General features: G+C 34.3%; 4 protein-coding genes and 2 long non-coding RNA genes across 7 annotated transcripts; 5 read left to right on the forward strand and 1 right to left on the reverse strand.

Annotated features, from left to right (window-relative positions):
• Positions 1-1,917: 1,917 nt before the first annotated feature.
• LOC113700653 (octanoyltransferase LIP2, mitochondrial) lies at positions 1,918-3,685 on the reverse strand. 2 transcript variants are annotated; one of them, XM_027221122.2, is made up of 2 exons: positions 3,514-3,685; positions 1,918-2,710 (listed from the first exon to the last, which is right to left on the reverse strand). In XM_027221122.2, exon 2 carries the CDS (start codon positions 2,699-2,701, stop codon positions 2,000-2,002), a length of 702 nt encoding a protein of 233 aa, XP_027076923.1. In that variant the 5' UTR covers positions 2,702-2,710; positions 3,514-3,685; the 3' UTR covers positions 1,918-1,999. The 2 variants fall into 2 exon arrangements, with proteins under 2 accessions (XP_027076923.1, XP_027076919.1); XM_027221118.2 differs by having other exon boundaries at positions 1,918-2,788.
• A 7,998-nt stretch (positions 3,686-11,683) lies between these two features.
• Positions 11,684-12,208, forward strand: LOC113691080 (uncharacterized mitochondrial protein AtMg00310-like). Its single transcript, XM_027209272.1, has one exon. The coding sequence runs from the start codon at positions 11,684-11,686 to the stop codon at positions 12,206-12,208; it is 525 nt and encodes a 174-aa protein (XP_027065073.1).
• Positions 12,209-13,059: 851 nt separating this feature from the next.
• Positions 13,060-13,425, forward strand: LOC140016036 (uncharacterized). The gene has a single exon (XM_072068913.1). The coding sequence runs from the start codon at positions 13,060-13,062 to the stop codon at positions 13,423-13,425; it is 366 nt and encodes a 121-aa protein (XP_071925014.1).
• Positions 13,426-14,352: 927 nt separating this feature from the next.
• On the forward strand, positions 14,353-17,153 carry LOC140008532 (uncharacterized). The gene is made up of 2 exons (XR_011815944.1): positions 14,353-15,091; positions 16,366-17,153. It is a non-coding gene; the product is annotated as an uncharacterized lncRNA (long non-coding RNA).
• A 24,517-nt stretch (positions 17,154-41,670) lies between these two features.
• On the forward strand, positions 41,671-43,353 carry LOC113700676 (uncharacterized). Its single transcript, XR_003450726.2, has 2 exons — positions 41,671-41,936; positions 42,958-43,353. It is a non-coding gene; the product is annotated as an uncharacterized lncRNA (long non-coding RNA).
• A 9,970-nt stretch (positions 43,354-53,323) lies between these two features.
• LOC140016038 (uncharacterized) lies at positions 53,324-53,851 on the forward strand. Its single transcript, XM_072068919.1, has 2 exons — positions 53,324-53,593; positions 53,723-53,851. The coding sequence occupies exons 1-2, from the start codon at positions 53,324-53,326 to the stop codon at positions 53,849-53,851; spliced, it is 399 nt and encodes a 132-aa protein (XP_071925020.1).
• The last annotated feature ends 18,238 nt before the right edge of the window (positions 53,852-72,089 follow it).

Raw genomic sequence — 72,089 nt, forward strand, 5'->3', positions numbered from 1 at the left:
ACAGTTCGCTAGCCTCTCCTAAGGTTTCCAAAATTTCAAACACCTCCCCTAAATTTCAAACACCTCCTAAGGTCCAATTTTTACGTTAGCTCTAGTGAAATGATATAATTACCCTCACAACTTATCAAATATTTGGCAACTATGTTGACATTATTGCTTAAATCATTAGTTAGTAGGATTAACTAAATTAATGGCAATTTGAAAGATAAAATAATTTCTAATTTGCCATCACAAAAAGGCACCGTTCTTTTTGGAAGATAAATTTTATTATTTGGTTGCAGATTTTAAGTTAGTTGTTGTTGATCATGTTTAATAGTGACCTGACACATGATTAAATCATATCAAACGACGATGCATAAAATGGAAAATATGATATTATGTAGTTTGTATTATGTTTTGTGTGATTTGATCTTTTTTTTTTTTTAGATTTCTTGATAGTGCATTCTAGTGTCTTTTCTTGAGTTTCTTGATTATTATTTTCATTTTCATGGAACATGGGTGTTGTTTTGTATGAAATTGAGGTATGAGTTGGTGGTTGTGGATAACTTCTAAATAGAGAAAGTGCTAATTGATGACCCTTTTTTTTTTTCCTAGTTTCTACTTAGTTAATCAAGATCACTAATATAGGGTAGTTTTTGTTCACAGTATCTACTCTTGATTGTAAATGATGGTGGTGAGTTCCAGGATTCACCTGTATTGCTTGAACAAGCCATGTGTGTACGTTTCTAACTATTGCAGTTGTTCATTTCATTTAACTATTGCTTGAACTCGTCCAATACCCAGCTCTTGAATTGTCCTTTGTTGCGGTTTCATACTGTTGTTATATAGAGTCTCGTGCATTGGCTGTTGCAAATAGACATTATTAGAAAGGGTTGCAGAAAGAGCTGTTGGTTTCTGGTTTCCAAACTGCAATAGAAATCTTGGTTTTACCATCAGTTCCACTTACACCCCGTGAACTTTTATTCTTGTTGCAATAGTTATGCATTATTTGTGTTTTTGAATTGGGTTGGATTTGTTTTCAGCTACTTGGTTTTAAGGAAGGTGTCTGATCTTTTGGAAACCTCAAAGGAGGCCAGTGAGACTGTTTAATATCTTTTTCAGTTGTCAACCGTCTGAATCACTTTGCACTAATAGAAATAGTCATCACCAGAATCACTACCCTTCAGAGATAAAAATTGTTGGAGCAGCATCAACAGAAATGCGAAAGATAGCTCAAGTAGTATAAATTAATGGCCAGTTTTCAAAGGACAATACAATGCAACTTACTGGATCACATTCCCCCAGGCGCATGAAAGAACTCTACTGCCATCTTCAATCATAGAGCACTGGTATGCATTTTTTCAGGATCACATTATTGCCAACTTCAAGCATAAGTTACTGGCAATGGATCATTTCAGGCTTCAAAAACTAGCATTACAAACTCAAATCCCTAGATGTGTAAGAACAGGTCTCTGGCATCAATAAGCTTGGCTAGAACATTGTTTGATCAAGCTGACTGCAATTCACCCTCTTGAATGATCGCTTTACGATGATTAAAACATAGTCCATCAACTCAAACACTCTAGCCTGTTGATAATGGAGCTCGTAGCTTCCTAAAAGCCCTAATGTATATGCTGCACCCCTCATTCTCATAAAAAATTACAGGAAATACAACCAGAGCACTCAACTTCCTAATAAATATGCTACATGCATCTTTTTCACTTTATGGTATTTAGGCATAATAACATCATGAAGCTGAAGAATTACCATCAAATGATGCCAGATTGGGTAGTTCATACTGTTTATTTTGATATCTTTTAACTTCCACTAATTCTTTTGACCATCCAAATGCAATTCCTAGGAAAAGGAGAAAATAGAAAGTATAGACAAAGATCTTGTATCAACAAGTCAATATCCAGATCACTGCCAAACTTACTCTTATCAACACAAAATTGTGAATTTACTTTCAGAAAAACAATTAGATGGATCGTGTCATTGCAGAATAATGCATACATCCATGTCAGCTTTGTTGGTCGCACAATGAGGGATTATCTTTCCAAATAACATTGTTATAGCCAAATAATCTTACAAAACAAGAAATTAGTTGCTCATGAATCAACTCTTCAGCAGGAAGCTCAGAATCAACCTCTCTTTTCAAAGATGTAACTTCTTTATCTGTGATTCCACAGGGCACAATATGCTCAAAGTAACTTAAATCAGGATCAATATTAAACGCTAAACCATGTGAGGTAATCCCAGATGAAATACGAACGCCAATAGCACCAATCTTTCTTTCCCCAACCCAAACCCCAGTTTCCCCTGATTCCCCCGCACGAGCTTTCACACCATGCAAAGAGGCTAATTCAATCATTGTCAACTCAAGTGTCTCCACATATTTTCGAGCCCCAAATCCAATATCCCTGAGTGAAATGATTGGGTACAAGATAGCTTGATGCGGACCATGGTACGTAATATCACCACCTCTTTGCGTATAATGCAGTTCAGCCCCCATGGATTTGAGCTGTGACTCAGAAACTAATAGATTGTGAACTATTTGCCTTTTTCCAAGAGTATATGTAGGTGGATGCTGCAATGACAACAGAGTATCAGTAATTTTTCCACCCTTTCTATCTGAGACTAGCTTCTCCTGCAACTTGAGTGCCTCCAAGTAATTGAGAACTCCCAATCTCCAAACCTCTAGACTTCTCGTCAAAACCCTCATTTTCTTTTACTGCAATAGTTGAAGCAGTTGATCAATATTCTTCTCCATTTAATTCAACGCATGTTGATCAACTTATTCTGTTAGTTACTGAAAAAAATGAAGAATCATTACAGTCCATCTTAAGAGCCAAATTTGGTATGAACCGAATAATACCACACCTACTCCTCATAATACCCCCCCCCCCCCCCCCCCCCAACAACAATCTTTCTCCACGGTACAATAATTTCAAGAATGGGTACAACTTGGCATGTGCCGATTCTGCAGTAAATAAATCAGCCAAAGATTGTGTGAAGAATCTACAAACTATACCCAATATGCAAAGTTAAAACTGGTACTTAACAGCATTAATGCTAATTAAGAATCCATCCAACATTGTGATATCTTCAAATTCTGTAAAAATGCTAAGCTCCGCTAACATTAATTCATTTTTCCCCCTTTTGGTCACTTGAGAAATTCCATCCTCAGAATGCAACTTATCAAGTAATAGAAAGACAAGCTTTTGATTCTTACTACAAAGAGAGAGAGAGAAACTCACAAACAGCTTTCAAGAATTAGTTCAGGCATTTTATCAAACAAATAGGAGGCATTCACAGAGCTTAACTTCTCTAAGATTTGCATACATTCAGGCCCCAATCTATGGTCGTAAACCAGCCTATTATCAAGCCAATAGACCACCATTTTCCAATTACGAAGAAAAATGCAAACTTGAAGAACAACTTTCTCATAATCTAATCATAGCTAAATGCAAATGACACACGAGTTCGATGATATTAAAAATAAAAAATAAATAAAATATCTTAAAAGATTCTTACATTTTCACAATGGCTGGGGGAAGACTGAGAGGGATGGTTCCCGACGGCGGCGACTGTCTTTTAAGGACCGGAGAAACGCCGGATGGCGATGGGATTCTTGATCGGGTATACAATGGGAGTTCAATTAAGTTTTGGGTGAATTTCAGTTTTAGGACTGAAACTTTGAGTAATCTCATATTGATCTCAAATCTTTCATTGTATTAATTTAACTCCTCAAATTTATTATAAATACCTTTCCAAAATACAAATTCGTAGAGAAATTAATTAATAAGAGACGTGCTTTTCATGTTCGACCTTTATCCTCTTAGACTCTAAATCTATTAATTATACCAAAGACAAAAAACCTTATCTTCAGACTAACAATTTAGCAAGCCCAACAGTTGCTTTTTTATCAATTTGATAGCTTCAAAGGACTTCAGTTGCCAAATCAAAATTATTGTCAATGCAATTGATGAACTTTATTTGAGTATTTTCATTAGTAAAATTGGGAATTTGTTCTCTCACTATTTATTCGTTTTCTCTATTTTCTCTCTACTCTTAACATTTTTTTCACCTTTCTTCTTCCACATGAAAGAGATCTTGGTGTCAAATCAAATCCCTTCCCCCTTTTTTTTAATTTTATATTTAATAAAGTATCTTCTAAAATATTCTAGTGAGAGTTTTCTTCTCTCTTAGGCTATTTTAGTGAGAATTTTGTTTAGTTTTTTGTTATTTTTTTTAGATCTAAGAATTTTTTAAAATCTGTATGTTAGATCTGAAATTTCTTCGATCATCTTGTCAAATCTTAGCATCAGTTTTGAACTTGAATTAGTTGGATAGTATATTTGAGAGAATAGACATGCACTTATGGAGCAGCTTGTACAATTGGTCAATGGTTTGTGATTCACAGTGTAATCTTTTTTATTTTGTAATTCTATTAGATCTAATGATTTTTCAAGTCAGATATATCTATGACGTGTTCTACATATTTTCTGCCATTAGTGCAACTTTCTTTGTCAAGTTGTACGGACGATTTTCAGTTAGTTTATTAATAATATTGGTTTCTTTTTTATCAAAATTGAAAAAAAAGGTAGAGGAAGCTGCCCTCAAAAGTTTTTAAAATTTTAAATCCCTCCTATAATTTTAGTTATATTACTTTAGCGCCTCAAACAAAATTATGAATGGTTCTTCTCATTATTTTGTTTAATTTCTTTTCATAAAATATCCTGTATTAAATTAACAATTGGTTTGCTTAAATTAACAATTGGTTTGCCATATAATTAGTACTACTTTTGAATAATAGTTACGAAAACATTAAGTTTTTTTTTTAAAGTAGTGTTCTTATAAAAAACCAACTCTTAGTTTCTGTGATTACTACAACTTTAAAATAGCAACTAAGGTAGTACTATACATGTTACATAGGAAATCAATGACAAAAAAAATATCAACTATCATATGAATCGAAAAAGTTTCAATCACAATGTTGAATACATCACATTAATAGAAAATATCAGAGTATAGAGTCTAATTTTTCACAATTTTCTTTATTCTTTGTCTTTTTTTTTTTTTTGAAAATTTCTTATTTCTAATTATAGTCTATTGAACTTTCATTTTACATTTGATATGCTTTATTTGCTGTAGACTTTTTTTTGCTATTATATCTTTGATGATTCATCCCCCTAAACAAAAATTCGTCACTACTAGATGAAGATAAATATTTCTTGAAATTGTGTATAAGAATGTAAGAAGACAAACATAAAGCATGAAAATTGTTTCCCAAATAAAACAGGAAAAGGAAAAACCTATAATATACTAAGCAACAATCACTCTGCCAAACGACTAATTCCCAGTCAAGGTACGGAGAAATGAAATGGTGTTTATGTGTACCATTTGCTGTTCAATTTAAATGCTAACAAGTGACATGTTTCTGTTTAGAATTCAAGGATTTGTGTTTTCTTTTCTAATTCATAGGAAATTCAAGTGTAATTTTGATCGTCAAATTTAAGACTAACAGTAAAATGACTATTCTTATTTGTAAGCAATTATACTATAACATCTTTTAATTAGAGAAGCTGCAGGAATTTAAGTTTTCCAAAATTATCATCAAATATTTCTCTTTATAAATTCCATTGGAATGCATGGTGCCAGTGTCACCTTGAGATTTCTTGGTACTCTAATATATAAAGTTTACTCTTTTTCCAATCATAACATTTATTTTACTTCACCTTATGAGAGCAAATACAAATGCCATGGAAATGAAAGCAAGAATGTAACTCGAACCAAGAATCTTTATCGTTTCCTCTGATACGTCTCACATTACAAAATTTTGTCATCTGTTCTGAAGCCGTAGTCATAGGAATCATTTGGGATGAGGGCAATAGGATCCGTATCAGCTCAAAAGTGAGACACATAATTTTTGAGTCACTACATATTGGTTACAAATTTATAATTAGGCATAATCAAGAATCTTTTCCCAAAATTGACTTCCCACAAAAAGTCAGAGTCTGCTAATTGGAAAACATCTTTAGCTAATGACGTAATTTGTTTGTGCAAGATTCAGAATATGCTAAATGTATTGTTAATACCACTGTTTAGTTACTTTAGTAGTGTCATTAACTTATTTTTAATTATACATTTATATTAGTAATAAGACAAACTTTGGGATCAACCAAAAATAATTTTATTGACAAAATTCTTGCAACTTGTGAATAATATAATAGGAGTCCATGTTCTAAAATTTGAAGTCTTAAACAATAGAAGGAAGCGGCTAGAGAAATTAATGCGATACCAATTTCTACTCAAAGTTACTTAGCAACCAAAAACAAAGCCCAAAAACAAAAAAAATCATGGGTATCTCTAGTCTTATTTCCTAATTTTCACCAACTTTTCATGTGACTCATATCATGACTCTAATATTAATTTGGTGAACAAAGCAACATTGTAAGTAGTTTAAAGTTTGTCAACTGGGTGGTCAATGGGCGTGCATGAGAGGAACTTGATACATAAATTTTCAGAAAATTAAAATTAGAAGGGAAAAAGTGTCTAAATGCAAAACTAGATTAAAAGGTGTTGTTGTATGCTTTAACAAGGCGAAGGAAAATATGAACATGACAAATGCTATGAGTTACAGACCACTCTCAATATCAGCCACTTTTTTATATCTAGCATTATCGTACCTTTTTATCCTTATTTTTTTTAATGTATTTTTATCCCCTAATTTATAGATACTTTCTGGATTATTTAAAATTCAGAGCGGTATAACTAAAGTTGGGATAGTGTTATACACATCCATAATGTAACAGGCGTCTCTCACCTATCTATTTCTTGAAAGATAAGTTGGGTATACTAATAGTCTAATACAAGACAAAGCCAATAATTCACCTAATCAAAGGGATATAAAGTTGTTATTTGTCATACATACTATTCATAACACTCACTCACACATTTCACTTCTTACCTTTTACTTCTTAGGACAGGATATAATAATGACATTTACATCTTATCTTTCACTTCTAATGACAAGATATAAAATTGACCATCATATAAAGGCAGTGATTAAAAAGGGTGAATGCTTTTCACAATATATATGCACTGATAAAATGGAAAATAGAGTTGTACTTATACTAACAAAATAGAAAATAATAGAGTTGTGGTTATACGAACCACCATGACACTCCGAAAGAGAAGTTGAGTTGATGATAGAAACCTCTGTATTTCGTATTCGGATAAGATATTAAAATCTTTTCGAGCAAATCAGCACCTTACCGTTTGTTTCATCTAGAATAGATTCTTCTCTCTCCTTGAGAGCACTTTCTCTCTCTAGCCATAGAGTACAATTTCCCCCAAATGGGTGCTTTTCATAAAACATTACAAACAATTCAAATTGCAATTCACAAGGCTGCCAGTACCATTGATTTCAACAAAAATTTTCCTTTACGTAAATTAGACCACCAGATTTCGACTAATTTCTAAGGGCATTGATTAAACCTATAGTGTGGTAACTGTGTTATCATGAATCTGTGGAAGATTATTATTGAAGTGACCTGCTTGGAAGGTAGCCGATGGTTCTACTTCGAAGACAAAAGCGGATCTCCCTAGGACGTCTCTGCCCTCAGATCTACTTTTCTGTTTTCTGCGTTACTCTGTTTTAGTTTAGTCTAGATCTACCTTTTAGCTTGTGTTTTTTTTGTTAAGGATTTTTGTTTTGTTTTTTATCCTAAAGTTACCATCAATTGTGTCTTGGCTGAATCCTTCACAGCTTTTCTGGTGTATCTCGTTCCGATACAGGTGAGTTGGGCAATCATACTGGACGAGTAATCTATTAGGGAAACCAATAAGGACTGTATCAAGATGGTTGAAGAACTGGAAGAAGTCCTGAGGAAATTTGTTTTGTCAGAAAAGGAGACAAATGGAATCCAAATAGAGGGAAATGATGCTATACAAGGTTTGGCAGAATGTAGGAAAAGCATTATTGGGAAAGTTGCTGGTGACAAGGTTGCAAATTTAGCAGGTATGACAAGTTTTACAAATAATATGCGGACGTTCGCAAAAAATCTTATAGTAGTAGAGATTGGAGTAAATTTGTTTCAGTTCACTTTCGCAAGCCTTCATGATAGAGATAGGGTTTTGGGTGGGAGACCTTGGGTATATGACAACCAACCATTGGTGGTTCTTCCCTGGAGGGAGGGATTGGAAGGAGAATCCAAGGCATTTAATTCAACATGGATTTGGATTCAAATCTGGAATCTGCCTATTCATTGATAACAAAGGATGCTGGAAAAAAAATTGGGGGAGTATTTTTATCGGTCAAGGAGGTAATAATACCAAATGGAGGGAGTAAGGGTGGGAAACATATTAAAATTCTGGTTGAAATTGATCTGACCCAGCCATTGTTAAGGGGAACGATGGTGAAAATGAATGGGATTATCAAATGGGTAGAATTTCGATATGAATGTTGCCCGGACTTTTGTTATTGCTGTGGAATGATGGGACATAATGAGAACAATTGTAAGGACAACGGGAGAAACATACAAAGAGAAACTCAATATGGGGCATGGATGAAAGCTAGTAACCCAAGGAGTCCTGTCAAGAAAATAAATAGACCATCTCGTATGGAGAATAATAGTGGAACTATGGAAACACAATCCCAGGCAGGAAAGGAAGGAAACTCAAAGTTTATGCTTACTTGAGGTAATAGTGATCATAGTAGTGATAGAGCTGAGGAGCGGAGGTCTGATAACATGGCAAATGTTACGTCAGGAAAAGGAAATATATTGAGTCAGAACCTAAGGAAGGACAAAAAGAGGGTCAAGAGAGTTTGCTAGGAAAGGATCAGTGCCGTGTAGTTGGAGAAGAAGATAGGAATTTGCAGTCAAATAAGATGGAAATGAAGAAACATGAGGACCTGGAAATGGGGAAAAACAATGGGGACAACATAGAGGTAAATGAAAATAAGCAGTATGATATAATGTGGATTGATGGCCCGAATGAGTGCAGGAAGAATAATGAAGTTGGGGATAAGGTATGTGCACTTAAGATAAAAGACTATGGTAAGGAACCAGAAGATAAAAAACGGAAGGAATGCAGAGGAGAGAAGATAGGTAAATATAAGGGAAGCAAAGGATGGAGGAGACTGGTAAGGGAAGTTTGACGTAGGAAGCCTTTGTCATATTGGAATGGCAATACAGAAGCAGGGAAAGGAAACGACAAAAGAAAGATAGTAGCTACTGGTCTAGAAGGAGATACCAGTAAGGGGGGAAGATGAGGTACGGGCTAAGGTCAGAAGGATAGAGAACCAAGAAAACATCAACTGCATGTTGGAGGTGGTGGAGTCCAACCTAAATGGGGCTCTCAGGTCTCTATGAATGCTCTGGTGTGGAATTGTCGAGATGTGGGGAGCCCTTTGACTTTTTCCCAACTTGAGGAGACTGTGAAACTCCACTCCCCTAGCATCATTTTCTTATCAGAAACAAAAAATAATAAGACATGCATGAATAGGATAAAAATGAAGCTAAAATATGATTCACTGTTTGTCGTTGATCCAGTGGGAAAATCAGGTGGATTAGCAGCTTTTTCGAAGAATGAAGTTATAGTCTGTAAGGTCCTGTTTACTCAGTTCACTATAGAGTTGTTGATTGAGGATCAGGCAAGGGATATAAAGTGGTGGTTCATTAGTGTTTATGCAAGCCTAGTGGATCACATAAGAGAGCAACAATGGGAACTTATTAGCTTAAGAAGCAACTCTGGGGAAGATACTGGATCATAGTAGGGGATCTGAATGATATAGTCTCAAATGATGAGAAGTGGGGAGGCAATAGACGATTTGAGACGAGTTTCAGAGTATTTAAACATTTCATCAGGAGTAATCAACTAATTGATCTGGGATTTGAGGGTAAATCATGGACATGATGTAACAATTGGAAAAATGAAGGTGAAATTAAGGAAAGGCTTGACAGAATATTAGTGAGCAGAAAGTGGAAAGCTGAGTATGGAAGAGCCAGATGCATACACATCCACAAGGAAGCCGTAGACCACTACATGATGTTATTGAATATGGAACCATAATGAAGAAGGTGGAAGAAAAGATTCTATTTTGATAGAAAATGGTTACAGTATAGCGAAGTGGAAAAAGTGGTGCAGGGAGCTTGGGTCAAGGATCAGCAAGGGTCAAGGTTTTTCAAGCTACAAAATAGGATAAAAGAATGTAGAATGGCACTGCTTGATTGGGATAAAAGCTGAAAAGTAATGCTAAAAAGGAGATTCAGGAGCTAAAAAAACAAATTTGTTGGATAAAGGAGAGGGGTGGGGAGGATAAAAGGAAGATCCTGAATGAATTGCACAAGAGTTTGGCTGATGCTTACAAAGAGAGAGGAGATCTTCTAGGGACAGAAAGCAAGGATCAGGTGGCTTCAGGAAGGGGATAAAAACACTAATTTTTTTTCATGCTACTGTTGAAGCTAGAAGGAGGAAGAATGCTATACATACACTACAAAAGGAAGATGGTAATTGGTGCGAGTATGATAAAGAGATGAAATTGGAGATCACAAGGTATTTCGCAAACCTTTTCAATTCTTCACAGCCAGAGTCATTTGATACAGTCCTTGAGGGAATTCCACAATACATTACAAGTCAAATGAATGTGAGGCTAACAAAGCCTGTAGTAGAATAGAAAACCAAAAAAGCCGTGTTTTTCTTACACCCAAACAAAGCACCAGGTCCGAATAGCATGACTCCCATTTTCTTCCAACAATTCTGGAATATTGTTAAAGGTGATCTTATTGCCGCTATTTCTAGTTTCTTTCATTCAGGTAACCTGTTAAAGTCTATAAATGAAACTGTTATTACCTTGATTCCTAAAGTTGATGCCCCCATCCTAGTCTCTCAGTTTAGGCCTATAAGCCTCTGCAATGTGATTTATAGAGTCATATCAAAAATATTGGTCAACAGGCTTAAACCCTTCCTTAAATATTGTATTAGTTCCAACCAATCCGCTTTTATTCCTGGCAGACAGATTCTGGATAATGAAGTTATTGCACATGAGTTTATTCATTGCCTTCATAACAGAAGAACTGGTACAAACACTCACATGGCCCTCAAGCTTGACATGTCTAAGGCGTATGATAGGATAGAGCGGGTGTTTTTGGCAAAAGTTATGCAAAAAATGGGGGTTTGTCCAAAGTGGATCCAATGGATTATGAAATGTGTCTCTTCTGTAACTTACACTTTTAACATAAATGGGGAGAAAAATGGCTATGTGAAACCAACTAGAGGACTCCAACAAGGGGACTTTCTATCTCCTTACCTTTTGGTAATCATCTCTGAAGGTTTCTCTAGCTTATTGCAGCAGGCAATGCAATGCAAAAGGCTAACTGGGCTTAAAATTGCTCAATATTGCCCTGCTGTGTCACATTTATTTTTTGCAGATGATACCTTGATTTTTTGTAAAGTAATAGATGAAGAGGCACGAAAGATTATGCATATTCTCAGCACATATGGAGCAGCATCTGGTCAGATGATCAATGTGGATAAATCGGTCGTGTTTTTTAGTAAGAATACTAGAGATGATAGAAAAAATGCAGTGTTGGATATGCTGGTGGGCATGAAAGAAGTGCGGTAGAGTAAATATCTGGGTCTCCCTGTGGTTTTTAGGAGATCGAAGAGGCAGATTTTTAACTATATAAAACAAAAGATGATGGCAAGACTAACTGGTTGGAAAGAAAAACTTTTAAGTCAGGCAGGAAACGAGGTGCTAATAAAATCAGTCTTGCTGGCTATGCCTACATATGCTATGGCCTGCTGCAAGCTTCCAAAGGGGCTATGTGTGGAAGTTTGTAAGGAGATGGCTAAATTCTGGTGGGAAGATAAAGGACAGGAACGGAGAGTTCACTGGATGGGTTGGTCAAAGTTGTCAGAGGTCAAAGGAAAGGGGGGCTTGGGCTTTAGAGATTTGATGGATTTTAACAATGCAATGTTAGCTAAAAAATTCTGGAGGATATTAACGAGGCCAAATTTGATGGTTAGTCGAATATTAAGAGGCAAATACTTCAAAGGGGAATCAATATGGAAAATGAAAATAAAGGCAAGTGATTCCTGGATGTGGAAGAGCATTTTGTATGCTAGGGAACTGCTGGAGAGTGGGGTAAGAAAAAGGGTTGTGGATGGAACTACCATAGATATTTGGAGGGATAGATGGCTCCTTAGAAGGGGAAAGGAATGATCAGATCAGAGAAACCAACAGAGTGCCAATTAGACAAAGTGAGTGAATTGATCCAAAATGGTCAGTGGAATGTGGAACTGCTGAAAACAGTCTTTGATAAGAAGGATTGCAGGAGGATTAGAAGAATACCAGTTAGTATTACTAACTGCAAGGATAGATTGGTGTGACCATTATCAGCTACAGGGGAATATAATGTGAAGACAGGATACTTACTGGCAAAAGAGTTGAAAGATAAACATGGAATCAGAAGGGGACTAGGAGGGGACAGTAGTCGAAATGAACAAAATTCTGGTGCCTGGAAGTTTCTTTGGAGTCTAAATATGAAGCACAAGTTGAAGCATTTCATATGGAAATGTTTACATGGAATACTACCTGTAAATGAAGTGGTGAAAAGCAGAACGGGAAAGGGTGATGATAAATGTGCATGCTATGGAGAGTATATAAAAACAATGGAGCATATGTTCTTCTTCTGCCAACATGCGGCACTTGCATGGAAGATTGCGCCTATCAAGTGGGATGGACTGAATGAGCTTAGGCAAAACTTTTGGCATTAGTGGAATTGTTTAATGAAAGCTAAAAAACGAAGAGAAGGCAAGGATCATATAGTATTCACAGTGAATATCGTGTGGCAGATTTGGGAAGCAAGAAACCAGTTTCATTTCAGCAAGGAAAGGAGAGGTCCAGAGCAGATTATTAACAAAGCTATGCTGGAGTAGCAGGAATATGACAGTGGCAACCGAAAGGAAAATGTAAGAGATCCAGCAGAGGAGAACATGCGAGACAAAGCGTAATGGCAACCACCTCAGGAAGGAGTGATTAAAATTAACACAGATGCAGCCTTGAATAGTAAGATGGAAAGAGCTGGCCGGGGAATTCTTGCTCGAAGCAATAATGGTTCGGTAGTAAGTGCATGGGCTGGAGTTGAACAAAGTTGCAGTGATCCAATAGTAGAAGAGGCAAGTGCAATTAGAAGAGCTTTGGTTAAAGCAAAGCTGGAAGGTTGGAACAGAATAGAGATACAATGTGATTGTAAAGTAGTAGTAGATAAAATCATGGAAGAAAACAACCAAGATGCAAGAATTGGAACTATTGTGGAAGACATTATGAATATGAAAGAAGATTTTAGTACATGTTCCTTCTCTTTTGAAGGAAGAGAGGGCAACTATGTCAGTCATGAGTTGGCAAAATTTGCCTTAAATTTAGTAACGGACATCTAGCAGAAGGACTCCATCCCTGCTTGGTTAACTAGTTTAGTCAGGAGAGATATGGGGGCAGTTGCCCCAATTTTGTAACTGGTATTACTGTTTCTTTTTGCAATATAATGCTATGTTATCGCTAGGAAAAAAAAATCAGCACCTTAGCTGAAACTATATTTAACTTGTCCCACGTATTCAACATAAGTGCTCATTAATGTGTTTTCCATGGATCATGCCCATAATAGAAATGTCATACAAGAAAGTCCTAATAGAAAAAGGAAAGCATCCATGCAAAGTTTGCGAGTGTTTCACTCCTAAAAAAATTTACTTTATTTAATTTGAGAAATCCTCTATTTTAGAGAGAAATACACAAAAATCTCCACGGATTATGAAAACCCGAGAAAATTATTTCATTTTATTTACTTTGATATTAGAAATATTATATATAACGAATAAACGGTTAAATTAAATGCCTAATTGAATCCCTATAAAATTGAGAATTTAGAAAATATCCTAGAATAGTATAGAAAAAGTTAATGAATTAAATAAATATATGGCATTCATATCGTAATTTATGTCATTTGCAAATATTACTAGACACGTAACATATACTATATAGTTCAATAAGTACATGTCTAATAAATTCTTCTTAAAGCTAAATGTGTGAAACTCTACTAGATCAACGTAAGAAAATATTTCACGAAAATACAAATTAAGTTAGGAGTGAATGTATGAAATAATAAACTAAAGGACCAATTTAACCATTAACGGTTGGACAATTAACCATGCAACCAAGAGAGGAATTGAGCTTCTGGACAACCGAGGAACTTAGGCAATCAAATGCTTAATTACTAGAGCGGTGATTGAGAGAACACTAGGAAGAAAACAGCTCAAGTAGTAAGTAGCACCGACTGGGAAACATTGACCACCGAGTGGACTGTTCCTTCTGATTCTAGAGTCTTATAAGCTACTAAGTCCAAGCGGTGGTAGAAGGAAAATCAAGAGAAATCCACAGCCAATAATTTGCTGAGTCAAGCGGTGGAAGTGAGGAAACAAATAGAAAGTGGCTTGCTAAGTTGGGCGGTGGCTGAGTGGAGAAGCGAGGCTTCAATTCTTTTCTTACCAACCAAACACCAAGAGCAAAACTGAGAGAGACTAAGCCATTTCTTTTCATCTCAAGACACAACTAAGAGATAGGAAAATATTTCTGGTTCCTCCTTGTTCCAGTTTCCAACCGAGAGAGTGAGGGAGAGAGTTAGACATTTGCTAGCTTTATTTCTCCAGCTTGCAACCTCAAAACCGTGAGCCAAAGTGAGTGAGAGGGAGAGAAATCCTAGTGGTATACTTCACCTAATGGCCTCAATCGAATGAGAGTGGAGTAGCTAGAAGAAAGAGTGAGAGTTGGTGCAATTTTGAGGAACCGAAGCTCAACTTGGACCCGCCTGCACTCGCTGAATTCTAGAGAAAAGGAGTTCTTGTCCTTAGTTTAGCTACCCGAGAGACATTAGGAGGAAAAGGAGAGAAAGACCAAAAGAAAGAAACAACAACAACAACTAGGAACTCATTTCTGGCCTCCTTCAACCGTGAGAACCAGCTACAAAGAAAGAAGGAATGCAGTCTATCGAGCTAAGATAGGAGAGAGAAACCAGAACTTTATTTTCCTAACTTAGAGCCATAAGAACCAGAGGTAAACTACTATCTTTCTCTTCCATTTCTTCTACGTTTAGCTAGTAGTCTTTTAGATTGAGTTGGAACCAAGATAAAGAAAACTTTCTGGAAAACAAAGGTTGTCAAAGCTGGGAATGTTCGTTTGAAGCTGCATGTTCTCACTCTAATGTTTATATGATTGCAAGTCAGATTTGAGTGTAAAATGAAGAGATTATTAGAGGAAATTTCATACTTTTAAACTGCTAGCTGCTGAAACTCCTTCATCTTGGCCGAGAGAACAAAAGAGAGTATTCACCAACTTTTCTCTTCAAACCTCGGCTGTAAATTCTATATTGTGATTCAAAACACCTCATAGAATAAAAATTATCACCTGGATATTAAGTTTGAATGAGGAAAATAAAGAATTTTATGGAGAAAACTTGTTTTCCAAACTACCTACTTGCTGGAATTTTTCAACCTCAGCCGAGAGAGATGAAAGGGATTTTTTTCTGATATTTCTCTATAGATTTTGGGCTGTAAACTTTCATATTAAGGTTGATTACACCTTATAATATCATTAGATGGTCATGTATGTGAATTTTGGGGTGAAAATGTGATTTTTATGGCTGGATTCTTGTTTGAAAGACTGTTAGGCTAATAAACCATTTACAGTTTAGTCAATGGAATTTCTTGGCATTTGAATGGATATTTTAGTATAAAATTTGCTGGAAATGCTTGATTTGTACTTCTTGGTGTATTATGAGTTTGTTGGTGAGTGATTGGTGGTTGGAAATAAAATCTAAATAGTTAAAATGGAAGGAAAAGTTTGCTATACCAACTATAGGAATCAAAGGAGCCTTGTAAGTTATATAAGAAGATATCCATTTATTACTTGGTTTAATAGGCTCTATATAAATTGTATACATATCTTAAGGTAATAAACTAGTTAAGCATGTGGTCTTGGTTAATAAAAGATAGAATTATGTGACAAGAAAGTACTTTAAGGTTAGCTACTTCTAAACTTACCTTGTTAAACGTTGATGTTGAGTTTTAGTACGATAAATCTAACAGTATAAAAGTAGTGAAGTGACATTACTGGAATTGCTACTTAAACTTCCTTTATTTTGGAGATTAAAAGTCGAAGTAACAAGTGAGTGTGAGAAAATGTACTAGTTGCCTCATTTAAACATAGCAATGACTTAGATTTCGGGTGGAATGTAACTTAAGGCTAGAATACAACACGTATGTTGATTATACTTTAGAACTTCACCAAATGAGTAGTTAAATAATTATGGCAATTATAACTTGTCTCAGGAGACAGCGGTGTGCAAGAAAGCAATTCTGAGATTGAAGTGTAACTTTTGATTAGGGTGAGTGTTTCCGGATTTAAGTGTTTAATTGTTTATGTTTGCTTAAGTGAAATTATTTGATAAATATGCTTGTTATGAATTATTGCTAAGTGATTCATTGTAAAGTGTATCTCAATTGTCCCTCACCTTCTAAGTCGAGGGTGTACTTTATCGCACTCGGCTTAGTTGAGTTTGAAGGTTGATAATTGACTAAATGTTATTGTAAGTGTGCATGAATATAAGCCGTATGTGTACTTTACCGCATCGGCTGAACTGGGCCCCAAAGGGCTTGGTCGGATAGGATGGAAGCTTTGGGTAATTGTTTCGGTATACTCGAGTATTACCCTGAAGTTGGGAGATTATTGAACTGATTACTGGATGTAGGGGATTGTTTATTGTTTTGGAGGACATAAGGAGGTGATTTGGCGGAGTGTGCAATGATATTGAAATGAATGTACAATGACACTGAAATGAGTGTGCAATGATATTGAAATGACATTGAATTACTGAACGAAACTAAGTGCTACGTCTGGAACGGACGGGAGCCACCTCTAGAGTCCGTATCAGTATCGTATCATTTGAGGTGATTGATTACTTTTATTAAATTTGATATCCTAAATTGTTAAGTTTGGTGAATGTTTTATACTGCTAATTGGTTGTTGTATCCTTTTGAAAGTGACTATACAGTGAAATGTGCATTACTTACTTAATTTTACTGGTTAAGTGTTTATTGAATGTTACTTGTTCGGCAAACCTCACTGAGTTTTAGCTCAACCCTTTAGTTTTATTTTCCTTACAGAAGTTGGTGGTCAGGGAATGAATGAGGTATCTTAGGGAGTTAACGTGAAGACTTTTGTGATTGTAAATCCTTTAATATCATATTATGGTTGAGGCTATTATACTTGGTATTGTAAAAGATTTGAGCGTATGGTTTTGGTTTATCAAAATGTTATCTCTAAAGTTAATATAAGTAAGTGAACCCTGGCGAGAGAGGAATTCAGGCGGTCCGCTAACTTCTAGGGTATGCCCTAGGAGGAGGTGGGGCCGTCATACGGATGACTAAACATGTGAAGAGAAATATATAGTGAAATACCTAACCTTATCTAATCACCAAATTCTTGGAACATCTGAATCACCCACCAAATCCTTGGAATATCTGAATCACCAAATCACATATATAAGAGTCGTCGACATATATAAAAGTCATTGGAATATCTAAATCACCAAATCACCGTCGACATATATAAAAGTCATTGGAATATCTAAATCACCAAATCCCCGTTGACATATATGAAAGCTATTGGAGTCACCAACATCTGAATCATCGAATCCTTGAAATCTATCACCAAATCCTTGCAATTGCAATCGATTACCTATGAAGACATAAAGCTTGTTCACGTCCTGTTTTATACGTATCAAACTAAATCTGGATCTATTTAATCTACAATTTATACTGAGATTTGTTAGTGATAAATGAATTTCTGTGACTGCATAGGGTCAACAATAAATTATCTGGAGTATTCCAGGGTCAAATCCATAGAGACGAATTAATTTTCTACTTTAATTATTCTAACAAAACTAACAAAATTTGAACTCAAAGAGTGTTTTAATCACTACTTGAGAAATTAAATAAATAATTAAATCAAACAAGATATAAGCGATAAAATAGTTGGAAAATACTAGGATTTTAAATTTTGATCCAGAGTTTGAGTTAATTATCTAGTTAATTTTTTAACATACAAAAAAATATACCATACGCAACTACCTTAGATTATCTTTCAATACATCTAAGTTGTCCAAAAAAAATAATCATAGGTATCTCCAGTCCTATTCCCTAATTTTCACCAACTTTTCATGTGTTTCAGATCATGGCTCTAATGTTAATTTGGTGAGCAAAGTAACATTGCAAGTAGTTTAAAGTTTGTCAATTGAGTGGTCAATGGGAACCGATAAGAGGAACTAGATACATAAATTTTCAGAAAATTAAAACTAGATGGAAAAAGTGTCTAAATGCGAAACTAGATTAAAAGATGTTGTTGTATGCTTTTAAAAGATAAAGGAAAATATGAAAATGACAAATGCTATGAGTTACAAACCACTCTCACTCTCAGCCACTCTTTTTAAATCTAGAATTATCATATCTTTTTATCCTTATCTTTTTACGTATTTTTATCACTGAATTTATAGATACCTTATGGATTATTTAAAATTCTTAGCGATATAACTAAAGTTGGGGAAGTGTTATACACGTCCGTAATGTTAGAAGCGTCTTTCACCTAACTATTTCTTGAAAAATAAGTTGGGCATACTAATAGTCTAACATAACACGAAGTCATCAATGCACCTAATCAAAGGGATATAAAGTTGTTATTTGTCATACGTAATATTTATAACACTCTCTCACGCTTTTCACTTCTTACCTTTTACATTTTAGGACAGGATATAAGAATGACTTTTACTTCTCACCTTTCACATTTAAGAACATGATATAAGAATGAGTGTCATATAAACGTAGTGCCTAAAAAGAGCGAATGCTTTTCACAACATATGTGCACTGACAAAATGAAACATATAATTGTATTTATATTAACAAAATGGAAAATAGAGTTGTACTTATGCCAACCACCATGACACTCCGAAAGAGAAATTGAGCTGACATTAGAAACCTCTGCATTTCGTATTCTGATAAAAGATCCAACTCTTTTCAACAAATCAGTACTTTAACTCAAACTATATTGAACTTGTCCCACATATTCAACATAAGTGGTTATCGATGTGTTTGTAATGGATCATGCAAAGTGATTCAACAATAGAAACGTCCTACAAGAAAGTCCTACTAGCAAAAGGAAAGTAGCCATGCAAAGTTTACGAGTGTTTTACTCCTAAAAAAGTTCACTTTATTTAGTTCGAGAAATCCTCTATTTTAGAGGGAAATACTCAAAAATCTCCACAGATGACTAAACTTGCGAAGAGAAATATATAGTGAAATATCTAGCCTTATCTTATCACCAAATTCTTGGAACATCTGAATCACCCATCAAATCCTTGGAATAGCTAAATCACCAAATCCTCGTTGACATATATAAGAGCTCATTGACATATATTAAAGCCGTTGGAATATCTGAATCACCAAATGTTCCTTGAGATATATAAAAGCCATTGAAGTCACCAACATCCGAATCACCAAATCCTTGCAATTGCAATCGATTAACTAAGATAATAAGAAGCTTGTTAACGTCCTATTTTATACCTATCAAACTAAATTTGGATTTTGTTATGACCGTAAATTACATGATTAGTAGGTATAGTTGATTAGTTGTATTCTGTTAAGATTTACTAAGCTGGCAAGGCCTAACCGCCATGTGCTAATTGTACTGATTCTTCCTTTAGATAAATAACCAACCGAATCCAGTGATAGGAACAGATTTGATGTGCAACCAGATAATAAACTCACTTTTTCTCTCTCTCCTCAGCTTCTTCTCTCCTGTTCTTCCTTCTAACTTTTCTACTCTTCTTGTAATCTCCTAATTCAATCCTTAGATCCTACACCAATCACTACAATTGGTATCAGAGCTACTGATCCTCGGATTCAGTAGCTTGAGCCATTATTCTACGCCATGGCTGACGGTACAAGAATGAAAAGTATGGAGGAGCAATTGCGCAAGAAGGAAGCTCGTATTCAAGGAATCTTGGATACCATGGTAACGGATAAAAGGAGTTTGGAGGGCAAGGTTCTGGCAGGGAATGTAGAAATCAACAAGAAGTTGGATGTGTTTATGGCAGCTATGAATACTCAGTTCAACAACTTCACAAAATCTGCTCAACTAGACAGGGAAATCTTGACTACTCTCTCAACTCCAGGGGGAATGGATGAGCAAGGAGGAAATGATAGACTTAGAAATAGAGAAATGGGGGATAATGTGACACGGGACTAGTTTGGGGGTAGGAATTATCCATTTCTGGGTTACCTAAGATAGATTTTCCTTCCTTTCACGGAGAGTGGGTCAGGAAATGCCGAAAATTCTTCCAGCTATTTCGCATCCCCGAAGAGCAATGGCTGGACATAGTTGAGATTTACATTGCAGGGAAGGCTGATATTTGGTACCAAGGATTCAAAAGTGGAAAGGGAAATATAAGGTGGGGTGAATTTGTGGAAGGGCTGTGCAAAAGGTTTGGCGAAATTGGAAATATTGATGCAGTGGAGGAATTTAACAAACTCCAACTAACCACCACTGTATTGGCATACCAAGAGAAATTTGAAGAATTGAGATCAGAGGTAATGGTTCTAAACCCTACGTTGTCAGAATCTTATTATGTTTCATGCTTTCTTAGTGGATTGCCAGAAGAATTGAGGTCAATGGTAAAAGCACACGACTCTACTTCCCTAGCCAGAGTTTTCGAATTGGCAAGAATACATGAACATGCATTTGAGGCTTATTTCAAGAAACATAAAGTGGTACAGAAGATTAATAATCCTCACAATACTTGGAGTAGTCAAAAAGAAAATGTCCCTAGTACGTCACATACACCGGCAGTGAAAATAGTAGCTCCTAATATGATCAAGAAGATAGCTCCACAAAATTTCAAGAAGATATCCCTGGCTGAAATTCAGTATAGAAGGGAGCATAATCTGTGCTTCAAATGCGGTGATAAAATTGTCTAAAATACTTACAATGAATGCAAAAAACTAACAATGTATGAAATTTTTGTATACTTGTATAAATATTAATTCTTATCTATTCTCACAAATCTTTCCAATTGGACAAGCGTGGGTGGGTGAATTGATTGATTTAGAAATTACTGTGCTGAAACTTCCAGAAACTGCTTTTGAGGTAGATTCAGAAAGTTTTGTGATCCTCCATGGCTGGTGTATATACTTTCGTCGTGCCATCCTTGGTCTGTCTCCGCCTCCGCCTTCGTCCTCGCCCGTCACGTTATTCCACCTTCCCTGTTTCACTCTCCCCTAGGCATCGTCATCTACTTTCTCTCGTCTATGTCCAGGGGGGCCAAAGGTCCACAGCGTATCACACCCCATCTCCGATGACGACGACAGTTGTGACTTCTACTCCAGCTTCCTCTCCTGGCGAACCATTGCCCTCCTGGGGGCGGTGGACCTTTACCTTTCTGGTGCTTGTGATTTTGGCCCATCTCGCACCACATTTCAGGAGACGAAGGGCGAAACGGAGGATGAAATCATTTTTTTCTGTGTCTTTGGCATCACACTCCTACTATTTGTCATGCTGTGGAGGGCGTATTCTGGTGTAGATGCCTTTTTTTATTGGATGGCTTTGACTCTTCAGGCCATCCAATATCTTATTGAGCACCCTACCGACATCACTGGATATAGGATTCTTGCTTTCGTATGTTCGTGCACTGGAGTGTTCTTGTTATTCAGGATTTGGTTTGGGCATCTGTCCACAGGGAGGCTTGTCCGGGTGGCATACGAGGTACCAGCAGCTCTTTTCATACCACTGGTCGTCATTTTTGGAGCTGGTTTTGGAGGTGCTACTGTTGATGACTAGTAGATGCTTATGGAGATGATAGCAAGGCTAACAAGTGATTTTTTTTAGTAAAGAATTAGATGATAGACATGGTAGAGATGAGGACAAAACTAACAAGAATTAAATGTGTTTTTTTAGATGGAGTTATAGACTTTTTTAGATGGAGTTATGGACATTTTTATGTGGAGTTATGATGATTAATTAGGGATATAACAAATTAGTAGCTTAGTTGGAATGAGTTACTAATATAACTAGATTGGTGGAACATTGTGAATAAAAAAAAATTCTTATCTAAATTCATGATTATGCTTAAAAGATGTAGGCATATTTTTCTCTAACATTTAATTTTCAACATTGTTTTCAATAATTATAGTTACAACTCTTTTTAGAACCCTTGCATATATACTTGAAATATAAGTACTTGTTTCATTCCATGTTTAAACAATGGGACGAACCTGATTGAATTTGTTGAAATCAAGATGAAAACCAAAATCTATTATAATTTGTTAAAACTTTTTATAAGAGTTGCCTCATGTAATTTTGTTTTGTTAATTTTTTAATTCATTAGAAAATAAAAATTCAAGAATAAGTGGAACATTTGAAATTTGAAGTTAGATTATTGTATTATATGATTTGACAATCTCCATAACTTCAAACCCTCCTACTACATTATTATGTTTATAAATATTTTTTTTAAAAATTTTTGCTAGTAGGGATTAGAGAAGGGGTGGAATTTAAGAAGTAGGGAGAGAAAGGAGACTTCTATCTTAGCCATTGGATGGCATTTATAAACATGCTTATATTTTCAACCACTTATTTAAGTTTAATGTAATATTTAAAGTAATAAAATTTGGATAGAATTTAATTGCTTTGTTGAATTTGATATAAATTAGATTTTGTTAAATTTGCAAGTAGGTTAGATTTGGTAGTAATATTTGAAATATGTAAAAAAAAGTATTAACTAATAAGTCTGTCGATTGTACTATTTGAACAGAACATAATATTTGAATACAGTTTAATTGATTTGTTGAATATGAAAACAAATTAGATTAGAATTTAGATAATGAAAATTAATAGATTAGAATTCAAATAATGGAATTATACAAAAATTGAACATGTTAACCTTATATAACATAACATCTATATCTATATCTATATGTATTGTAGGGGAGGTTTTAGTGGAGGCCCCTTGGATGCCTTCCAAATCTCCCATACTTTTTTCTGGTTTTTTAATTTATTTTAATACATAAATTCAATTAAAAAGTTTGAAATAGTGATTTACAACTAATCCTAGGTCAATTCAAATTTAAAATTTAAATTTTTTCCACTTTAAATGAGTGTTTAATAAACCCTTTATAGTTTATATTCAGACTTTAACCCTTTTTTCCTTCCATAATTAAAGAAAATAAATTTGAATAATTTGATTAGTCCCATATTAAAATCATTCACCCAACTACAATTTTATCATTTTAACCCATTTTACTCCTTGATTACTAATAAAGATTGATTTGTCAAATCTGAGGAATAATATGATTAGTCCCATTTTTTAATCATTTACATAGCAACATTTTTAGCACTTTCCTTTCGGGTATGTATATAGATTTGTCAAACATTCAGATATTTGTTTAAACTATTATCTTGGATGGTCATCACAAAAAATAGTAGCATTTCACCAAAGTTATACCCAATTATTTTTCCTTGACGATTATAATTCTAACTTTCATTTAAAAAAACACTTAAAAAGTGAGGTAATGAATTCTAAATAATAAAAGCAATAGAGAGATAGGAGTATAGGGTTGGAAAAGGTGAAAGTAAGGTAATGAATCCTAAATAGTAAAAGGAGTATAAAGATAGGGGTATAGGATTGGGGATGGTAAAGTCAAGGGAGTTATAGTTGTGGGTTGGGATGAAACTATCAAAATGGGTGATTTATGTAGGTTACATGGATATAGTTTTACATGGTTTTAATTATCTTACCCATTTATGGTCCACTACAAATTTTATTTATTTTTCCCATATTCATTAAGCAACAAAATAAGATATCATTGTAATCAACAAAAATAGAAACATATTATATTAATAAATAAAATTTTACCTAAAAAAAAATACAGAAGAACCAAAAGTGGTGAGTTTCAAATTTTGCAATCTATAAGAATCTCAAAATAATTTATGTCTGAATGCAAGAAATCAATTAACACTCAACGAATTAATTAAAACTTTGATGGAAAAGAAGGAGGAAGTAGGATGAGATTTAACAAAAATTTTAAAAAATGAAATTTAAAGAATAGGAAAAGAACGTTAAATATGGCTTTGCAAAAAGTAGAATATAATTATTGTATTGGTAGTGGTTTAAATTTGCTTACTTATAAATTTAAATATACATCTAATTTAATTAGCTCTAAATAGGTAGTTCCCATCTCTCAATTTAATAGCCACTAATTAATGGGTTTAATTGGGTTATCCAATTGAAACTAATAAAATTGCATACCTACACTCATTTGTTGAAAATCGAGTTGAAAAATTGGTCACTATTTACAACTATAAATTGGTGAAAAGAGTAGCATAATAAGAGGTAAATAGGTTATGAAATTGGCTAAGAGATTGTGCAATTTGATAGTAGGGTAGAGTGAATGGAAGGTATTGTTTGTGGGAGGGAAAAGAGTTAGAGGGATGTGGGAAGTTTGGGTTAGAAAGGTGAGGAAGTGAGTAATAAAGAGTAGGGAAATATTGAGGGGTAATGGCGGAAAAAGAGAGAATGTGGAAGAGGAGTAATCTATATCTATATGTATTGCAGAAGGGGTTTTTAGCAGAAACCCTCTCAATGGCTTCTAAACTTCTCATTCTTTTTTCTAGATTTTTTGTATTTATTTTAATACATAAAAAGTAGTGGGTTATAACTAATCCTATCACCAATCAAATTTAAAATTTAAAACATTCCCACTATCTACTTCATAAACCGTTACTTTGTTATTTATACTTTAAATCCTTTTTACTCATTAATTAAAGACAAATGCTCATTCGTATGCTATTTTAATACAATGTTACATTTTTAGAATTAAGAAAAATTTATCCCCAAACTAACCCTATAATCACCCCTACAAATGAGCTTTGCAAATTATAATCAAATTTCACAAAAATCACAAATGTGCAACTAATGTAAAGTGCAATCATATATATATATATATATATATATATATATATATATATATATATAATAAAGTCGTATTCTCATTCTTATCCCTTCATGTTTTCTCTTTCCTATGTGGCTTAACGAGACGTCAAGTAGTTTCCTACGTGGCTTGCTCCTTTTTTGTTTGGATTTATATCAATTCTTATTCCCTATAAGAATTCTTAATATTATAGGATTCTTATTTCCTATCCAAAGTTATGTACTTTAAGCAACTTAAATCAAGATAAACCTACTTTTAATGTTCTTATTAATATCTCTTTATATCCTTATCAATTCTTATTTCTTATGCCTACATTACATATAGCCTCTAATATATTGATTTGAAGCATCAAATTCATGGTTAGGTATTTTCAGTGCAAGCGGTTGGCACATTAAAGCATCGATTTTGGGTTTCCACTCCTCTTGATTATCAGGTACAACTTCTTTCAATACATTTTTTTTAAAAAAAGGCATGTTGATCTTCAATTGTAAGAGTTTAGTAACATATCTTGAATTTTGTTTTATTTTTTGTTTGTTTTGTATGAAGACATAGGATTTAAACAAGTACTTTCATCATTATTTTTGTAGGATTCTTGCTAACATGTTTGTTAATTGATTTTTGTGATCATATGCTAAGATGTTTGTTAATTTGCCTTTAGGAAAAACAACCAAAAACAAAAGGCACTGGAAAGTAATGCGATATAAATACAAGAAACTTAAATATCTCTATTAGATATATCTGCAAATTCATTAGTTAATTAAAAGACTCTAGCCGTTTACTTAATTAGTCCACTTGAGAATATTCATCCACTTGAGAATGGTTTTACCAACATAGTTTAAATAGAAGAGAGGTCAGGAACCTGATCACTTAAACAACATGAACTTCCTGCAACTATTGGTTATATACACTTATAGTCTATGCTTTATAAATAGCACCATGAAAGTGCTTTGCAAAATACATCAATTCCTTGCTCCCATAATCAAGAAGTTTAGAAGTAAATTCTATCTACATTCAGAATATTAGCTACCACTATCAATGCTCTCAGTAATCAACATCCAAGGAGTATTCTCAAATGTTGTCAGTAGTCGACATCCAAGGCCCTGTATTGTAAGAAAAATATGGAGTATCCTAAACTGTGTAATGCTTGCAATCAAAATGTGGAGTATCCTAAATTGAGGTATGTCGTAGGTGTTAACCTTTTTATCATTTTAATTGCTACAATATCTACATAAACATAACTTTTAGAATATGTGTATTTATACAGGTATATGTTAAAAGTCTTGGCAAGTGATGCAACCAGTAATGCTTGGTTGTTATATTTGATCAAGAGGTTGAAAAGAATAATAGAACACAAACTTTCTTTTGTTCTTGAAGAATTTAACAAGGTAAACTTATATCTAATTTTTTAAAATATTTTTAATAATAGTAGACAATCCGACACTTATCTCAGCCGTTGAATATTCTAACAAGAAAAAATTTACGCATTTTATTTCCAGGAAGGATTTAGCAATGAAATCGTGTCAACAATTATAAATAAGATCACGTGGAAACCTTTTGTGTTCCAAATTATTTGGTAGTAGAATATTATTTGATACTATTTACTGCACTTTTTATTTATTTTCAAGTTTTTGGATGTTATGGTATTGTTGAATGTTTTTTTTCCATTTCTGAATTATTATTCACTGAATTAGATGTTCAAATTTATATTATAAGAATACTTTATATTACAATGCGCACATAGTAATATACTTAAGACCAGTTATAATAGATTATACATTAAATTTGTATTTTATATCGACATTTTTATAAAATTAACTAAATAGTTTATTTTTTTTCTACGATTCCCGTTCAACGAACGGGTACAAAACTAGTTAAATGTAAAGTTGAGGGGGTAAAGCACGCTAAATGTAAGGTTAAGGGATTTAATATATTTAACCCTAAAATAAATCCCAAGAACGGAACAAGTAGTGGGTTATAGATTTTTGTGTAGATTTCTGTATTTATTTTAATACATAAAAAGTATTGGGTTATAACCTACCCTATCACCAATTAAATTTAAAATATAAAACTTTCCCATAATCTACTTCATAAATCATTAAATATATTTATACTTTAAATCCTTTTTATACTTTTGTATTTATTTATACTTTAAATCTTTTTTACTCTTTAATTAAAGACAAATGTTCATTCACATGCTATTTTAATACAATTTTAATTTGGAAGCATACAACATGATCAAGAAACAGCAGAACCAATTAGATTTTGACCCCAGAAAAAAATTAGGCCTAGATGCCACTGACACGTTGACGTAACTTGCGATGCCAATTAGAACTATTTAGAGTTTTTTTTTTTGCAAGGAATTAAGGCACTGTAAAGCTTATTTAGGCAAACTTTACCTCATCGGTGATTTGAGTATCAAGTTATTGAATATACTACAAATCCAATAATCATGCTCACATTTTCTCTACATTTCCCCCACGTTTCCCACTCCAATTAAGAGTCATCCAATTTAAGAAATATTTATCTCTTAAATAATCCTATAACCGCTCCTAAAAATCCTATAATCATGCTCACGTTTTCCCTACATTTTCTCCCACTTTCCCACTCCAATTAAGAGCCCTCAAATTTAAGAATTCCACTCCAATTAAAAGTCCTCCAAAACATAGCATCCTCATTCAACTTTCTTGCATACTCACTCCAATTAAGAGAACTTTCTTGCATTTTTCCCAAGAACTTATTATCTTCTTCAAGTTTTTTATGGTATTCATCTTAACCCTTAACCTAATTTCACCATGGAACATGCCCGCCTACAAGCATTTCAACGACAGCTAAATTTCAAACTCGCAAGATTGCAAAGGAAGAAACATTTGTTTAGAAAACGAAACGTGCACTGCAACGATACCACATAACTTATTATCTTCTTCAAGTTTTTTATGGTATTCATCTTAGCCCTTAACCTAATTTCACCATGGAACATGCCCGCCTACAAGCATTTCAACGACAGCTAAATTTCAAACTCGCAAGATTACAAAGGAAGAAACATTTGTTTAAAAACGAAACGTGCACTGCAACGATTCCACACAGCAGTTCGAAAAGTTTCAGCAACTTTGCGTTAACGAAAAAGAAATCTCACTCAAATTCGAAGGACAAAATCCCAACTACACCGATTTGAAGGTCATTTTTCAAAAACAGTGTGCATGCATTGTAATGATGTGGTCGACACTGTTGTTAGGTGATTAATTTCATGTACCTTTAATTTCAACATATTTTTCTATATTGTATATAACATTTTATTTGTCAAACAGGTACAATATTAACATACAAATAAAAAATTCCAGTGGTAACATGCATCTTAATCTGCATGATAGACATGCACGATTCGTATTTGGTTGTGATGCTTTTTATCTCAGAGAATTACAAAGGAAGGTAGAATTTCTTGATATATATTTATTTTTTATAATGCTATTTATAAACTATGTAAAAAAAATACACTAATTTTGAATTTCGCACGTACTTAATTCTCAGGACAATGGTGATAGATTGTTCAACCAACGAATCAATTTATACAAAGATCGTGCATTTTCATTTATAGTATGCACTCCACAAAATTCAACAGAATTAATTAAATCACCAATTTTGGCCTTCGTACTAAAAGTTGATTGGTGTGAAGAGTGTTCGTACCTTCATACAATATTATCAAATCGAATGCATAATATTTGTAAGTATTTCATTTTAACAACATTTAATTATATTCATTTTTATTCATACATCATTTATTTTCTAATATAAATTTCTATTATTTTTTCAGGATCTATCTTTTGAAAAAAGTAATTTTTGAATGATATACACATTCCATCATATTTCAAACTATTGTTAGACAGATATTGCATTTTAATTGTATTGGTGCAATTTTTTAACCTTTTTTAATTCACCCTTTTATTTTCATTTTTTCAATAATGTCAGCACCGTGCATAGCACGGGTATTCACACTAGTAATATTGTATTTGGTGTAGGTTTAGTATTTCTTTAGATATTTTTGTGATATTTGTTCATATTTTTTATTATACTTTAAAGTTTTAGATAAGGTACATAAATACAATATAAATTAGATACTAAAATAGCGCTCTTTTAATTTTGTAAACCTTTTTTTCGTGTAGCTAATATAAATAATTCATTTAATATTATTATTATATTAAAAATAAATCCGTGCATTGCACAGGTTACAATACTAGTGTTTGGTATTGGAGAATGTTAAGTGATGAGTTTAAAATTTTTAGAGCATTAAAGAAATTACAAAACACATACCAAGTTGTTAGCATTAGAAAACTTCTAAAATATCTCAACTCATAAATAAGTAATTGATAAATTAGTTCAACTATGGTTTTTACTACCGATTGGAAACGTTAAAGTAAAGCATTTTTTAATTCGTATTTGAGTAAATCTTTCCTATACTGACGGTGTATACACTATCATCGTTGGATTCATGACATGTGTGCAAAAGTTGAATTTCAAATTTAAATTTTGCATAGTTATCAATCATCCAACACTGATAGTATATACACTGTCAGTATAGGAAAGATTAATCCTTAGTATTTTTACTAAGTTAATTTAACAGTGCTGAACTATAGCTAAAGAAGTTTTTTGATAAATTAGTTTAACCAAATTTTTTCCTATAGAATTTAAACATTTGAATTAATCCAATAGATAAGCATTAAATAACACATTGTCATAAGCATCAAATAATCCAAAAACTCCGAAAAATGACACATGTCATATTATTGAAAATCTTCTAGAACATATCAACTGGTGATAGTATGTAGTATAGATGTGTCCAATAGTAGGAAAATCAGCGGTTTAAAATTTAAAATTATCCTATCCTTTCACGTCTTCTAACCTTATAGGTAAAAGGATTGGCTACTAATACATTTCTCAAATATCAGAAAACAACAAAGTGGGATGACACCACCAGTATACATATTGATGTCACCAAAAAATTTTGTAATAGTTGATCACAGCGATTGACATATGCAAAAGAAGCAACTCTTGATACATTTTGCTTTCAATGCAAGATGAAGTAGCATAATTATTTCGGAAACGAAGTTTGAAGTCCCAAAATAATATGACGACTACCTAACAAACTTTATCTAAATGTTTTATAACTTGTGAATTTTTCCTGTTTTCGTTGGAACAGATCAAAAGCCTATTTGGACAAGCTTGCACTATTAAGCTGATGGTTTTCAAGCAACATTGACACAACAAATCAAGAAAAAAAATAGTGATGAAAACTATAAGCAATAGAATTAGCAATGGTCTGAAATCACAAGCCAGCCAAGTTGCATATAAAGCATGACCAACTAAATTTAGCTGTGCTTGTTTCCCTTACGTCAGATGCAAAACAGTTTAATTAAATAGACGTTAAGTACAGAAAACATGGTGATTATAACATGGTCCCTTGTGGTAAGTCACATGAGGCATGTTCTTTAATCTCTCAAGATTGTTGGTGAGCCGCGGGATCACCAATACCTGGTCAAATCAGCGTCACATGTTCAGCTGCTTCCAAGTTCCAACCAACTAAAAAACAAGGTATAAACTACCATTTTTGCAAAACCATCTCCCATATTTTATTCTGCTTAGAGTTTTGTTTGGTCAAAGTAGGGTTGCTTTTCCTAATTTCTTCATTTGACTCAAAGATAGTAGTATTTCCAGCCAGCTTGTGGGTACCATGTACTAGTCCAGTCATTGCCTATGAAGCTACATTCTACTCCATTAGTTGTGTTTTATTTTCAGTTTTTTCTAAGCAGTACTACAATAATTTTTTTGAACACGTTGTGGATAAAAAGGTAGTTAGAGAATAATTTTGAACACTAATAAAAACGCATTTATGAAATGCAGGTATAATTATGGTCGAATTTGAAATGCTTATTTAAGAACCCTTACACTCGAATTAGGATGATTATGGACAAAATTTTAAACTTCTAAAGAGTCATCATCAACAGATATTTCTATCTACAGATAAGAATATATCAGAGAGCACACTTTGATATTAGTTTTGAATTTATCTCAGACTTCAAATTACTCTTAAAAAAAGTAATCATCATTGCTTTTATATAATTACACAGAAAGCATAAGTTTTGTCAGATCTAAGCACAAGCTTCCACCTCCAAACCTTCTTCCAGTTAATACAGACTTTGTATATATACTCCTAAAAGCAAACTCAAACTTCACATCACAGATTCACATCAGTCAAACCTTCATTTCATTTTTCTTTCAAGTATAACATTTTTCTTTCAAGTGAAACCACAAGCAATGAAAATCAGCCTCAGAACTTCTCTTGTTTTCTTGTTGGTGCTGATGCAACTTTCTCAAATTCTATCAAGTTGTTCAGCAATGTTACAAGATAATGTAAGCAACTCTTTGCATTATGGAGGAAGAAGTTTGTCAAGAAGACTGCTAGTTTCGAAGACGAAGGTACAGATTTCTGCAAATGTAGACAAGTTGAGTGGATCAGTGATGAAGCCTGAGAAAGCAGTAGTAAATGGCCTGAGAAAGAGGCCACCAAGCTCTTCAAATCCTACACAGAACAAATAGCATTCATGGTTTTCTTTTTCTTTTTCTTTTTCCTTTTTTTTTTTTGTAGAAAGAAGAAAGAGAAATTAGATTCTTTTCTCTTTCTACATTTTTGCAGTTAATTTTTTAAACATAGACATAGTTCTTGGTTTTGTTTATTAGTAGTTTCTTGTTAATTTTGATGCCGGAATCTTGCGTTATTCTTGGTTTGAGATTGTTAGAAATTGATGCTAGCATTGTACCAAATTGTTAGGAAAAATGTGTATCTCTTTCAGAAGGAAGTAAAACAAAAGGAAAAGAAGAAGAAGAAAACGGAGTATTACTTTGATGAACTCTGTGAAGAGGCGAATTAGTGCATTTAGTGAAAATGTATTGACTGTAAACAGTCTTTGCAAAAACTATTTGTGGAATTTCTTTTACATCAAAAATTAAGAAAAAGGGTAAGAGAAAGAAAACTTTAAAAGTCGAGAAAAAAGATTTATGTAATTTTCAAACAAGGATAGAATCATAAAATTCTGTAAACAATAGGCAAATCATATATAATTCACGAGAAATGATTTATAAAATACGCAATACATCAGGGTATGGCCATTGCCTGTCCTTCTAACACTAGGAACCTATCCGACAAGAGTCTCCAAGTCCATGCCCTTCCTACTTGTCTCTATTGTCTTTCTTGAGGAACAAGGTAAAAAAAAAAGGTAAAAAAAATCGGTTGTGTTACATTTTTATGAACTGTAAAACTTTTAGTATGGATAAAAGTAATTTTAGAATTTTCATAACTTGATTGTCACTATGTTGCTGATATTTTATCCTACACAAGCAAGAATTCTACGATAGTGTCGAATTGACACTCGTAAGAAGCTAATTAGGAAGTGTCATGTAAGTAAATTCAATATTAGAGAATATCAATTTTACCTTTTTTTCTCACTTGTTATTCGACTCTAATTGATTTCCATCATGTCGAATTTGAAATTTTTGACACTAAAAAAATTTGCCTAAAAATAAAACAATTTATTGTTACTAAGACAAATAGGTTATCCCGTACAATATACAAGACAAGTAGAAAAGTGCCTGGAGAGTGCTATTTTTTAAGAGGTAGAAGCACATGTTTGATCCGACAAGTGTCAATAATGCTAACTGATTTCTTTGAGCTTATCAGCTTTACAGTGAGAATGTTTTTGTTTATCCACGTTAACATCATCAGCTTGCTATTTTCTTTAATTTCCCTTTGAATCTCTACCTGCTTCACTAATCCCAAAAACATAAATAATTCGTTAATTGGGAAAATTAATTAGGGTTCTTGGGCATTCAGTGAATCTTCACCATTGCTACATTGAATATAGGCTTCCAGAAAGAATTTGAGAATGGGAGTAGGGGACCAGGAAAAGAGGAGGAATAAAAAGCCACAGCTGAATTTTTTTTTTTGTCTTTTTTTTGGGAGCTGCAGCTGAATTCTTACTGTAAATTGATCTCCAAACTTTTGAAACTGAGACATTTTGTTTCTTATACTTGTTCGATAACTAGGATAATCCAAACTGAGACATTTTATTTCTTATGTGTGTGTGTATATATATATATATATATATTTGATAAGAATATAACTAAATCCGTAATGGTGGAATCAATACAATATATGTACAACTCAAATTTATTACAAACTAAAGCAGAAATGATTTTGTGAAAACAATGCAAACAAATTATAACTCAAAATATTACAAACTGACCACAAATGTGGAAAGAATACGATTATTTAGTTAGGCATGTAAGGAGACTTGAAACCGGAACTTCTAACTCTAATTGTTTTAATTTGACCATTAGACTAAGGTTTCATTGACCAAAATGATTGACTAACAGCTAGAACTCAATAAGTAAAGGGATTGTGCTGAATGGGCATAATTTAAAGGGATATAATTAGGCGTAAATCTTTTAGAAAAATGAAATTTGAATGAAAATACATCTTGATACAACAACGGAAGGCAAAAAAATGGGGAGTATGTGCGTGTAAATAATAAACATTGGTATAAATGAGTGTACCAATGTGTGTTTAACGGGTATCAGTTAAAAAATTCACGTAAATCAAGAGTTCCTATTAGTGTGGAACCAACCTTGGACCATGCCTTGCGAGCGAGTTGAAACCTTCTATTCCTCGTAAAAAACAAAATAAAGTTGAAACCTTCTATGTTGAAGGTTTTAGGTTATTTATGAAATATTGGAAAAAAAATTAGTTGTTTGAAAGAGAGAAGTATTTTGAGAAATCTATTATATAAAAAAATAGGACTAACTTCATTTTGTACTCTTGAACTTGTATTATTTTCTCATTTTGCATTCTAAACTTCAATTTTGAATACTTTGCACCCTAATATCTTACTTTTAAACATCCTAAACTCTCAAGTTGTTCCATTTAAGTCCAATCAATGACCATGGTTGCAAAATTAATGAGATAAATGGTGGTGAAAATTATGTACTGTTTTGTTCTAGTTGCGATCCCTTAACTTTTTTGACAACTTTTAGCACATTATCATTTATTTATAAAATTTCAAATACTAATATTATTAGCAAAATTAATAAAATAAAAGATAATTCAAATTTGATGATAATGTATTGTTTTATTTTTGTTATAATACTTTGGCACCTTTTCGACAACTTTTGGTACATTATGATTGATTTCCTAGATCCTCTGTGCCATTAATTTTGTTAAAGTTGTCACTAATTGGACTTAAATAGGGCAAACTTGAAAGTTTAGAATGCAAAATTTCCAAAATTAACAGTTTAGGGTGCAAAGTATCAAAAATTGCAGTTTAGACCGCAAAGTGAAAAAATGATACAAATTTAAAAGTGCAAAGGGGAGTTTATCCTAAAAAATCTTGAAAATTTAGAGGATGGCTAGCATCGTATCAGACATGCATGTTTACACAACCAAGTTTGGATCCAGATCCAGAACTAAGTAATGTTAATCTGATATGATCTATTTGCTTTTTCTTTTTTCCTGTCGAAAACGTCGACAATTCATTTCTATAATCAAACTTTACAAGAGGTATCTATGCAATCTAAACTAATGTCCAGTTATCAATGGCAAGTCATTACCATTAATATCAATATCCTGTGTTAATCCAGTGGGAAGCAAACCTTCCATTGTATATCATGCGGTAAGCAGCCTGCAACTAGAGTTAGTCTATTCGCTAAAACTCTTTTCTCTCCTTTCTCTAGAACTCTTTCAATCAAGATTTTCTTCATCTCTCCCATGGGAGAGAGATCAAATCTGATCTTTGCCCATGGGAGGAAGTACTCTTATAGTTTTTAGTTTCTCCTTTTTTGAATAAATTCTCTCCTAAGATTTTCTAATGAGAAATTCTTCTCTCCTAAAATCTTCTAGTGAGAGTTTCTTCTCTCCTAGAGTGTTCTAGTGCGAGTTTAATTATCTTCTGGATTTTTCCTTATGAGAGTTTTTTATGTTTTTATTTTTGTGAAATTTGAAATTTTGTAGATCGAGAATCTAGTTTCTCATATATGCAATTTCTCCATTATTGTTAGATCTAAATTTCTCTTTGAACTTGAACCAGTTTTAATCAGATCTAATTGTTAGCAGACATGCACTAATATATTGGGTTACAATGATTCATATGGATAGAAAATATAAAGGAGCATCAATGTTATCTTTATTTGTATTGTTTTTTTGGATCTATTATATTTATTGATTTCAGATCTATATGTATCTGTGTCATGCTTATTTGATATCTTTTCTGCCATTAGTATAGATTTATTTGAATGAAACGATCTTTTTTATATAAAAAAAACTGGAGTTAGGGTGCGTTTAATAAAACTGAAATCTGAAAATTGAGGTCTGAAATCTAATATATGAAGTCTGAATCCATTAAATTATTGAATTATTAAGTATTAAATCTAATACATTTGAGTACATATCATATTCAGTGATAAGTGAATAGTTTATCACTTAATTTTGGGAGTAAGTTTTGTCTAAGAAATTCAGTACTATTTAATTAATTCAAATGTTCAATTTTTTATTATCAAACAGTCTGAATATATTAATATCTAAATCCATTAAATTTAAGTGTTGAACAAGATTATCAAATAGGGCCTTAGTCTATGAACTTTACTATTACTAATCCTATCTTCAATGCTTCCCGTGAACGTGCAACTTGCAAACATTTTGCTTTAGATGATTCAGGTCCTCCGGTATTGTAGCCAACATTGCATCATTGACAGTGGGACTAGAAATTTTGTCTAGCAACTTGATATGATATGTTTGCAAGACTAGGTATAGTAACCCGCTGAGTTCATTCAGCCATCCCACTTCATGCGAAAGCGGGATCTTGCCTTCAATAATTTTATCCGTTCAGATCCATGTTTTATAATAACATCAAAGAAGACAGCTTGGTGAGGAGAGTCTGTCTGCCTGTTGCGGTACGGTAAAGATGGTCCCGGGTAACATGGTTAACTCTTTTCAGTTGCCACTAAATTATTAATGGATAAAGGGAAATGATATTCGCATAACCTTAGCCCTCAGGGGCTTGGTCTGGTGGTTGAGGTTGCTGAAGATGGGGCTTCAGGTCTCTGGTTCGAACCTTGCTGCCAGCAAGTTGTTGAGGGTGGTGAATAGTCTGCGGGATCCACTCCTTGCGGGACACACCTAAAAAAAAAAAAAAAAAAAGATATTCGCATAACCTCTTTAACTATTTGCGTGTTTTAAATATGTATCTGGTTTGCTATATACGTATTTGTCATTTGGCCTGAAAATGATTCCAAAGCTGTATAAGAAGTTAATAAGGATGCATTAATATCGTTACTCTATTTATTTATTAATAGAGATAATTTCATAAACCTCTCTAGAAGTTTATGACAATTACAGGAAGTTCTCCCTAATTTCAAGTATTACATTTACACCTCCTCTTTTAATGTTTTTAGTAAAACAAAAATCCAATTCAAATATCAAGCATATAAGCACAAACAACATTTTCAAGAAATTAGCTACTCTCATAATCAAATAAAGAAATAAAAAACCAAAAAAAAAAAAGAAATCAGTTTTACTTAAAACGTAAAAACTAGATTCTCTAAGATGGATGAGTCACTCTTCTATCTAATCTTCAACTTTTAAACCCTGCCTTGCTTTTGATTTGTGATAATTGAAATTAAAAGCTGTCAACTTAATGTTTTTGGGAGGAAAAAAATTGAAAGAGAGGGAGAAAAAAAGGTGGTAGTTTAGGAAGGTAATTGCATAATTGTGCTAAAAAATTATTGATGGTAGTGGTGATGACACTAATTTAAACGGAAGATGTTGGAGACTTGACAGAGAGATTTTGAGGCATTGGTCAATAAGGTTTGAAATGGAAGAGGGAATGAGGAAACTAGAAATTGGGAAGCATAAGTGGCTTTTTATTTTCTTTTTATTTTTATTTTGAATTTTTGTTATTAAGTATAGAATAATATTAAGAGTATGGTAGTCATTTAAATAACTAAAAGAGAAAAGTGTAATGTTTGAAATTAGACGGGAGCTACCTAAAAAGGAAAGAGTAAGTTTTTTGTTATACACTGTTAGTGTATAATTTTTTTTTTAACACTAGCAAGTTTAGATCGTGTCATATAGTATAAATTCAAGTTTTTTTATACACTGTTAGTGTATAATTTTTTTTTACACTAATAAGTTTAGATCATGTCATATAATATAAATTCAAATTAGAAATTTAAATCATGTATATGTGACGTACATTCATGATGACTTAGTATCAAAAAAATCATTACATTATCAATGTATAAAAAATTAATTAAAAAACAAAACCTCTAGATTTTGTAGTTGATTGAATGAATATTGGACGAATGAAAAATCAACGGGCTTCCCTTACTTAAAAGCTTTCAATGTTGTTGGACGTGGACATCATTTATTCTAACGAGAGCCCAATGGTTTGTTACATGTGGGCCTGGATGTTGTTTTGGGTCAAAACCTTGTCATTTGACCTTGATCCGGTGGGTGAATATTTGTTGCCCTACTTGAATTACAGGGTCCGCCTTTGGTGATGATCTCGGCATCCAAGATATTTACTGAGAAATGGATACCCAGAGATTTTGGCTCCTATATAAAATAATGGAGTCATGGGATACGAAGCAATTTCTACAAGGCTGGAAGTACCATTAATTGGAGAATTCAAGGAAGAGAGACGGATGCACAAAAACAATTCTAAAATATTTGAATTAGGAAATTTAATAAGATCAAATTCATTATATCCTTCTTCTTATTTACATTTTTGTAACACCTCTTTTATGTTCCATCGACAATTTCACTTCAGGATGTTTCATTGACAATTTTACATGCCTAAACCATTGGACGAATGACTTTAGATAATCAGCTATAATATAAGTTGGTATGCGAAAGTCCAAATTACGAATCGCTTGTTTCTTTTCAAATTAGTTTTATGGTTGCTTTCCAATCATATGAAAATATTACACTGCTGCAACTATAGAATAACAGTTTTTCAGTCAATTTTGTTAAAAAAATCTTATTGTGTTTTGCACAATTTTAGTTAATCAGATATTAGTTAGTGTGGGAGAGTCAATTTTTTCTTTTTGGATAGAAAAGATCATTTCATTCAAACAAATCTATACTAATGGCAGAAAATACATCGAACAAAGATGATACAAATACATATAGATCTGAAATCAATAGATATTAACAGATCTAAAAAACAATACAAACAAAGATAACATTGATACTCTTATATATCTTCTATCTGGCAAATAAAAACAACAATAATACTCCTATATATCTTCTATCCAGAAGAGTTACTGTAACCCAATACATCAGTGCATATCTGCTGACAATCAGATCTGATTAAAACTAGTTCAAGTCCAAAGAAAAATTTAGATTTGACAATAATAGAAAAATTGCAGAACTGAGAAACTAGATTCTAAATCTACAAAATCTCAAATTTCACAAAGATAAAAACCTAAAAATTTATGAACCATTTGTTGCGCTTGAAATTAGGTTCATATGAATTTCCAACCATATCAAAATGTTACACCAACTCCAACCATATAAAAGCAATTTAATCTGTCAAATTTGCTTAAAATCTGGTTCTGCTTTGTGTCCACATATCATTGGTTGTGATCGTATATAATCAGTAATTGATTGGTGTGAGAAAGTTGGCACTACTAACCGGTTGTTACGTTTGAAATTAGATTAACAAAGCTTTCAAATCATATGAAAATATTGCACTATCTTCAACTAGATTAAAGGAGTTTATTAAATAAAATTTGCCTAGAATTTGGTTATGCTCATCCTGCGTCGACCTGACATAGGACTAATTATCTGTAATGAGAGGTGCTTAAAAAAAGAGATAATGTTGGTGTGAAAATGAGAGTTTTACTGTGATATGGTATATGTTGAGGGCTTTTTTGTAGCGACGTAAAGCTTTAAAATAAAACTAAAAAATATAACAACAGTAACTCTCAGCGATCTCTGTGCAACCTTAGGTACTTAGCTATAAGTTGATGTAGGAGGATTGGAGATACAAATCGTTTGTTGCACTTGAAACTAGATTGACACGGAATTTAATCATATGATAATGTTAAAATAACTCCAACTATACAAAATTAGTTTAATCAGTTGAGTTTGCTTAAAAACTGGTTGCTCATTCTGTGTCCATTTAAGACGTGTTTAAATCTTGCTTAATTTTCAGCTTTAAATATTGACAAATGTTCTACATATGCAGGACTAAAACTGCTGCATTTCTTTAGAGCCACGGGGATTTGATCCTAAACATTTCTAAAAGAAGACTACAGCTAGACATGGCATAAAATGATTCCATGCATGCATATATGGATATCATTTGTTTTAACTTTAGCCCAAAAGATATCCGACATTAGTATTCGTGCAGCGCTAACCCTAAAATTCTGAGGACCTCTATAAATAATCAGTACCATGATATATGTCTATCAACGGTGATAATTGATAAACGTTGAACGAAGGCCAAAAAAAGGAAATCAAAGAATCTAGTCCCCTTTTATTTTGGGCCATTGGCTGCTCGACAAAGGTATTACATGAAAAGCTTAGTGGAGGACATTGGAAAAGCATAGATACCCCTTTTGATAATGACGAGCAAATGAGAAAGTAGCTGTTCTCTTTTCAAACTTTTTTAAAAGACCAATTACTATAAAGAATCACATTCTTCTCCAGTAGTCTAGGCCTTGAGAAAGTGGAAAGTTGTGCTTGTTATTAGTTGTTTAATATGAGCAAGTTAGGTTTTCTCGAAAACATGCTGTCAAGTACTGTTCACGTGTTAATTTGTTTTCATTTTTAGAGTATTTAAACTGACAAACGTTTGATTACAAAAAGTAATTGAGGAGAGAGTTTCTTTTATAAAGAATTTTTGGTATATGTAATCTTCAACATATCATATTACCTTGTCAAGTTTCAAGCATCATTTTACCAAATACTTCTCTTTTAGTCTCACCAATATTGTCAGTCTCATCTGAATTCCGCGAAACTCAGTTAAAGCCTTTAACTTTCGTCTTGTATACTTTTCAAATTTTCAATAATTTTACATTTTATATCATTGGGTGCATTTGAAAGTTGTGTTTTTTGGATGTTTGTATAAAAGTTTATTGTAGTTCACTGTAAAATCAATAGAAAAACTTTTATGTATTTAGGTTTGAAAATTAAAAACTTTCCCTTTTTTTCTTTTCTTTTCCATTTTTTTTTTGACTTTTTTTTCACCCTTCTCCTACCTCCTCACACTAGACCCTTCTTCCTCCTCCCTTCCACTCCACTGCCAGCAGGCGACACTACCATCAACAGGTCGCCGGCTGGTGCCCTTCCTCCTCTCTTTCCTTTTTTCTTTTTTCCTCCTCTCTTTCTTTTATTTCCTCTTCTCCTCCCTCCCTCCCTCCTCCTGCTCCTCCTCTCCTCTCCTATCCTCTCCCCCTCCTCCTCCTCCCTATGTCACCCCCTCTCTCGACATCTCTCACCTAGTCCCATCTCCTCATTTGTCTCCCCCTCCCTCGAGCGACCAAAGGCCAAGCCTCCTGGTCGCGCCACTAGAGGCCACTCTATTTGATCGCACGAGAGAGAGGGAGATAGAGGGGTAGATGGGGCAAGGTGAGGCAAGCTAGAAGAGGAGGTGGCAAAGGAAGGGGGAAGAGGAGAAGGAGGGAGAGGAGAGAAGGAGGAGGGAGGGAGGGAGGAGAAGGGGAAAGAGGGAGGAGGAGGAGGGAGAGAAAGAAAGGGAAAAAAAATGAGTGGAGGAGGGATGGTAGCGGCTTCAGCAGAGGTGCAAGCAATGATGGTGGTCTGAGATGGGGGAGGATGAAGAAGAAGAAAGGAAAGAAGAAAAAAAATTATTTATTTTTGGGTATCTTGGAGTGTATAGTTTAAAATTTTTTGAATTTTTTTAGGAGTTATTATTACAAATAAAGTTGTAGAAAAAACTTGTCTAATAAAAACAGGTCTAAAAAACATACTTCCAAGCAGGCCCATATTTTCTGTGAAAACTTGATACTAGTAGTATTTTGCAATCATACCATCAAAAAATTTTTAAGAGAAAACAACATGAAATTCATTTATTACATTTAAGTTTTATTGATCAAAAACCTACAATGGTGACAATTAACATTAGCAGAATGGAGGGAGTGGTTCTCTTTTAATTTAGACTTTTTTTTGAGAAAAAAAAAGTTAAAAAAGGCATAACCTAACAAGATTAGTCCCCTAGTTGATACTGTATCCAGATTCGGCAAATGTAAAGTGACTGGTGTATCGGTCTGACGCAGACCACTATAAACATTTTGATCACAAACTTTTAAAAATCTACATTGGAATCTTTTTTAAAGCATTGCATAATATTCTGCTGATGAAAGCGACTCGGATTCTCCAACTAGCACCCAAAAAATCACATCAGTGAAATCAGAGAATAAAGAAAGAAAAAAAAAAGCATATTTTAACATTCAGATGTTAGTAGCCCTGAAGGCGGGCAGCTCTATATAAGGGCAAATGCAGTGTAACTTTAGGCAACAAAAAAACATGAGTTGAACTCATTGAAGTTCAATGCAAATTAGCACAATCGTGTGATCTGTGCAACATGGTTGTTGGTGGTGCAAGGAGAGGACAGCCGAGGTGTCTACCTTAGGAGCACTCCTCGGCGTCCTCCTTGCACCACTGACACCCATAGTTGCTTTTATAAGGGCACGAAGATGGCCAGAAAAACCGGCTGCAGCTATATGTTTCCTTTCTTCTTCTTCTTCTTGTTTCCTTCTTTTCTCTGTACATCATTATTTCTTTGTGGGAAGATATATAGGTAAAACTGTCACAGAGTAACTGAAAATATTGCATTTCTGTCACACCATCTAACCTCCCCCCCCCCCCCCCCCCCGCCGGGTAGAAATCTAACCTCCTTTATCCAAAGTTTGTCACCACACATTTCTTGCAGTCAAGTTTAACCCATTCTGAGTTCATTTTTCAGTTCATTTATTTTAAAGCAAATCTCGTACACGCAGTTTATATTTGAGTTTAGTTGAGTATGATTAAATCGTTGGTTCTTCTGGGCAATTGACATATTCTTAGCAAATTTGGTTGTAGCTGTGGATGGACCTAGGAATGGTGAGAGGCCACTTCACCCGAGATCACAAATGTTCTTCCCTTCTTTTGGTACCCTTTACAAAATTTAAAGTTTTCAGAGTAATCATTTTACAAATAAATTGTTCGATCTCATATGAATTTTTAAGAATTTCACGTTACACTATAAAGTTCACATGATAGTAGTTTTCTCTACTAATCCACAGTAAAATTTGTGCTCCATGAATGGTTGCAGCAACACGATTATTTTAGAGTTGTTTTTTTTTTGGAATTTACATAGGTCGTATGGAAAATTACAACAATCCATTGTTGACGCGCGTGCACTCACACACATATATATATATATGAAAGTGAAGCTCGTAGAGCTTCTTTACTATTTTTCCAACCCGTCATTGGCGACTTGGTCTGGTATATATGCAAGTAATATGCACTCCCTTCACTTAGTCCTAATTGAAGAAAAGAAGCTCTACAAGCTTCACTTTCATATATATATATATATATGTAATATGCACTCCCTTCACTTAGTCCTAATTGAACGCAAAATGAATTTTCTGCAGTCTGGTTTCTTTTTGTTGTGATAAATAGTTATTGCCTTGGGTATAATGTTATTTACATTCTTCTACCAAATTTTTTTGGCATAATCACAATGTACAAATAGCAATTCAAGGAGTATATTATTTGCTTATCCAAGTTTTGGTACGAGCTGTAACTTATGAACTATGATTTTGATATTTAACATGCAGATCCTTTTTCTATTTTGGCTGGGTAATTCGGGATGGAAATTAATATATTTCCCATCTTCTTAAATGATGAAGGCGTGGTTCAAAGTTGCACTGTTGCGGAGGCCATGATTCTCTACATTGGTCACATTTCAAGCAATATGGCGTACAATATAGAAGAGATTCCATGCTAAAATAATAAGCAAATCAAATGTTCCAAGGCGATATGTCTTACATTCGCCACACGGCTAGAAACTTATGTTATACTTCAATATGTTGTTTTGCTTCTTGGATTATTGCTTTGTGTCTCACGTGAATTGTTTCAATGACAAATTGAAATGTGAAAGTGGCCAAAGAAGCTTAATTTGGTGCAGCAGTCAATATTGAGAATCTAAAAATTAGATGTTCAGAATTTAAGTCCCGCTTCTCTCTACCTATTTTTTAAATTCCATCCTGCTAATAAAAGCAAGAAATGTGAAGGTGAAAAAACAAATTGTTTCATGGGATCAATTCATGTACTTGAACATTACATTTAGTTAGGTATATGGTATAGGACTAATTCTGTAATTACCCTTTTGCACCTTAATATTTCTACAATTCTCAATTTTCATCTTTAACCTGTATTTTGTACATTGTGAGCTCTAAAATTAAAAATTATTACCACATCGAGCTTCAACCTTCGGTTTGAAAATTTTAGCACCTTAAATTTGCCAATTCAACTCAATACCATGATCTTGTTCAGTATTAATGAAGAAATAAGGACTATGTTCTTCTACGCATCATTCCAAACTCCCGTCACACTGTTGAAAGCTGCTATCAATGCTTGAGAATATTTAAATGAGTGGATGTGCATGATTTTTTTTTTTTTTTGAAAAAATCATCTCCTGCAACATTAGCCAATGGGCTGATTTGGGATATTTCAATAATTTTAGGATGTAAACAGGCTAAAACAAAAGTAAAAGGAGTACACTAAGAATTTAAGGTAATTGACATAAGGTGATTAGTTATAATTGCATCATTAAATAGAACAAGAATTATTTAAAAATAAGCATGATTATTAGACCTCTTCATGTAAGCATGATTCATCCATTATTGACAGTGAACAATAGAGATTGGAGACATTGAACTTAAACATACAATTCTATTCTTCGTTATGGACTTTTAAGATTAAAAGGGTACAAGCTTTGGCATGAAAGAAGAGAAATTAAAGAAAAACGAAAAAGGAGAATGGAATGGGAAAGAAATCGAGAATCATTGATGCAAGGGTGCATTTACTGTCTATTAACGTCTCAAACGTCTCAAAGGGGGCTTAATCTTAATAAAGAATTTGATGAGCATTTTAGTCACTAATATTAGTATATGAAAATATCGCAGAAATTAGTGTTCAATAAACACCTCAATGAATAGTATTTATTTTTTTACATCAGATTGGAGAACTTTGGGCTACACGTCTTTTCTTGTAAAAAGGGAAAAAAAAGGGAAAACAAGAATTATGAGAAGTATGTTTAGCAAAAATGATATTGTATATCCAATAATTAAAGACATTTTATAGCATAAAATTTGAGAAATATCACTAGGCATAGTCTTGAAAAATTATTTAATATTTTTAAATCTGCCCAGTTTCCATCGAAGAGTGTGGGAACCTGGACATTGCTGATAAGGATTTGGACCACCAAGATAAACAATTGGGTTTGAAATTGGAGATCTTGCAATCAAAATTTCAAATTCAGAATTGTAGTTGTATAATCTTGGTTGGAATTTAGTTCTACTATTATATTTTTGTCCTATCTTTTCTGGATTTTTTTAGTTGTGCTTGTTTCCAGAGAAGGGATAAGAAAAAAAGGAAGAAAAAAGGATTAAGAAGAAGATGAAGTTGTGCTTGTTTCCAGAGAAGGGCAAAGAAGAAAAGGAAGAAGAAAAGGAGGTGGAGAAGGAGAAGGTACGGGTGTGTTGGAGTTCAGGGGTAGAGAAGCAACACGAAGACTATTTGGTTGCTTGAAGAGTCACCTAAGCACCCTTGGTCTTTCTTTTTTTGATGACTAAGTACCCTTGGTCTTATTACTCTTTTTCTGTTGGAGTAGCATCCGTGGCTTGTAGATTGACTTTGAAAGAGACAAATATCGCTATATACAGACACAAATGTCAAATTACTTTGAAAGTTCAAGTCCTTAATTAGATTGCGAGTTTTTGCATAAAATTCCGCTAACATATTTCTCTATCATTTTTTTATCTTACATATATAGTATCAATACAATATATATATATTCAAAAACTCCAAAAATTTGTAAGCCAAATGGGCTCTAAGTGTTTGTCCAAGACCCCCAAAATGGGCTAATTGATACTGAGCTTTGAAATATGTAAAGCAAGTAGCAAGTCGAAGTCCACATATTTCCAGTGAAATTGTGAAAATGATGATGTGAATACATTATGTTTGCTAAACATATATACAACGTTTTGAGTGGATGATGAACTATTTGCTCCTTTCGTATAATACAAAATGATCTCCGAAAGCCATTCAATGAAATGGAGATTTTCTTATCTTCAAAACTCAACCCAACTAGTAGAAATACTAGCCCAAAGTGATCATGAGATTTCTGATTAGGCTCTTAAACGCTCCCCTTTCTCTTAAAGTGTCTTTTGAAATAAAAACAGAAAAGGGAATTTAACTTCTTAAGATTCTATAGGAGCAATTATCTTAAAGGGTATTGATATTTATACACCTGTATTTGATATTCAAATACCATTTATCACTTTATCATTTTATTTTTCATTAAACTCTAATTACCCCTCTTCTTCCCTCTACAATTAAAGTTTTTTCTACTCACTCACATTCTTCTCTCTCTCTCCCTCTCTCTCACAAACACACACACACACACACATTAAATCATCAATTATTTTCATTATTTACTGAATTGGTAAAGTCTTACATGATAAATATGAATATTTGATAAAAGATAAAAGTCAAGATTTGCATGACAAATATAAAAGAGAAAAAGTTGGTAAAGTTTTAACAACATTAGTTATTTAGAGGCATGACAAACAAGCAGAATTCAGAGGAAAAATGCATGTTGCATGTCAAAAAAAATTTCTATGCTAAAATATTGAGTTACAATGGCAACATAATAATCATTATTTTAAACTGAAATTTGTTGGAGTTAATGAAGTTCTATTTTCAAAAAACAAATAAATGAATAAATAAAAGTTTTGGAACTGAATAAAAAAGCAAGAGCACATAGAACCAAAAAGATTCAAGAAAAGATTAAGGCAAAAACTATGTTATTTAATTATAAAATAATAGATCTATTAGTGTGTGAGTAAGAAAGAGCGAAATGAGAATAATAGGAAGAAGAGTGAGATACCCTAGAAGAAAATACCTACTAAGAGAGAGAAAATAGGAGTAATTAATATATAATGGATCCTAGAAAAATCAATGAATATATATAAAGTTGATTGATTGAAGATAACCTTCGCATTTGAATAAAATGGGTTCCGACAGGAAGATAATTACTCTGAAAATATCGCTTGCCATTTAAGATAGTGAAGTTATGGATATCAATACGGGTGTTTGAATTTCATTTCCTTTAATCAATCGCCACTGGACTTTAGAACAATTCCAACTTCAGTGGGCTTGTGTTGTTGATTTTTGAACTTCTTCCAAACAAAAAAAAAAAAAGATTACAGTAAAATTTTTGTTACACTGATATGTTTATTTTGAATAGAAAGCATCGATTCAGGTAATAGCTGAAATCAGTCAGCATTTATTTTCATTTGTAGAATTTTCTAATAAGTGTCCATTCCTAATTAAAACACCTAATTTACTAAATAAATATGTACATTCACATGAATTACATCTGTGAATTGTGACACTTTTCTAAAAAAGTAACATCTGAACCTCGAATATTCAATGGATGCTCGTTAGCCAACTATTCATTTGTCAGGAATAAACTTTTATTTATTTGACTATTAAGTCATTTTGCCAATCGAAACAAAAATAACTTTTATAATTAAAAGCTTGTTATACAACAATTGGAATTTTCCTAAGTATGCACAAAGAGAGCATTCTATAATCATTTTCTTTAAAAAAAAACTTTTAGGAAAGCAAAGACTGTGTTGAGAGCAAGACCAATTTTTTTTTTTTTTTTTTTTTTTTTGTTTCTGTTATTAACCTTTTTTTTTGGGCCTGATTAATTAAGTATCATTGCATAGCGAATTCCAATACAGTACAAATCTAGTTCTAGCTGGTTCAATATCAACGAAGAATATAAATAAGTTGGGCCCCACTTTCACATCGTACTGAGTCTCGAAAGTTGCAATTTCCCACCGGTTCGCAATCAGATCAGAAGAAATGCCATTGGTGCTAAAAATTTTCAGAAAGTATGAGAGAAAATTTGAACTTCAAATCGCACGAAATATATGTCTTGTTCTCATTTTCACTTTCAATTGGTGAGTGTAACAGTGGAAGAAGAAAGTGAAACCAAAAATTAACAGGAAGTTGGAGATGAAAAAAAGAAAGAAGGTGAGAAGAAGTTTGCACAAGAAACCAATTAGTGGATTTGTTCAAGAAGCTGCTGCAAAGTTTAAACTTTAAATTGGTGGATGCCAAATCCAATTTAAAAAGCATAAGGTTGATTAATCTACAGATTTCAAGAGTAGATCTTGCATCCAAATTTGAGGTAAGGAATGTATTCCTTCATTCTTATTTGTGTCCCTCTTGCAATTATAATTTTCGCATGCAATTATAAGCTTCGAATGAAGAAATTCTTGGTTTCGGGTATAGTGAGATTGTGAGCGGGGAAGATGGCGGATTGTCAATACATATGCAATATAAAAATTGAACTTATAATTAATAGAGGGTTGGCAAAGGAATACACCACTTTCTTATATGATTACGTTACATATGTATGTTGGTACACCCTGTAACCTGTGCAATTCATGAGCGTGGTATGTGGCATGTGATCTTAGTACATCCTATAATATATTGGCTCACTTCGGATTGCTGAGTTTTTCAAAAACTAATTTTTCAAATATTATTAAAATTTTTAAAAGTTACTCTAAAAGATATTTTAAAAAATAGTCTAAATTTTTTTTAATGTTTAAAAATATTTCAAAATATATTTTAAAAACTTTTCTATTCTTAAATATTCCAAAGTATTTTCTAAAAATATTTCAAAATATACTATAAAAACTCTGTTACAGCAAAATTTTTCAAAAATACTCACAAAAACAGTTAATCCAAACAGTTTTTGAAAGTAGGAAAAGAGTGAGATTTGAAAAATACAAAGGGATAAGGAAATTAAAATTCAAAACTTCACATCTAATCCCAAGAATTAATACACCCTATAACTTGTACACTATAACTAACTGGTGCAAAACACCATTTCCTTGTATGATTATGGGATATATGTGATGTTAGTCCACCCTATAACTTGTGAAATTCAAGAGTTTTCACTGACAATTATAATGTCATGCATAAATACTGAGATGCTTCGCTAAATAAGTGGGTTTGGTACGGCAATAAAACAACGACATGAAAATGGTGCATTAAGTATGTGTATTTTGTACACCTGTATGTTTATCAACATGGTCAAAATTGAACTAATATCAAACCTAGGTGGGAGTAATTTTTAGGACCCAAGCGCGGAAAACTATTGAGATATTAAGTACACAACAATTTAATGATAAAAAGTCACAAGTATGAAAGATAAACGACACACAATATTTAACGTGATTCACCTCCACCATTGAATCTATGTCCAAGGAGAGAAACACGTTCTTTATTATGAGAGGAAAATCCTATATAAGAATACAATTTGAATTCAAATCCAACCCTTGTATACCATATCTCATCTCCCAAAAACCCTCTCTCATCACCCATATATAAGGCTATATGTCACCTCTTGTATGCCCTTATGTGCATCTCTTGTGTAGTATGCCAACCCACCTATTTATAGGGAACATTATCTGGCCAAAAACTCAAATAATAATAGGAAACCAATTCTAATTCCTAGACTTGTACAAAATAGGAAATAACTTCTAATCTTAAACAAAATAGAAAATTCTTTGACTACTATTTTAAGTAATTAAACCAATTAGAAAACTAGTTACTTCCACACAATTAAGAAACCTATCTAAAAGAAATTAAGCCAATTTCCTAACAAATATCCATTTTGGTGAAAATTTCTTTTAGCAACCATTTGTTTTCAACTACCAAATAATATAGTTCGGAACTACACACCCGAATCAATACAGTTCTAGCACCAAATTGATTCAATCGGTAAATAAATGTGTAGTTGCCCCAAGTCCAACCTCCAGTTGACTCGCGAGAAGGTGCCCCAATTCACCATCTCCCTTTGCAGGATTTCTTCTCACTACCACTTGCAATCCGGGATCCCCTTCAGTGACCTCTAACCCTAATCATTGAGGTAATCAAATGATAAAATCACTATACTTCTTCCCATCCTCAAGACTATCTCGCCACGTGTGGTTTTCAAAACTCTACCTAAAACGAAAAACTCGTAATTTATTAAAGTCTTCTGATGCATGAAAATTAGATATCTTTATTTTTTGGGGACACGTGTCACACCATCCAAAGAACATAACCGAAATCTAAAAGCCACCGGAATGAAGTATCAACCGTTGGAGGTGTAAGAAAGATTCCATCAATTTACGTCCAAAATCAACATTGGATTCCACATTTTTCTTGACCCTTGAATCACCTGTCTAGATTCACCATCAAGTATCTCTATGCCTTTCGACTTCCCATCTTTCACCATCAATATTTTTTTGCCAAGCCATTAAAATAAGAATACCACTCGTTAAATTGTTCAATTGATAACAGTCACCAACCCACTTGATTTCAATAGTCAACCAGGATCCAACCACGAACCTTGCACTATTACCCGTGAGCAGTCCGGTCTCGTAATCAAGCTCTGATACCACTTTTTAGGATTCAAACGCGGAACACACAACTATTAAGATATCAAGTACATAATAATTTAATGACAAACAAGCCACAAGTATGAAAAATAAACAACACCCAACATTTAATGTGGTTCGGCTTCACCATTGAGCCTGCATCCACGGAGAGAAAGTCGTTCTTTATTATGAGAGAAAAATCCTATACAAGAGTACAACTTAAACCCAAGTCTAACCCTTGTATACCATCTCTAATCTCCCAAGAACCCTCTCTCACCACCCATGTATAAGGTTATATGTAGCCTCTTGTGTGCCCTTATGTGCATCTCTTGTGTAGTATGTCAACCCACCTATTTATAAGGAACATTATCTGGCCAAAAATTCAAATAATAACAGGAAACCAATTCTAATTTCTAAACTTGTACAGAATAGGAAATAACTTCTAATCCTAAACAAAATAGAAAATTCCTTGGCTGCTACTTCAAGTAACTAAAACCAATTAGAAAACTATTTACTTCCACACAAATTAAGAAACCTGTCTAAAAGAAATTAAGCCAATTTCCTAACAGTAATATTATGGAACACTTTAATGCCTAGAGCTTTTTTTAAAAAAAATAAATAAATACACGGTTGGTTTGCTAATTCGAGCAAAAAGTTTAAAAAAAGCTATAAAGCAAAATTTGTAGAGAGTAGAAGGTTAGAGAAAGTGAGTAATTCACTAGACCTAGTGGTGTGACGGTCAGAGAATATTATAAATATATTGTTTTAGCAAATATGTGTGATTCAGTAGGATGGATAGGTAAGACAGATTGGGTTCCTCTCGGTGAATTTCTAAATATATTGTTAAAATAAAAAAATATCTCACTTTTAGTGTTGTGTAAAGTGGTTTTCTCCACTTAGGGTCACCACATTTCATAGGAATTGCCAACCTTTTTTATTGCATCCACACAGTCACTGCAGCTGTTGCCGCGACAAACGTGGCATGGTACAAACGAGGCTGTGATCGATACAAACGACGCATGGCAATAGTCAATCGATGCAAACGAAAATGAAAATGTTCTATAAATACAACGCCAAATGCATTATTTCAATCCGCACAAACCCCATATCCTCTCTCTCTCCCCCATTAACCTCTATCCCTATCCTATGACATATACTCGTCCCCATCCCCAAACAACGAGTCAAACGATTGATAGGCTGGTCTATTGGAGCCACATTAATCGATACTTTGCATGAAGTTTTGATTTCTGTCAGTTGTTGGAGCCGTATTGGTTGAGACGATCGATGAAGTCTGATTTTTCCAGGTGGTCATTCTGACATTGGTGATAGAGGTTCATGGTCAGTGGTGGAGATCTAGCTCTGCTCGTCAATCTTTTGTAGTCAGTAGTGAAGGTTCGGCTTAGCTCTTCAATTCGGTGAGTAATTTATGTATTCAATTAATAACTTTTTACTATTACTAATTTTAGTAAATTTAATTGAAGTAATTAATAGTAATTAATAGTTATTTCTTGAGCTGTAATTACGAGCTATTAATAGTAATGTATTGAATTGTAATTATGAATAATAATTTTTTTTATTTGTAGGTAATAATTAATTAATGTATGTAATTTGTGTATTTAGTTAACAGTTGCACTTAATGAATTTTTTGAAATAAATCAATAAGCATTTATTTCAATTATAGATAATAATGATTGTGGTAATGATGTTAGTTGTCTGTCAAGTTAACATATATAGTTAATTAATATTATGTGTAATGAATAATTACTTTTTGTGTTTGTAGTTTAATAGTTTATGGACAATTGTTTATATAAATGAATAATTAAATTTTGTTTATTTAATTAATTTGTGTACTTAGTTAACATTTTTTGGTAGTTAATGAATGCTTGTTTTATTAATTGTAGATAATTATTATTATGTTAATTAATGAAGTAAGATGTGAAAGCAGAAAAAATGAATTTTTTTCAGGTGTAGTGAATAGTTAATTTCATCCATTTGTAATTGTATATGATTATTCTTAGTTAATTGGACTAAATAGTGTACAATATTCAAAATGAATGATTGGCTTAATAGAAAGTGCAAAGGTGAATGCTTGGACTAATTATATTTACGCAATTCCTTCGCAGCACCTAACTAGAAAATATTCATTAGATTAGGCAAAAATATTGATGGATATTATATTGGTGATTTAATTTTATTGGAAAGACAAAATAGTGGAAACTGGAGGATCATTTCATTATGACCCTTCGACGTGCAAGAAAGCTATATTAATGAAAGATCGAATATGTTATGATGAGTTGGTAGATAGAATGTATATCAACATAGGGCTAGATCGGGATACGTTCAAATTAAATCTGTGGTTTAGGAATTTTGTAGGTTTAGTTGCTTTTGTTCGATTGCGATTGGGGTGTGAGACTTCTTCTAGTGCATTTACAGTTCCTGCCTGTCCCAGATGGGGTCAAACTCTAGTGGTGGATCCCTCCTTTCACGAGGAAGAGGAAGAAGCACCTATTGAAGTATAGGTACTACCGATAAGGTCCGAGCAGCTACAATTTCAATTTGATCTACACACCGAAGAGTATTGGAAGTGCAACTACTCTACCACACCACGCAATAAAGGCAAGAGGCGTGTTGATATTTGATATTCCAACATCAATCATTTTTTTATAGCGGTTCATGATGATTAGTCAATGCCTATGATGGAAAAATATTACAATTGTAAACCTTCAGTGGAGAAAAGAATTATACACAACACCATATTTGAGATATTTTTGAAATTTGACATTATTTCTAGAAATTCAACACTCTATCTCTCTATTATCCCCAATAAAATTAATTTAAAATTTATTTTTTGAAAATAAATACTAGTCATAATATATTTCATCATTAGTGTTAGCTATATATAAAATTTCATATAGAATTGACTAAGTTTTACCTTTTGATTAATCATTATAATTCTTTTTGTAATTTTGACTCATTTTTCACCGTTTAAATGTTTCATGTAAATTGAATGTCAAAATACTCCCAAAAGAATATCAATTTTTTTAGTATGTTGATCAAGAGATTAAAAGAAAAATAATGACATAATCATAGAGTTATGAAATTTTAGATATAAATAAATGGAGGGAATAATGGAGAGAAATTCAATGGAGAGTTTCCTAACCCAAAGTGGTAAGACACGATGAGAAGCAAAAAATGCTGAATGATGACTAAAACAGCAACAAATTAGTTGTTTGGTTTAACACGTACGAGTCTTTAGGGGTTGCCTAGGTGAAAAAGTTGATACGATAGATCCATAGTTGGAAGATATCATGAAAAGTTGTTAGACTCATGGGGGCAGTTACGTGTTTTTCATAGATGCAAGGAATAATAAAATTTTATGTGTACTGACGCATTTCAAATTCTCATCAGCAGAGGGGATGGAATTGGTGGAGAACAATGGTAGGCAGATCCTAGCTTGTAGAATCCGAGTGTGGGAATGCAGTTTGACTCTGATATGGATGCTTATGAATGTTACAGCAATTATGCTGCGATGAAGGGGTTCATCGTGCGAAAGAAGTACATTAACAGAGACAAAGATGGAATGATAACTTCAAGGTGGTTCACATGTTGTAAAGAAAGTAGAAGGCAGTTGGATGAACAAGATAAAAGGACTAGAATGTACAGTGCTCATACTAAGACAGGTTGTGGTGCAAGAATGGGCATTTCCTTGAACAGGATATTGAAGAAGTATGTGGTTGCTGACTTCGTGACTGAACATAATCATGAATTACATCTACAAGAATGCTATCACATGACAACATCACAAAGGATGATAAATGAGGCACATGGAGTTTAAGCTGAATCTATAGATGATGCTGGCTTATCATTGTCAAAGTCAAGTGATTTGATGGCAAAACCAGTTGGGAGTGCATACAACATAGGTTGCAAGGAGGATGATGTCAAGAAGCACCTAAGCACTAGGAGGGAGCGAAGCTTAAACTATGGCGAGGCAGGAAGCTTTTAGTAGTATTTTAGTGAACAAGTTGCAAAGAATCCTTCTTTTGTGAATGCCATGCAAGTGGACTATGAGGAACAAATAACAAACATTTTTTGGGCAGATGCAATGATGAGAGTTGATTACTCATTCTTTGGTGATGTTGTTATATTTTACATGACTTTTATGACATATAGGGAGTATAGGCCATTGGTAGTGTTCCTTGGCCTCAACCATCATAGACAAATAGTCATTTTTGGTACTGCCTTCCTATGTGATAATACAATGGATTCTTTGACACGGTTGTTTGAGACTTTCCTAGATGCCATGTCACATAACCAATCGAAGACGATACTCACTCAACGGGATATTGTTGTTACTACTGCTGTTGCACAAGTTATGCTAGATTCCAACCATGGGCTGTGCACTTTCCAAATTAGACAATTTTGTGAAGCAGCTGGGCGATCACTTTGAGGCAGAGTCATCTCTTTACAAGCAATTTATGAATTGCATAGATCACATTGAAGATGAAGATGAACTAACTAGCTTATGGTTTGATATGTTGGCTGAGCACAAGCTTGAGGAGAACACGTGGTTGAGGAGTTTGTTTGAATTGAGACAAAGTGGGCAAGGTATCATATGAAACAGTGGTAGACTGTAGGAATGCGAAGTATAGAGTTAAGCGAGAGTTTTATCTCCCAAATAAAGCCTTAGTTGAAGTCGGACCACAATCTCCTCCAATTCTTTAGCCACTTTGCCTCTGTGGTTGTGAAGAAACGGTACGAGGAGTCTTGTGCTGAGTACGAGGCCAAACAAAAGTTGCTGATACTTATTTTAAAAAAGTCACTGGTGCTAAACCATGCTGCATCTATTTACACACTGGCTGTATTTGCTGAGTGTCAGAATGAATTTGATGAGTCAATTGCCCTTGTTGTCAATTCGAAGGAGTCAAATGTGGAGAATGTCGAGTACTTGGTTGGTTACTACGATGGCGGGTGTGAGCATTTAGTGACATACCAATTATCATCCGATTCCATTTTGTGCAGCTGCAACAAATTTCATTCAGTGGGAATTCTCTGTTCCCATGCTTCAAAAGTTCTCGATTCCATCGGGATTAAGCTGCTTCCAAATTGATACATCCTGAAGAGATGGACACGTGAGGCAAGGAATAATAACATAGTTATGGACTTGAGGGGTTTAGAAGTTCAAACACATCCCGAGTTAAAGGTTGTTGAGTGTTACCAGTTGTTGTGCTCAAGTATAATTAAAGTTGCAGCACGAACTGCTGGTTGTCCAGAGGCCACAACTCTAGTAGCCAAGGCCGTCAATGAGCTTAGCAAACAGGTTGACTGCCTACTTTCTCCCTTTGTTGGAGATGATAATGTGGCAATAGACTCTTGGGAGATGAGGTCAACTCAGAATGGCCAAGATAACACTTCGGAATCCACTTCTAACAACCAAGTTTCTAGCATAAAATGAAATACAAAAATGTAGAGTTTGATGGAAAAGCACAAGAAAAGAAAGTATTGCCAAAGAAATTTTGGGTGTCAAAGTGCAGTGGTATACCAGCAACACCTTTGATTTATACAATACACTTATTAATATTTAGACATTCAACTATGTATTAACTCCAGTGTTTTGCATTTGAATAGTCCTCAGAAGCGAGAAATGTTAATGTGGTATTGTCCCACATCGCCTTTTGTATAAGGGAACTTTTCCCTTAGTTGCCTATACATATAGTGGACCTGTGATAGGATTAAATACACCAAACCAAGAGAACATTAGTGGGTCATTAAGGCTTTTGTTTAATAAAATATTTTTGGATTTTCTTGTGTTTTAAGTATTAGGTGTTTTGGGCCTAAGAACACTTTTCTAAGATATTTTTGTACTCTTTTCTTCATAGTAAAATATTGCTCCTCATCCGCCCGTGAACGTAGGTCAATTTGACCGAACCACATAAATTCCTGTGTTCCTGTTTTATTTATTTTTGCTTTGTTATTTGTCTTTTGGGATTGTCAAAAATCCTTTCGTCAATTTCTTGGGGCGAAACCTAACAAACTGGTATCAAAAGCTTCTTCGGAGGTTTTGGATTTTGTGACAACAATGACAATAACAAAGACTGTCGTCGAGAAATTCGACAGGAATGTCAACTTCGGGATGTGGTAGCTCAAGATGGAGGCCATTTTGGTTCAAAACGAAATTGATTTAGCGATACACGAAATTGAGAAAAAATCAGAAGGTGTGACAGATGCAAATTTTGCTAAGATGGATAAGAAGGCAATGTCCAGTATTATTTTAAATCTCTCTGACGAGATTTTGCAGAAGGTAGCCACTGAGATTTTAGCAAAGGCCATGTGAAACAAACTTAAGACCTTGTACATGAAGAAGATAGTTGAGAATCAGCTTTATTTCAAGCAAAGTTTGTATATGCTTCGCATGATTGAAGGTATATCTATATTCTCACATCTTGATAAATTTGATTCCATTATTATGAATTTGGAGAATATAAATTCGAAAATTGGTGATGAGGATCAGGCATTGTTACTTTTGTGTTCCCTTCCCCAATCTTTTAAATATTTTCACAATAATATGATTTATGGAAATGAAACAATTTCGTATCAAAAAATTAAATCTGCATTAAAATCTAAGGAGTAGATAGACAGGGATATTATTGGAGAATTTAGTAGAGGTCAGGCGAAAGATCTGGTTGTTAGGGGTAGAATCGAGAGAAGAGAATTTGACAGTAGTAGATCTAAATCCAGACATTGAAATTTGGAGTGCAATTATTGTCATAAAATGGGGCACATTAAGGCAAATTATTTTAAATTGAAAAATAGATTGAAGCAAAAGGAAAAACCTGGTGAGAAAAATATTTAGACTGCCGAAATTGGAGTTGCAGCTGATGAGAGTGAAGAAAATATTTTCTTGTGGCTGATGACAGGACAAGGTTTAAAAATGAATGGATTTTAGATTCGGAGAGCTCTTATCACATGTGTCCCAATAGAGATTTATTTTCCACTTATGAATCTTATAATGATGGAATTGTTTTGATGGATAATAATGTCGCTTGTAATGTTGTTGGTAAGAGTACAATTCGAATTAAAATGCATGATGGTATTGTAAGGACGCTCACTAATATTAGACGTGTTCCTGATTTGAAAAAGAATTTCATCTCTTTGGACACCTTAGAGGCTCTTGGGTGCAAATATACAGTTGAAAATAGCGTTATGAAGGTTTCTAAAAGTACTCTCGTTGTAATGAAAGCTTGCAGAGTTTATAGTTTATATGTTTTGCAGGAATATACTGTCACAAGCTCGGTTGCAATTTTGTCATCATCATCTTTGTCTGATTTTGACATCACCAAATTATGGCATATGCATTTGGAACATATGAGCGAGAAAGGTTTGGGCATACTAAGCAAAAGGGGACTTCTTTGCGGTTAGAGTACTGGGTTGCTGGAATTCTGTGAACACTATATTTTTGAAAAATAAAAAAGAGTTAGTTTCAATTCTCCAGGAATCCATATGACGAAAGGTACTCTTGATTATATTCATTCAGATTTATAGGGTCCATCTCGTATTTCGTCTAAGGGTGGTACCAGGTATATGTTGACTTTCACTGATGATTATTCAAGAAAATTTTAGGTTTATTTTCTTAAATATAAGAATGATATTTACCTCACTTTCAAGCAATGAAAAGTTTTGATTGAGAAACATACAGGTAAACAGATCAAACGGCTTAGAACTGATAATGTCATGAAATTTTATGAAAGAGAATTTGATAAATTTTGAAAGAATGAAGGAATTGTTCGGTGTCGCATTGTCAGGATGACGCCTCAGCAAAATGGTGTGGTCGAACGTATGAATACAACACTTTTGGAGAGAGCGAGATGTATGATCTCTAATGCAATGTTGACAAAGGACTTTTGGACAGAGACGATCTCTATGGCATGTTATATTATCAACCGTGCTCTTTCTGTTATTCTTAATTTTAAAACTCCTGATGAATTCTGGTCAGGTACTCCTGCTGATTATTCTGATTTAAAAATTTTTGAATGTCCAGCATACATGCATGTAAATGATGAAAAATTAGAACCCCGAACTAAAAAGTTTATTTTTTTATATGCTTCTGGGGTGACGGGTACAGATTATAGTATTCTGATTCAAAATTTTTAAAATTTATAATCAGTAGAGATATTACTTTTGATAAATTCTCTATGTTATCTTTCAAGAAGGAGTCTTCTAGTTCTTGTCAAGCAGAGGATAGTATGCAGAAACAGGTGGAGTTTGAGATTGGTAATTCTGGTCCTTCTATTCAACAAGTCCCAATAGATGCATCTGAATCTACTGATGAAAATAATTCAGAAGAGAAAAAATATTTCATTGTCAGAGATAGATCAAGGAGGGATATTCAACCACCACAAAGATATGCAAATTTGATTGCATATGTTTTGTCTGTCGTAGAAGAAACTGATGTAGTTGGTGAATCTACTACCTATTCAGATGTGATTTCTTGTGATAATTATACTAAGTGGTTGGTTACGATGAATGAAGAAATTGAGTCTCTCCGTCGAAATGGAACTTGGGTTCTTGTGAAGCCGCCTCCAGATAAGAAAATTGTTGGATGCAAATGGGTCTTCAAGAAAAAAGAATGTATTACAGGAGTCGAAAATGTAAGGTACAAAGCACGTTTAGTTGCAAAGGACTATAGTCAAATACAAAGTGTTGATTTTAATGAAATATTTTCACCTGTTGTTAAACATAGCTTTATTCGTATTTTGCTTGCTATAGTTGCCATGTATGATTTGAAATTGGAGCAGTTTGATGTTAAGACAGTTTTCTTATATGGTGAAGTTGAAAAGAAAATTTATATAAAACAATCTCAGGGATTTGAAATTGAAGAAAAGAAAAACCATGTTTGTTTGCTAAAGAAATCCTTATATGGATTGAAATAATCTCCAAAACAGTGGTATAAGAGATTTGACACTTTTATGTTGGGTCATGATTATTCAAGGAGCATGTATGATAGTTGCATTTACTTCTGAAAGTTAGATGATAGTTCTTTCATTTATTTGCTATTTTATGTTGATGACATGCTCATTGTTGTCAAGAATTTGTCAGAAATTCACACATTGAAGTTGCAATTAAATAGTGAATTTGAAATTAGACATTTGAGAGTAGCTAAGAAATTCTTGATATGGAGATCAAAAGAGACCGAGGAGTTGGAAAGTTATTCTTGACTCAAGAAAATTACAATGAGAAGATCTTGGAGAAGTTTGGCGTGAAAGATGCTAAACCTGTGACTACTCCTCTTCCTAGTCATTTTCGACTATCTGCTGCTCAGTCACTACAGTCAGTTGAAAAGGAAGAGTATATGGCACGGGTTCCTTTTTCTAGTGCAGTCGGCAGCATTATGTATGCAATGGTTTGTACACTCCAGATATTGCACAAGCAGTCGGTGTGGTTAGCAGATATATGTCTTGTCCTGGAAAAATACATTAGCAGGCTGTGAAGTGGATTTTCAGATACTTGCGAGGGACTTCAAACTGTTGTTTGGAGTTTGGAAGAAATAATGACACTTTTGTTGATTTTGTAGACTCTGATTATGTTAGGGATCTTGATAGAAGAAGATCACTTTCAGATTACGTATTCTGTATTGGTGGTTATGTAGCTAGTTGGAAAGTTACTTTACAACCTGTTGTAATTTTATCTACTACGGAGGCAGAATATATGGCCATGACCGAGACAATCAAAGAATCATTGTGGTTGAAGAGTTTGTTTGGCGAATTTAGTCTGCATCAAGATGTTACTACAATTAACTGTGATAGTCAAAGTGTCATTCATTTGACTAAAGAATAGATGTATCATGAGAGGACGAAATACATTGATGTGAAATTTCGTTTCATTCGAGATACTATTGCTGAGGAAAAAGTCCTTGTTCAGAAAATCAATACCAAAGAAAATCCTGCTTACATGTTCACAAAGCCTCTTCCAGTTTACAAGTTCAAATAATGATTGAATTTGGTTGGTATTCGTTGTTGGTGATTTAAACCCATTGGAGTTTATGTAGAAAAGGTGGAGCAGTTTTGTTATTGTCAATGTTGGGAATACGTCAAGATAGAGATTTGTTAATATGGTTTTGTCCCAAATAGCCTTTTGTAGGGAACCTTTCCCTTAGTTGCCTATAAATATAGTGGGCCTGTAATAGGATTAAACACACTAAACCAAGAGAACATTAGTGGGCTATTTGGGCCTTTACGTCATTAAACCTTTTGTTTAGTCAAATATTTTTTGGATTCTTTTGTGTTTTAAGTATTAGACGTTTTGGGTCTAAGAACACTTTTCTAAAACATTTTTGTACTCTCTTTTTCATAGTAAAATATTGCTCCTCCTCCGTCTGTGGATGTAGGTCAATTTGACCAAATCACGTACTGTTTTATTTATTTTTGCTTTGTTATTTGTCTTTTGGGGTTGCCAAAATTCTTTCGTCAATTTTCTGAGACCGAACCTAATAGGAATATCATGGAGGATAGTAATGGAGGAAAGCATTACGAGTTCAGTCTCTTCAAATGGTTCCATATTTATGATATCCCCTTAGGCAATCGTTCTGCTAGCATGCAACGAATAGAACAGGTGAGTGCTAGGTTTGACTTGTATTGTCCCATGTCAAATAAAGCGGTTACTATTGCCATCTAATCCAACTTCTTAAATAATTTAACGAATTTGCATTTTGTAGTTGGAGTAAATGGTGGGTGTTTGGTGCTAAGTAATATTAATTAGTTGTTAAGAAAATTCTTCTCTATTACTTCCCATTTGTCATGCATTTAGCTAGAACACACTAGCAGATGTGTACACATAGGGAGTAGTTTAGTGTAAGCTAAATTTTCTATGACCTTATATGCGTTCTATAAAACTTGGAAGGATCGGTATCCTGTTCTGTTAATAATGGGAATATCTTTGTGATTTATATCAAAGATTAGATTCAAAGAAATGAATTTTCTTCATATACATTGAGGATTGAGGAAAATTGTAGCTTTTTGTGAACCATGGGAATTTATTTCTACCTGATTCCTGAGTCTAGCATGGTAATCAACTTTTTAACTGTCTATTCTTAATATGCAGTTGATCAAGTTCTTTTTGGTTTTAATAATTCGTAGGTTGACTTTTAACTTTTCAAATTAGGCAAGACGAGGTAACAGACACTCTTTTTTGCGCAGGTACCAGTGGCATATTACATGCCTTATGAAAGAGTTCAACAAGAGCCCATATTTAGCTTACATGTGAGGCCCCAGTTCGTACTACGTTGATATATTCATTAATTTGGCGGTAACGTTTGGTTTTGGGAGTATTTCGAAAACCCTAAGTAGGGATTAAGATTTAAACCCTAAGTTCCGGTTAAGATTGAAAACCCGTTTTTCTACATTTTCTTTATTAGAAAATTCCCCAGATAATTTTATTTGAGTAAATATAGTTTTTAGATGATTTTTCTAGTATTAGTTAGTTTTTGAGAAATTACGAACGTATATCGGACGTGGGACCCACTAGTGCGAAAAGTTCGGAAAAATTCGGCCAATAAGGTTAAGTTTCGGATACTGTGTAAAATTTATCGGGTGTTAAGAGATAAGTAGAGTGTGTGAAATGATTGATGTGAGAGAGAAAAGAAAGGATAGGAATGCATTAATGGTGGTGACAAGTGTCACCATTTCATTGGAGAAGACTTATGAATTACTATTTCATTTTTTTTTGACTTTTGACCAAGTTGTTAAATATCTTCAAAAATCACCAAAATTCACCATTTTCTTTTCCCTCCATGGCCGGTTCTCCCTTGGGCTAAGAAGAAAGAAATACTTCACCATTTTAGCTTCCATTTGGTTCAATCTTCCAAAAACAATTGCCTAGATTAGTTTCTATTCCATAAAATCTTTCTAGTTGGTGTTAGTGGTTGATTTGGTGAAGCTTTTTGGAAGAGTTAAGGTGTCCAACATCTCTACCTCTCTTGTTACTAGGTGAGTGGTGTGTGAATTCCCTCTTGCACTTAATGAAGCTTAAGTTATGCTTATTAGTGATCAAAGTGCTGAAATTTCTGGTTTTTATCTTGGTTTGAAGTGATTTGGTGAAGTTTTTATTTTATTGATGATTTTTCTGGTTTAATTGGATTATGATGGTGTGGTTGTTTATGATGATTGGCAATGGCCTATAATGACACTAGTAGGTGTGCATAGTTGATAATTGCAATCAATTTTGGATTTGGAAGAATTTCTGGAAAATTAGGGTTTTGTGATGAACATTCTGTCCGAATTTTTAGGTCCTAGATAGAGGCCGAATTGGCCTTTGCTTAAAACATGAAAGTTTTAGGGAATGACATTTTAGAGGTGCCTACAAAATTTCAGGTCATTTGGAGTAGTGTAGAGTGAGTTATGCCGTTTTTACTGTTGCTGTTTTTGGTGCACAGAATGTCCGAACTGCGATAGTAATTGCCTGTTTTGACTGGAATTGGTTTGGATTTTGAAGTTGGTGTCTTCTGAGGAAATGTAGCTGGATGTCTTAGCTAACTTATGCCTTTGGAATTTCGGCATTTGGACCTGTGTAGGCTGAGATTGACGTATTACAGTTTTGTGTGTCTTGCAAACCTGTTTTGGTAATTCTGGTTTCGTATTTTGCATATTTGACCTAGTTGTGCTAGGATTTGGACTGAGTGGCCTTCTACATTGTTGTAGCCCTGTTTCATAGCTTCGAAACGGTGGGTCTTACACCCCCATCCGATAACCGTAGTGAATTTGGTGCCATTACCGCATATTGAGGTCAAATACGGTTTGTGATTCTGGTACGTTTTTGGAAAGTTTATGGCTGGAACTTTGGCTTCACATTTGACTGAGTTACAAGCTGTTTGGGCTTCCGACCAAAACACCAAACTTATAGCCCTATATCAGAGCTTTCTAACGCCCTTGGAATTTCATGAATCAGATTTATAAAACCTGAGATATAGCCGAGCAAACAAGGCCTGCCCGTGAAAATGACCAGAAATCTGTTTTGGTCCTGATGACCAATTTCCGTTCCGAATTTGGATTGCCGACCTTCATGAAAGTTGTTCCATTTGGAATGAACTATCTAACTGCCAATTTTCAGCTCTTTTGACCATGTGTAGCATAGAAAACAGTTTGCACTCAAAACTGACCATTTGTGCATTGGCCAGATTTCGTAAGTGATTGTGTTTGGTTCATTTGGGACTAAAGCCTCCAGTTTCAGTTCTGGATGTCTTCATAACAGTTGTTTTTCATCATTTAAGCTTCGATATGGCGTCTCATACGCCTTAATCCGATATTTGTAGCTCAACTTATGAGTAAACTAGAAACGAGTGTCAAATCTGCCGTTTCCGCTAACGGCCGTCTCCGTTTCCGTTCGTCATATTTACGTGCGCGCGTGCCGTTTTTGCCGTTTTGCTTGTTTTAGGCACGATAGTAGTCGTTTGCGATATTATGTGACACAATCTTCTATTTCAGACGGTGGTGAGCTGGGCGGAACTGGTGGGGCCCACTACTAGCTGTTCATTTCGATCCGACTTCGTACTTTTGCTATTTCAGTTTCTGTGTAAGTATTCAGGCCAGTTTGGTGTGTTTTCTTTGCTATGTGTTTGAGATATGTGAAAAGGGCACTTAGGCGAGGGTGTACTTTATCGCACTCGACCTAAACCCTAATTTGAATGTATAATTATACTTGGCATATGTATATGAACCTTTTGGAACCAAAACCCTTGAGCTTGTGGCTCGGGGCGACTTTCGAATAAAGTTTGTAAAGTTTGCAAAGTTTGTGATTTTGAATAATTTTGTGAAGTTTGTGAGTTTGGGGCGAACTCTTGACCTGGTTGGACTATTCGAGCCGGTAAGGGCTTGGTCGAAGGCAGTCCAACTTAGTCTGAGGTCACCAAGTTTGTAGGTTCATGTTATGAACCAATTTTGTGAATCCGGTTCACCGAGAAGGTGACCAAGTTTGTGACCCGAGCTTGTGACTCAAGCTCAAGTTTGTGATTTCGTTCGCCCGGGCAAGTTTGTGAGGTGACTGGCCAGTGAGGGTGATAAGGTGTCGGTGGGTGTACAAGTGAAGTTCTACGGACTATTATTTGCAGTCGACGGAGTGTCGGCAGGAGATCACGCATGGCATATGAGTTGGCTTTGGAGCCACCTGTATCCTTATTATGTGATGTTACTTTTCTGCTTTTGCTTTACTCTTATTGTGTAACTGTTATGTGAAATTTATGCTTTCGCCCCTGTTTACTTACTAAGCATATAGCTTACCCCATTCCTTTTGTTTTCCTTAGCAGGGGTCGACGCGGGGACTTTTGGCTCGTATACTAGTATAGTTAGATTGGCTTGTAATAGTTGAACAGTTAGGATGTTTGTTTTTGTTTTGGTGGTTTGACTCGATACTTTTGGAGAATGTAATTATAACTCTTTTGGGATTGTATATATTGTATTTAGTGCTCTTTCGAACTTTAGGTTTTGAGTCCTGGCGCGAGCTAGGCAGGCGGCCCGCCGATACCCTTGGGTTCGCCCTTGGGAGAAGTGGGGTCGTCACAGTTGGTATCAGAGCTTAGGTTTCAGATTTCTGTAGTGTATCTTAGGCTTGAAGTTTAGGATGCCGGACTGTGGGATACTTGGCTATTAAGGTAAATGTTGAATGCTAAGATTTTGATATTGACTTTTGTAATTTTCCATAAGGCAAAGTGGGGATTGAGTTGATTGCACTTGGAGATGGCCAGTCCCAGTGTGAATCGATTTGGTTCTTACTTAATATTGAAGTTAGCTATTTGGACCTATTCTTTAGGTTTGCACCCTAGGGCCGCCGGGGCGGTGCTGGTGGATTAGGTAGGTTCCGTAGGGGAGGCGTGTAGGACCGTTGATGGAATTTCCTTTTGACTATCTGATATGTTTAATTTGTTATATCTGCCATGTTTATTTTGTTATAACCAGTATGCCTGGCTTCTTTTGTTACCCAGTGATTGACTACATTTTTGGAGCCGTAGTGCTCACGTAAATAATGGATTTTGCACCGACCGGATGTCGGATAACTTGTATATTTTTAGTGTGACTTTGTAAAAATATGTATATTTGAGTATAATCTTTTGAGCTTATTTGTTTGAACCCGGCTTTTGAACTTATTCGTACTTGTGTGGTTGTAGACCGGCTACTACTCGAGTGGTTGAACTTTTGAGGCATTGCCTGTTGTGTACTTGACTGCTTTTGAGGATTATTTGATCTGATTAGTGCAAGTTGGAATTTCGAGGACGAAATTCTTTTAAGGAGGGGAGATTGTGAGGCCCCAGTTCGTACTACGTTGATATATTCATTAATTTGGCGGTAACGTTTGGTTTTGGGAGTATTTCGAAAACCCTAAGTAGGGATTAAGATTTAAACCCTAAGTTCCGGTTAAGATTGAAAACCCGTTTTTCTACATTTTCTTTATTAGAAAATTCCCCAGATAATTTTATTTGAGTAAATATAGTTTTTAGATGATTTTTCTAGTATTAGTTAGTTTTTGAGAAATTACGAACGTATATCGGACGTGGGACCCACTAGTGCGAAAAGTTCGGAAAAATTCGGCCAATAAGGTTAAGTTTCGGATACTGTGTAAAATTTATCGGGTGTTAAGAGATAAGTAGAGTGTGTGAAATGATTGATGTGAGAGAGAAAAGAAAGGATAGGAATGCATTAATGGTGGTGACAAGTGTCACCATTTCATTGGAGAAGACTTATGAATTACTATTTCATTTTTTTTTTCACTTTTGACCAAGTTGTTAAATATCTTCAAAAATCACCAAAATTCACCATTTTCTTTTCCCTCCATGGCCGGTTCTCCCTTGGGCTAAGAAGAAAGAAATACTTCACCATTTTAGCTTCCATTTGGTTCAATCTTCCAAAAACAATTGCCTAGATTAGTTTCTATTCCGTAGTGAATTTGGTGCCATTACCGCATATTGAGGTCAAATACGGTTTGTGATTCTGGTACGTTTTTGGAAAGTTTATGGCTGGAACTTTGGCTTCACATTTGACTGAGTTACAAGCTGTTTGGGCTTCCGACCAAAACACCAAACTTATAGCCCTATATCAGAGCTTTCTAACGCCCTTGGAATTTCATGAATCAGATTTATAAAACCTGAGATATAGCCGAGCAAACAAGGCCTGCCCGTGAAAATGACCAGAAATCTGTTTTGGTCCTGATGACCAATTTCCGTTCCGAATTTGGATTGCCGACCTTCATGAAAGTTGTTCCATTTGGAATGAACTATCTAACTGCCAATTTTCAGCTCTTTTGACCATGTGTAGCATAGAAAACAGTTTGCACTCAAAACTGACCATTTGTGCATTGGCCAGCTTTCGTAAGTGATTGTGATGATTGGCAATGGCCTATAATGACACACTAGTAGGTGTGCATAGTTGATAATTGCAATCAATTTTGGATTTGGAAGAATTTCTGGAAAATTAGGGTTTTGTGATGAACATTCTGTCCGAATTTTTAGGTCCTAGATAGAGGCCGAATTGGCCTTTGCTTAAAACATGAAGTTTTAGGGAATGACATTTTAGAGGTGCCTACAAAATTTCAGGTCATTTGGAGTAGTGTAGAGTGAGTTATGCCATTTTTACTGTTGCTGTTTTTGGTGCACAGAATGTCCGAACTGCGATAGTAATTGCCTGTTTTGACTGGAATTGGTTTGGATTTTGAAGTTGGTGTCTTCTGAGGAAATGTAGCTGGATGTCTTAGCTAACTTATGCCTTTGGAATTTCGGCATTTGGACCTGTGTAGGCTGAGATTGACGTATTACAGTTTTGTGTGTCTTGCAAACCTGTTTTGGTAATTCTGGTTTCGTATTTTGCATATTTGACCTAGTTGTGCTAGGATTTGGACTGAGTGGCCTTCTACATTGTTGTAGCCCTGTTTCATAGCTTCGAAACGGTGGGTCTTACACCCCCATCCGATAACCGTAGTGAATTTGGTGCCATTACCGCATATTGAGGTCAAATACGGTTTGTGATTCTGGTACGTTTTTGGAAAGTTTATGGCTGGAACTTTGGCTTCACATTTGACTGAGTTACAAGCTGTTTGGGCTTCCGACCAAAACACCAAACTTATAGCCCTATATCAGAGCTTTCTAACGCCCTTGGAATTTCATGAATCAGATTTATAAAACCTGAGATATAGCCGAGCAAACAAGGCCTGCCCGTGAAAATGACCAGAAATCTGTTTTGGTCCTGATGACCAATTTCCGTTCCGAATTTGGATTGCCGACCTTCATGAAAGTTGTTCCATTTGGAATGAACTATCTAACTGCCAATTTTCAGCTCTTTTGACCATGTGTAGCATAGAAAACAGTTTGCACTCAAAACTGACCATTTGTGCATTGGCCAGATTTCGTAAGTGATTGTGTTTGGTTCATTTGGGACTAAAGCCTCCAGTTTCAGTTCTGGATGTCTTCATAACAGTTGTTTTTCATCATTTAAGCTTCGATATGGCGTCTCATACGCCTTAATCCGATATTTGTAGCTCAACTTATGAGTAAACTAGAAACGAGTGTCAAATCTGCTGTTTCCGCTAACGGCCGTCTCCGTTTCCGTTCGTCATATTTACGTGCGCGCGTGCCGTTTTTGCCGTTTTGCTTGTTTTAGGCACGATAGTAGTCGTTTGCGATATTATGTGACACAATCTTCTATTTCAGACGGTGGTGAGCTGGGCGGAACTGGTGGGGCCCACTACTAGCTGTTCATTTCGATCCGACTTCGTACTTTTGCTATTTCAGTTTCTGTGTAAGTATTCAGGCCAGTTTGGTGTGTTTTCTTTGCTATGTGTTTGAGATATGTGAAAAGGGCACTTAGGCGAGGGTGTACTTTATCGCACTCGACCTAAACCCTAATTTGAATGTATAATTATACTTGGCATATGTATATGAACCTTTTGGAACCAAAACCCTTGAGCTTGTGGCTCGGGGCGACTTTCGAATAAAGTTTGTAAAGTTTGCAAAGTTTGTGATTTTGAATAATTTTGTGAAGTTTGTGAGTTTGGGGCGAACTCTTGACCTGGTTGGACTATTCGAGCCGGTAAGGGCTTGGTCGAAGGCAGTCCAACTTAGTCTGAGGTCACCAAGTTTGTAGGTTCATGTTATGAACCAATTTTGTGAATCCGGTTCACCGAGAAGGTGACCAAGTTTGTGACCCGAGCTTGTGACTCAAGCTCAAGTTTGTGATTTCGTTCGCCCGGGCAAGTTTGTGAGGTGACTGGCCAGTGAGGGTGATAAGGTGTCGGTGGGTGTACAAGTGAAGTTCTACGGACTATTATTTGCAGTCGACGGAGTGTCGGCAGGAGATCACGCATGGCATATGAGTTGGCTTTGGAGCCACCTGTATCCTTATTATGTGATGTTACTTTTCTGCTTTTGCTTTACTCTTATTGTGTAACTGTTATGTGAAATTTATGCTTTCGCCCCTGTTTACTTACTAAGCATATAGCTTACCCCATTCCTTTTGTTTTCCTTAGCAGGGGTCGACGCGGGGACTTTTGGCTCGTATACTAGTATAGTTAGATTGGCTTGTAATAGTTGAACAGTTAGGATGTTTGTTTTTGTTTTGGTGGTTTGACTCGATACTTTTGGAGAATGTAATTATAACTCTTTTGGGATTGTATATATTGTATTTAGTGCTCTTTCGAACTTTAGGTTTTGAGTCCTGGCGCGAGCTAGGCAGGCGGCCCGCCGATACCCTTGGGTTCGCCCTTGGGAGAAGTGGGGTCGTCACAGTACACCTGGCCATGCATGTTGTTGTATGATTAAGTTTCCATTTTAAAAGCGGCAAATGTTTTGAAAAACCACAATTGAAGTGAGCCTCGTGGACATGTATAGGGAGTTGAAGATAGATTAAATTCTTTTTAACAAGGACGTAATACAACAAACGATGCATTGGAGACCATCATTCCAACAACTATTACAGGTATGATGCATTGTGTCGTCTTCTTGTTTGTATTCTAAGCAGTTACATTTGTGTGAAATGGTTACAAATTTATTACTGTAATTCCTATTGGCATTGGCAGAGCTATAGTTAGCAGAAGTACAATGCTTCCCCACCGATCTAGGTATTGAGCATCAGTCAACTGCATAATTTAAGCCCTCAGGGAATGCAATAATTTGAATAAGAATCTTATCTAGAATGGGTTTTTAAGTGTCATGACCTGTAGAGGGAAACCACAATTGGAACAAATGCAGGAGAAGGTTTTAGTGGTTAGAACTCAGAATTGAAGGATAATTTTCCCAAGAGATCGTGCAATTTATTTGTAGAATGACATTGATGAATTAACAATTTATTTTGAATTTTGTGAATGAGATTTCGATGACAACAAATAGTCACAAACAGCTTATGTGAACTAATTTCTCCAGCTTCTGTCATTGATGTTTTTGTGATACAAGTAGGTGCTTTGTGCATAATTAGTTTAGAAAGCGATTATTACGATGCAGGCCAGAAGGTAGATGGCAAAGATTTGGCAAAAAAAAAAAGAAAGGTCCAGATTTCATTTTATATATCGTTTTTTACATCATGTGTAGAACCTATAAAATTTTGTTATATAATTACATGTTGTACAAAATGAGTTATATTGTGCACAAACTAAGTTATATCTTCTGTAAAATGCATAAAATCAGTTCGGACGATTTCTCTGATGACTGTTCTTACCCTTGTTTCCAAACAATATGAGTCTCCCCAGTGACACCTAATAGGTGAAATGTGGGACCCTATGTTATGGCAGTGCGGCACAAAGATTTAAGTTAATTATTTTTTACTCCCTTATAATTTAGTACTTTGCCATATTATCTCCTTATGATTTAAAAACTATACATAATTTTTCTAGGTTAAAGTGTCACTATTATTTTTTTATTAAAAATAATGATAAATATTAAAAAGTCCAAATCAAACCAATAAATTGTCAAAATCTTTAAATAATAGTTAAATAAGAAATTAAAAAATGCCACAAATCTTTAAAGACCGCAAATTTTAGTATAGGTTTTTAAACCAAATATATAATGATATTTTTTATTTCTTCTTTATCTATTTTTTTATTTCCCTTTCTTTGCTTTTGTATTTTGGAAAAATTAAGAGCTATTGTGATTTAGTGGGAAAAGGTGCAGTTTTTAAGAATCATCTTCTCTTCCCAAAGAAAAAGAAAAAAGAAAGAAAAGAAGAATAGAAAAAAAAAAAAGAATTAGCAAAAGGGTAAATTTATCAATTTATTAATTTAACATTAGCTTTTTATTAGTAACTATTACTTTTAACGAAAAAACTAAAGATATTACTTTAGCCCAAATCATATTTATCGTAAGGAAGTTATGCATAAATTTTTAAACCATAAAAGAATGATATGATAAAGCACTAAATTGCTGGAGTATAAAAGGTAATTTACCCCAAAGACTTGGCACCAAGTGCAATGAAAGTTTTGTTGGGAAAAGGGTACTAGTGCAGGCATATAATATCAGAGTAAATTCAGAATAAATTACTCTTTCCTCAAATACAAGTTAAAATAAAAATAAATCAAATCACCAAATAATAATGCCAGTAGTGATAATAATAAAATGTAGGAAAAATAAATAGCACATGACACCAAGATTTTTACGTGAAAAATCCAAATTAAAAAAAATCACGGGATCTAGTCCAGTCAAAAATCTCCACTATTATAATAATGGGAATATACAGGTCTACCCGAAATATTCGGATGACAATAATATCACCAATATCAACCAAGCAAAATTACTACAAAATCACTCCCAAAAATTACAACTGTCAAAGAAATGGGTTTGGAAATGTGTTATCAAACGAAGAGAAAATCCAAAATTTGAACTGGCAGATGAGTAGAGCCTGACGAGAAGATCACGTGGGTAAAATTTCGTCTCAATCGAGTTTCGAATCACCCTCCAATCAAGATCTTGAAATTTCTCTCTCTTCGTTTTTCTTCCAACAAGCAAAAAGGTGACGGGTGACTTTCTCTCATACAAAAAAAAGAATGCTACTGACGGCTACTGCTTGGATGTCCTCTTAAAAAGCCCTCAAACCTTATTAACTTATGTTTTTGGTTGGCCCACAAATGGGCTGACTCACACAAGTCTAACAATCTCCCCCTCCAACTCATTTGGGGGGTTTCACCAAACCTGTTTCTTGTCTGCGAAACAAGAGTTTCTCCTTAGGCAACGTCTTGGTCAATATGTCAGCACCATTATTATTTGTATGTACCTTCTCAAGTGTCAATAATTTGGAATCCAGTACTTCCCGAATCTAATGATATCTCACATCAATGTGTTTGGACCGAGAGTGAAATGTAGAGTTTTTACACAAATGAATAGCGTTCTGACTGTCACAATAAAGGTTGTACTTCTCTTGCTTCATACCCAACCCTTGAAGGAATTTCTGCAACAAAAGAGTCTCCTTGCATGCTTCAATGGTTGCGATATACTCTACCTCCGTACTGGAAAGCACAATACACTTTTGTAACTTACTTTGCCATAATACTGCTCTCCCTGCAAAAATCATCAAATATCCAAATGTGGATTTCCTATTGTCAAGATCACCCGCTATATCTGAATCGGTGTATCCATCTAGTATAGTTTTACCATTGCCGAAACACAGACACAATCTAGAAGTTCTCTTGAAATACCTGAAAATCCATTTAACAACATTCCAATGCTCCTTACCAGGATTAGAAGATACCGACTAACTACTCTAACTGCATGAGCAATATCTGGCCTGGTGCAAATCATTGCATACATCAAATTATCAACAGCTAAAGTATAAGGAACCTTCTTCATATCTTCTTTATCTTTTTCACTTGTAGGACACTGCTTGATATTCAGTTTAAAGTGACCCGCAAGTGGAGTTGAGACTTCCTTAACCTTGCTCATGTTAAACCTGTTGAGTACTTTCTCAATATACTTTTCTTGAGACAACCAAAGCTTCCCATTTTGTCTGTCTTATGAGATTTTCATTCCCAATATTTGTGTAGCCGGACCCAAATCCTTCATTGCAAAAGATTTACTTAACTCCTTTTTTAACCTGTCAATCTTCAGAGTATCACGACCAACAATCAACATATCATCAACATACAACAAGAAAATAATAAAATCACAATCTGAAAAATTTTTCACACAAACACAGTGATCAGATATAATCCTGTGGTACTCGTGATCTATCATGAAGGAGTCAAACTTCGTGTACCACTGTCTCGGTGCCTGTTTCAACCCATATAAACTC

This window comes from Coffea arabica, chromosome 1e (assembly GCF_036785885.1).
Source record: "Coffea arabica cultivar ET-39 chromosome 1e, Coffea Arabica ET-39 HiFi, whole genome shotgun sequence".
NCBI lineage: Eukaryota > Viridiplantae > Streptophyta > Magnoliopsida > Gentianales > Rubiaceae > Coffea > Coffea arabica.

Bases quoted from the DNA above. Each gene is read 5' to 3' on its own strand.
- LOC113700653 (XM_027221122.2), bottom strand. From the start codon at position 2,701: ATGAGGGTTTTGACGAGAAGTCTAGAGGTTTGGAGATTGGGAGTTCTC.
- LOC113691080 (XM_027209272.1), top strand. From the start codon at position 11,684: ATGGCAAGACTAACTGGTTGGAAAGAAAAACTTTTAAGTCAGGCAGGA.
- LOC140016036 (XM_072068913.1), top strand. From the start codon at position 13,060: ATGGAAAGAGCTGGCCGGGGAATTCTTGCTCGAAGCAATAATGGTTCG.
- LOC140016038 (XM_072068919.1), top strand. From the start codon at position 53,324: ATGCAGTTTGACTCTGATATGGATGCTTATGAATGTTACAGCAATTAT. The intron at 53,594-53,722 runs GTGACTGAACAT...TCATTGTCAAAG, and splicing joins AGTATGTGGTTGCTGACTTC to TCAAGTGATTTGATGGCAAA.